The 70,773-nt window shown below is 46.1% G+C and overlaps 5 protein-coding genes across 5 annotated transcripts; 3 read left to right on the top strand and 2 right to left on the bottom strand.

Moving 5' to 3' along the window:
• The first annotated feature begins 11,202 nt into the window (after positions 1-11,202).
• Positions 11,203-15,051, top strand: LOC109784064 (pentatricopeptide repeat-containing protein OGR1, mitochondrial). The gene is made up of 3 exons (XM_020342666.4): positions 11,203-13,147; positions 14,193-14,361; positions 14,648-15,051. Exon 1 carries the CDS (start codon positions 11,275-11,277, stop codon positions 13,066-13,068), a length of 1,794 nt encoding a protein of 597 aa, XP_020198255.3. The 5' UTR covers positions 11,203-11,274; the 3' UTR covers positions 13,069-13,147; positions 14,193-14,361; positions 14,648-15,051.
• Positions 15,052-20,556: 5,505 nt separating this feature from the next.
• Positions 20,557-22,769, bottom strand: LOC109784065 (probable aldo-keto reductase 1). The gene is made up of 7 exons (XM_020342667.4): positions 22,565-22,769; positions 22,305-22,472; positions 22,020-22,229; positions 21,727-21,899; positions 21,533-21,629; positions 21,300-21,453; positions 20,557-20,982 (listed from the first exon to the last, which is right to left on the bottom strand). The coding sequence occupies exons 1-7, from the start codon at positions 22,634-22,636 to the stop codon at positions 20,807-20,809; spliced, it is 1,050 nt and encodes a 349-aa protein (XP_020198256.1). The 5' UTR covers positions 22,637-22,769; the 3' UTR covers positions 20,557-20,806.
• A 3,262-nt stretch (positions 22,770-26,031) lies between these two features.
• Positions 26,032-27,157, bottom strand: LOC123494879 (uncharacterized). The gene has a single exon (XM_045231357.2). The coding sequence runs from the start codon at positions 27,046-27,048 to the stop codon at positions 26,032-26,034; it is 1,017 nt and encodes a 338-aa protein (XP_045087292.1). The 5' UTR covers positions 27,049-27,157.
• Positions 27,158-29,305: 2,148 nt separating this feature from the next.
• LOC109784067 (uncharacterized) lies at positions 29,306-41,149 on the top strand. Its single transcript, XM_020342669.4, has 24 exons — positions 29,306-29,997; positions 30,104-30,228; positions 30,312-30,406; positions 30,481-30,675; positions 31,072-31,159; positions 32,085-32,136; positions 32,694-32,759; positions 33,216-33,370; positions 33,456-33,526; positions 33,733-33,924; positions 34,017-34,058; positions 35,162-35,269; positions 35,426-35,515; positions 35,660-35,735; positions 36,978-37,074; positions 37,156-37,225; positions 37,330-37,506; positions 38,348-38,470; positions 39,152-39,235; positions 39,358-39,542; positions 39,638-39,776; positions 39,885-39,944; positions 40,048-40,119; positions 40,212-41,149. The coding sequence occupies exons 1-24, from the start codon at positions 29,555-29,557 to the stop codon at positions 40,323-40,325; spliced, it is 2,919 nt and encodes a 972-aa protein (XP_020198258.1). The 5' UTR covers positions 29,306-29,554; the 3' UTR covers positions 40,326-41,149.
• A 15,416-nt stretch (positions 41,150-56,565) lies between these two features.
• LOC109784068 (shikimate kinase 1, chloroplastic) lies at positions 56,566-59,629 on the top strand. The gene is made up of 9 exons (XM_020342670.4): positions 56,566-56,881; positions 57,811-57,857; positions 57,948-58,002; positions 58,093-58,253; positions 58,378-58,460; positions 58,575-58,704; positions 58,936-59,014; positions 59,131-59,195; positions 59,342-59,629. The coding sequence occupies exons 1-9, from the start codon at positions 56,683-56,685 to the stop codon at positions 59,408-59,410; spliced, it is 888 nt and encodes a 295-aa protein (XP_020198259.1). The 5' UTR covers positions 56,566-56,682; the 3' UTR covers positions 59,411-59,629.
• Positions 59,630-70,773: the final 11,144 nt, after the last annotated feature.

Below are 70,773 nucleotides of genomic sequence, written 5' to 3'. Positions count from 1 at the left end.
TTCCTGAAGAAAGGACGACAACTTCATCATGATGCATTCATGCATAGGTATGAAGAAATCAACGCTATGGATCGACCTCTTCGAGAAGAGCAACCAAGACCGAGAAGATTCGTTATAATTTCGTAACCAGCCATTTACCCCTTTCTCCCCTTCTTAAATCTCGGGACGAGATTTCTTGTAGTGGAGGAGAATTGTGACGCCCGGATAATTATGCTACAGTAAACCTACGCTAATGATGCCACGTCACCTTTGTTAGTGTTGATAATCTCGCGTTCGTTCAAAACCGGATCATAAATACAATTTCAAAATATGGCAAACAACAAAAGTTTTCAAAAACAAGAACTAAAATGTTCGGGTTGTTTCAAAGAAATCGTAAGCAATTATGGTGGAGAAACCAAGTTTTGATAAAATGTTTAAAGGCTCTAAAACAATTAAAACAATAGTGAAAACAATTAAACAAATGCCTATTGAATTTATAAAGTGCTAAAACTATTTTATTATGGGTTAAGGATTAATCTCACAGTAGTTTGTTGTTAACTACAAATTTAGGCACTAGTGGTAATTTTTGTAAAACAAAAATTAAATAAAAAAAAGAAACTACAAAAAAAAACAAAAGAAACAACCCCCCTGGCCCACTAGGCCACGGCCCAGCAGGCCTCCAGACCACCAGGCCGCCTGGCCGGCCCAACCGTCCCCCACTCCCTTATCCTTCCCCCACTCCCGCAAACCCTAGGCCTCACCCACCCTCTCCCGCACGATCCCCCCTCTCCCCCCGTTCCCTCCCTGCGCCGCCACCCACGACGCACGCACCCACCCACACACACGCCGACGCGCGGAGGAGCTTCGATCCCCTCCTCCCGCACGCCCGTTCCCCCCTCCCCCCCCCCCCCCCCGCGACTTGACGCCGTCGCCCATTGCCCCGGGCGCCGCCCCGACGGCCGCGCCCCATCACCCGTCCTCGACCTCCTCCCCGTTCTGGATCGGGACGCAACGGCGCCCCCGTTGCTTGCCAGATCCCGTCGCCCCTGGTGCCCGTCGCCACCACCGCTCCGCCATCGCCAAGACGCCTCCGATGCCACTGGACCCCGCCATCGCCGGGCCTTCCCCGCCGGATCTCGCCTCCTCGTCTCCTCCTCAAGCCGTTCGCCGGAGCCGCCTCGCCTTCCTCTTCGTCGTCGACCGCGTCCCCATCGACCACCCCGAGCCTCCCCGAGCACTCTGCCATTCCCCTACACCGGTTGTGAGCGCCTCCTCTTCTATCCCCATCACCGTCGCCCGTTCCGTTGCGTCGTCTGGATCGCCGAACGCCACCACGGCCACCGCACCGTACCGCCTCGCCCCCTCGCGCTCGCACACGATCTGGCCTCGACCGTGTCCTCCACGCCCGTGCGCGTCCGGCGCCCGCGCTCACGGCGCCTTGCCCGCGCGACCCCGCTCCGCCTTGCCGCCCGCTCGCGGTGGCCTCGGGCCCTGCTTGCCCGTGCTGCCGCGCCGGGGCTGCGCCTTCCGTCGCCGGCGCCTACCGCGCTCCCCCGCGCCTGCCGAAGGCCGGCACGGCTCGTCTCGCCGGCGCGCGTGCCCCGCAACTCCCCACGCCCGGTGCTGCTCCCGTTGTCGCTGGCCACCGAGGCCCCAGGCGCGCCCGCCCTCGCCTCTCATGGCGTCGGGTGCGAGCACCCGCACCAGTGCGCCCGCTGCACCCCCCCTGAGCCACTGACACGGGGACCCCACCCCCAGAACGTAAAATAAAAAGATAAAAGAAAATGGGAATAAAATAATAATAATAATAATAATAATATATTAAAAACAATTAATTAATTAAAGAATTAATTAACCTAATTAATTTTTGATTAATTAAACTAATCTAATAACTAAACTAATTAAACTATTAGTTAATTAATTAGTCAGTCAATGACAGGTGGGTCCCGCACGTCAGTTTGACCCAGTCAACGCCCTGTTGACTGCTGACATCGTGCTGACGTCATGATGACGTCAGCAGGCACTATTCTGGATAATGTTGAATTAAATAAATTCTAAAATGATTTAAAACTTTAGAAAATCATATGAGATAAACCGTAGCTCAGATGAAAATACTTTCTACATGAAAGTTGCTCAGAACGACGAGACGAATCCGGATACGCAGTCCGTTCGTCCACCACACCTCCCTAACCTATCAAACTCGCAACTTTCCCCCTCCGGTCCGTCTGTCCGAAAACGCGAAACATCGGGAGGACTTTCCCGGATGTTTCCCCCCTTCACCGGTATCGCCTCATACCGCGTTAGAACACGTCTAGCTCTGCCTGTTGTCTTGTTATGCACTTGCTTGCTATGTATTTACTGTTTCTTCCCCCTCTTCTCTTCGGTAGACCCCGTGACGATGCTGATGCCCCTGTGGTCGACTACGTCACCGATGACCCCCCTCCTTCTTGTCTGAGCAACCAGGCAAGCCCCCCCCCCCCTTGATCACCAGATATCGCCTACTGTACTCTCTACTACTTGCATTAGAGTAGTGTAGCATGTTACTGCTTTCGAATAATCCTATTCTGTTGCATAGCCTGTCATTGTTGCTGCAGTTGTTTCCCTTACCTGCTATCCTACTGCTTAGTATAGGATGCTAGATTTCCATCAGTGGCCCTGCATTCTTGTCCGTCTGCTGTGCTATACTATCGGGCCGTGATCACCTGGGCGGTGATCACGGGTATATACTATATACATTATATACATGACACATGTGGTGATTAAAGTCGGGTCGGCTCGAGGAGTACCCGCAAGTGATTCTGATGAGGGGGCTGAAAGGACAGGTGGCTCCACCCCGGTAGAGGTGGGCCTGGGTTCCTAACGGCCCCCGACTGTTACTTTATGGCGGAGCGACAGGGCAGGTTGAGACCACCTAGGAGAGAGGTGGGCCTGGCCCTGGTCGGCGTTCGCAGATACTTAACACGCTTAACGAGATCTTGGTATTTGATCTGAGTCTGGCCATTTGGTCTATACGCACTAACCATCTACGCGGGAGTAGTTATGGGTATCCCGACGTCGTGGTATCAGCCGAAGCCTTCTTGACGTCAGCGACTGAGTGGCGCGCGCCGTGTTGGACCGTGTTGACGTAACCGCCATGATCGTGTGGGTTGCTAGGTCTGCTCGCGGCCGCGTTCGCAACGTGCAGGTGTGCATAGGGCGATGGGCCCAGACCCCTGCGCGCTTAGGATTAGACCGGCGTGCTGACCGCTCTGTTGTGCTTAGGTGGGGCTGCGACGTGTTGATCTTACGAGGCCGGGCATGACCCAGAAAAGTGTGTCCGGCCAAATGGGATCGAGCGTGTTGGGTTATGTGGTGCACCCCTGCAGGGAAGTTTATCTATTCGAATAGCCGTGTCCCTCGGTAAAAGGACGACCCGGAGTTGTACCTTGACCTTATGACAACTAGAACTGGATACTGAATAAAATACACCCTTCCAAGTGCCAGATACAACCCGGTGATCGCTCTCTAACAGGGCGACGAGGAGGGGATCGCCGGGTAGGATTATGCTATGCGATGCTACTTGGAGGACTTCAATCTACTCTCTTCTACATGCTGCAAGATGGAGATGGCCAGAAGCGTAGTCTTCGACAGGACTAGCTATCCCCCTCTTATTATGGCATTCTGCAGTTCAGTCCACTGATATGCCCCTTTACACATATACCCTTGCATATGTAGTGTAGCTCCTTGCTTGCGAGTACTTTGGATGAGTACTCACGGTTGCTTTTCTCCCTCTTTTCCCCTTTTCTATACCGGATTGTCGCAACCAGATGCTGGAGTCCAGGAGCTAGAGATCTCGAGGATGATGCTACATGGAGTTCGGCTTCGAGGAGTAGTTAGGAGGTCCCAGGCAGGAGGCCTTGCCTTTTCGATCGTTGCTACTTTTGTGTTAGCCTTCTTAAGGCAAACTTGTTTAACTTATGTCTGTACTCAGATGTTGTTGCTTCCGCTGACTCGTCTATGATCGAGCACTTGTATTCGAGCCCTCGAGGCCCCTGGCTTGTATTATGATGCTTGTATGACTTATTTATGTTGTAGAGTTGTGTTGTGATATCTTCCCGTGAGTCCCTGATCTTGATCGTACACATTTGCGTGCATGATTAGTGTACGGTCAAATCGGGGGCGTCACAGGGAACAAACCAACCGTTACCCCCCTTCTGCCCCGAAGAGAGCGGTAGTACCGCTGTGCCAGCGGTACTACCGCTTGCCACTATAAGCGGTACTACCGCCCCAAAGCACGGTACTACCGCTTGGCCCACAGCGGTACTACCGCGGAGGGCGGGCGGTACTACCGCACAGGAGCGGTACTACGGCCCCCCACAGCCGCGGCCAGTACCGTAAAACCCGACACGAAAAAGAAGCCCTCGAATCGAGGCGGTACTAGCACGAGGCCACCGCGGTACTACGGCTTGGGGCCACTAGCGGTACTACTGCTCTAGAGCGGTGCTACCGCGCCCAGAGCGGTACTACCGCTTGTGGCACCCAAGCGGTACTACCGCTCCGTCCCGCGGTACTACCGCTGGGACCAGAGACAGTACACACATGGGGCTACTAGCGGTACTACTGCTCTGGGCGGTACTACCGCTTGTAGCACCCAAGCGGTACTACCGCTCTGGCCCGCGGTACTACCGCTGGGACCAAAGAGGACACAAAGAAAGGAGAACCAAGCCCATCATCGAAACGGAAAGGCTCGGAGGGAGGGGCAAAGGAAGTGTACGTGATGATTCCACCCTAGCCTTTCCAAAACGGACCCCCTCTTGATAGTACGGTGATCCCTATGAAACTAGTCCACCAAACTAATCCGAAAGGACTACACCGTCTTCGCTTTAAGCTCCGAGGGGAGGAAATCGTCTCGTGCCAAAAGAATGAATCTCTGAAAAACACTCAACGCACACGATTAGTCCGCAAAAGCATTGTCATCAATCACCAAAACATTTAGGGATAAATATGCCCTTACAATGGTCATGAACACAAAGTTCAAGGTCGACTCCCACTTCTTTAATGCATATCATTTCATTCACCTCTCGCTTTGATAAAACTGTAGTGTTGGAATTTTATCTGGTAGAACACCGGATGAGTACGACTTGTTAAAACTTTCGGTTCTCACGGATTAGGGGAAGGCATAGATTCAACCCATCGGGCATCTTAGTAACATATACCACAAGTTTCAAATGTAAATACACAAGCTCGAAAGTAGAGCATGGTTGGCCAAGCAGAGGATACAATTTACCAAAGGCATTATGTATCAGGGGGAGGACTCACAAGGTGATTGAATATGAAGGACACTGTCGGATAACAATCCAACAATGGATCGGGCGATCCACAACGGAGCTGATGTGAGTATTGGTACTCACTCAGAGGAAGAAAGAATGCAGAGGCATCAGATTCAAGAATCACCTGATTAGTCTGATGCTTAAATAGAAAGAAATTATGGTTTCCAAAACGAAGGATCAGAAGCAGACGCTTTGATCAAGGATGGATAAGTTGAAAACACTTAGTTGGACAATCAATAAAGGTTTGAATTGCCGAGAACCAGCTCATGTCCGGAATGACGTCTGAGTCGGAAAAATAATTTTAAAAGGATCAACTGATGGTTACGGCTATGGATCGAAGGGGAAAACGAGGGGAATCGGTCGAGGAGCTCACCCCGGGGCTTGTGGACACCTCGGTTGCCGCGGGGACGGATCGGAGCAGCGGCAACCGTCGACGAGATGTGGCGGCCGTGGGCGAAGACGACGGCGATGGCGAGGGTACGGAGCGTCCCGACTCGGGTTCCTCGGTGGAGAGGAAGGAAACGACCGCGAGGAGGCTGCTGGATGTCTCCTTAGGTGCCGGGGAGGTCGGTGGCCACCGGATCGACGAGGTGGCGGCGAGCGGCTTCTGTAACGGGAGAGCGAGAGCGGGGAAAGGGGGAGAAGAAGCTAGGGTTCGAGGAGGGGCACAGGGCGACGCCTTATCGTCCCAGGAAGCCGTGGGATCGCCGACACGTCGCCCAGGGGCGCGACCATGGCGTGGATGCCCGCCACGATCCCCCCGCCTCTCTGTAGCAGGAGGTTGGGGATGAGTGTGTGTGTGTGGGGGGGGGGGGGGGGGGTTGTGTGGGATGGGCCTTGCCTAGTCCACACTTGGGCCTTCCTTCTTCTGTCTTAACATTTCCTATTGTTTTATTTCCTGTTTTTGTATTTCTCCAATGTTTTGCAATTTATTTGGCCTCACTTGCTTTTTGTTAAAAGTGGAACTAAGCCACATAAATACTATGCAATAAACTGCACTGCCACAAAAAGTTTGAGGATTATTTGAATCCATTTAAAATTTGTTTAAATAGGAATGATTTAATTTGGGAATGTTTTGCTACTGTTTTAAATAGGTTAGAGGCAATTTAATATTTCAAATAATGTTGGATTATTCATGAAAATTAGTTAGTGAATTTTTGCAACCCAGCGAACATTTTTGTTTTACCATTTGAACAAATAATATCTTGACTTTATTAATTTGAATTTGAATTCGGTTTGGAACAAAATGAGGTTTAGAAAAATAATTGCGATGACATGGCACCATTAGGGTGTGATTACTGTAGCCTAATTATCCGGACGTCACATCCACCCCCTATGCAAAACCAAAGCGTGACATCACATGCTCAAGAAAAATCCACTCCACCTTGCCATACGCCTTCATCATATCTAGCTTGACCGCACAATACGCTTTCTTCCTCATCCTAATCACATGTACATACTCATATGCCACAATGACATTAGAAGTGATAAGCCTGCCAGGGACAAACACAATATGCTCTTGTGAGATCATAACAAGAAGAACCCCTTTTAACCTGTTTGCCAAAACTTTGTATGTAATCTTATATAGTATGTTGCATAGGCTAATAGGCCAAAACTGAGTTAGCAACTCCGGTGAGTCCAATTTTGGGATCATAACAATTATTGTATCATTACAACCATCCGATGTTTTCCCTTCTAAAAATTCTTTAATTGCCTTGCACACGTCCTCTCTAAACAACTCACAGTGGCATTGCTAGAACTTGGCCGGAAGTCCATCCGGCCCCGGAACCTTGGTTGGCCCCATTTGAAGTAGATCCCTCTAAATTTCATTTTCAATGACTGGCATACTCAACCCCGTGTTCATATCCCCTATCACCACGCCATCTATATGTTGCAGCACACGTGCCATCTCCTTAGACCCCTTGGATGTTAAAATATGATCATAACATGAAGCCGCCATCTGCCTCATCTCGTCATCTGTAGTGCACCTGGATCCATCCTCCCAGCATAGTGCATGTATAGTGTTTTTCCCTTTTTCTATGGGAGGCTTTGTTCTAAAAAATACTTGGTGTTTTGGTCCCCGCTGAATCCAGTAAGCCCTAGATCAGTACAAGTTATAAATCTTAGCGAGGATAACATAGACACTATTGCTTGGAAAAACGCCACTTTTTTCTTTTGAAAAATGAACAACAACACTTTGGGAGAGTACACTACCTTCTCGCCCTATCACTACTGGAATCTGGCATTTTGCCATCCGTCGCCTCTTTGCCGTCTGCCAGTTGACGGCAAAGAGGTCCTTTGCCGTCCGCTTTGAGGAAGCGGACGGCAAAGAGACAGCGTACGGCAAAGAGGTCCTTCGCCATCAGCTAGTTCTTTGCCGTCCGCCAGCTGACGGCAAAGAAGTTGATTCCAGTAGTGTATATGGCCTTGTCTATGAACATCACCAATTCGCCCATGAAACCAGAGGTCTGAAAGATTTGGGCGCCACCAAAGCATAATTGCTATGCGTGTGTCATCATTAAATATCGAGTTTGGACTATGGATCTGATTTCACCGGAGAGGTTGGCCCAATTGTCGGCTATGCTAATTGTGCCAAAGGAAGCCAAAGATGGCAGCACATATTTGTATTCAATTGTAACTAGGCGCATTTGGGACAAAATTAGAAGATGGATGTGGCTGCAACACATGAACATTGACGACTGGGACAACTTCAAGTCAGTTAAAGATTGGTGGCACTCTGTGATCAATGTCAATGGAAACTCAAGAAAGGGTTTGGCTGTACTAGCCATATGCTTGTATCATGGGAAATGGGTTGTAAGAGAAATGCCAGGTTTACCAAAAGGCTTCGTCGACGTTGGGCTCCAGCGTGCCCACATCAAGACTGAGGTCATGCTATGGGGAATGGCAAGAACAAAACACTTAGCATCTTTGATGCCACGAGAGTAGTTTCTTATGTAACTCTGACTGCATTTATACGATTGTTCATTGGGTTCTTACCCTTGTTTGTAAACTCTTCTTTAATTAATGAGACGGGCCAAAGCTTCTGCCTTCTATCAGGAAAAAATATTGTATATTTTCAAACCTTTTGGAGAGGATGCAAGATCGCAAAAATCGATTATGATCCCAACAATTCTCAGGATCAAGTTCATTGATGTGATCCCTCTTTCTCTCTCTATGTGTCTCCTACTCTCTATGTAACCTTCTCTTTTGTCTCTCCGTCGTTGTGTGTGCGTCTCTCTCTCACTCTGTCCGTCTCTCTCTCCCCTCCCTCCCTCTTGATTTGTATCGACAGAAGACTATATAAAGTTTGTAAATGTAGGCTAAATATAGGTACAAGATAAAGAGTATGGAGGGGGGAGGGCAAAGGCCCCCTACCTCAAGCCTCTCCTCATTTATATAATTCATGTCGTTTGAGGGGGAACTTCGCAGACTGCATCTCTTTACCACCTCCTTCCCTCCCACATGACTACCAACAAGGCAAATAGTTCATATTCAAGTTCAACAATGGGGAGCATTACTACTATGCACGTTTGCACAATGGACAGTGAAGAAGGTCTCGGGCCACCATCTTTCACACCCATTGGTGATGTAAAATAAAAGGTAAAAACTAAAAGAAAACAAATAGAAAAATGGTTTACAAAAGGTTTTAGAACCGCCCCAAAACCGTGGCAGAAAGGCATGTGAAATTTCCCACCCTATGTGGGAAATAGGATCCACTGTCCTTCAAAAAGAATACTAGTGTTGGGCTTACAGGAATTTAAAGTACTATTAGGCCCGATGCAAGATGAGTAAGGCTCAGATGGTAATAATATGGTGGAGGTCAGAAAACAAAACATATCAAGCGGTACACCGGTAAACCGGATGTCGTAGAACATTTTAAAAAATCTATAAAAAATCTAGCACATTGACACAACATCAATATATGTTGTCACAAAATTTCGTATCAAAATTTGAAACATTTCTTCAGATACAAAAATAAGAAATTTGACATCAAGGTGGTAATGGGCCAAATCTAAAGCCCAATTTATGTTATGTACTATTCAATGTTGATTTTTTTAAAATAGAGCTATGTTTCAAATTTTGACTTGAAACTTTGTGACAACCTATATTAATGTTGTGTGGATGTCCTAATTATTTTTATATTTTCTTGAACATTTTAAAATATGCAACGTGAGTTTGGTGTATCGGTAGCACTACACGCATCGGTGCACCACATATTCTCCTGGTTTAGTCGAGTGAAACTGGCGAATTGGTACAACCACAACACAAATGCTATGTTTCTCTTATAGCAACACATATGATAGTGCTCGCTCACCACATGCATTCGTAGCAGGCCGACCCATTAGCGAGAGTGGGAGGTGCTGTAGCGGTTTTGGGTAGTTATTCCATTGGTTTTGGAAGCTTCCATCGTTTTTCCTTCTTTGTATTTCTGTGCTGGTTTTCTAGATATCTTGCCAGTTTTTTATTTATTGAATTTATTTTTTGTTCTTCCTTTTTATTTTTGGTCATTTTTATTGTATGTTTTTCCTTTTCCTGTTCTTAAAAACTTGACATTTTTTAAATTCCAGAATATTTTTCAAGTTCTTGAACTTGTTTTAAATTCATGAACTTTGATGGTGTTATGACTTAGGGGTGCGTCACCTTGTCGGTTTCCAACCCAATTAGGGCGGCCCGAGGCCCCTAGGCCGTTTCCGCCCTGAGGCATCAGGTTGGCCCATGGCTCTATGGAATGAAGACTTTGAAGCCCTGCTGCTCAAGAGAAGGAAGCCGGATTCGTGGAGAACTCTCTCCATCGTTGTAGGTGGCTAGGTTATGTTTCCCTAAAAAAAGGTGGCTAGGTTGTGTAACCCTAGTGGCCCCGGTATCTTATATGAACGGGGGCCGAGGTGGTCGATAAATCACATTAGCATCGCTCGGTCTGTACTTTCTACACCCCAATCGCAATATACACGAGCAGGAGTAGTGATTCACCTCGTAAGGAGACCTGAACCTGCGTAAATCTATCTCCTGTTTCCCCTTTGACCTAAATTGCCACGCCGGGATACCCTTACGAGGGATCTGTCGGAATCTTTTCCGACAAACCTTTTTTAAATTCATGTTTTTTTTGAATTAGCAAACATTTTAAAATTCACGAAGCATTTTTAATTCATGATTTTTTGAATTCATGGACATTTTCAAATTGTGTTTTTTTGAATTCATGATTTTTGAATTCACGGCCATTTACAAAAATTGCAAACATTTTCAAATTCGTGAATATTTTTGAATTCATGGACATATTGTAAATTTCTGGACATTTTTTGAATTCATGAATTTTTTGAAATTTGTGAATAGTTTTCAATTCGTGATCAATTTTTCATTTTTGTGCACATTTCTGTAATGCACGAACACTTTTTATTTTTTAATTGAAATGATACCACTGAAAACAAGAAACCGGCGAACCAACCTGTGGTTGGATGGTTAGAGGGACTGTGGTATCCCCAACCCACCAGGGTTCAAATCTCGCATTTATTCATGGATTTATTTCAGGATTTCCGGCGATGCGCATTCAGTGGAAGGAGATGTTCCCGTCGACGACGAGGCGCCTACGGTGACTTCGTAAATATCAAGATGATATGCCGGCTCAGTCTTTCGGAGGTGCTTATAGGGGTAGGATGTGCGTGTGTGCGTTCATAGGGGTGAGTGTATGCGCGTGTATATGAGCGCTTGTGTCTATACTGATGTTAAAAAACAAGAAGCCGAAGGTAAAAAAGACCAACTAAAAAGACCGAAATATATATTTAAAAAATTAAATAAAACTCACCACTTGACAAGAGTGGTAAGCTATATTAAAAACATTGAACAAAAATTAAATAAAACTCACCGTGCGCGCTTGCTCTGCGGCGCGCTGGGTCAACCTATGTAGTCGCGTGCGACTCGAGCTGGCGTCGTGAGCGACGCGAGGCGCAATTGATCGCAACGAGCGACACATAGCATCGCCCCAGCCACAATGCCACCCGCGCCGGCGACGGCTACGGCGGCGGCGGCGGCGCAGCACCTGGAGTCCGTCCTCCCTTGCCTGACCACGCTCTCACACTACAAGCAGTTCCACGCGCAGCTCATCACCTCGGCCCGCCTCTACTTCGAGCCCTCCCTCCGAGCCCGCTTCCTCGACCGCCTCGCGCTCTCCGCGCACGCCGCGGCGCTGCCGCACGCCCTCCTCCTCCTCCGCTCCCTCCCGTCCCCCGCCACTAACGACCTCAACGCCGCCCTCCGGGGCCTCGCCGCCTCCCCGCACCCCGCGCGCTCGCTGCTCCTCCTCGCCGGCCGCCTCCTCCCCTCGCCGTCCCCGCCGCGGCCCCGCCTCGACGCGCTCTCCCTCTCCTTCGCGCTGAAGGCCTCCGCCCGGTGCTCGGACGGCCCCGCCACCCTCCAGCTCCACGCGCTCGTCCTCCGCCTCGGCTGCACGGCTGACGTGCGGCTGATCACCACGCTGGTCGACTCGTATGCGAAATGCGACGACCTCGCGTCCGCACGGAAGGTGTTCGATGAAATGACCGTGCGCGACGTGGCCTCGTGGAATGCGCTGCTTGCTGGGCTGGCTCAGGGGACTGAGCCTACCCTGGCCCTGAAGCTGTTCCACAGACTGGTAGGGAGCTTCCGGGAGTTGCCACCAAGGGAGGCACCCAATGAGGTGACCATGGTTGCCGCGCTTTCTGCGTGTGCACAGATTGGCTCGTTATGGGACGGATTGTATGTGCATGAGTTTGTTCGCAAAATGGGCGTCAGTGGCAATGTTCGTGTTTGCAATGCACTTATTGACATGTACTCCAAGTGCGGTTCATTGGCCCGGGCGCTGGAAGTGTTCCACTCCATCAAACGAGAAGACCGGACACTTGTGTCATACAATACTGCGATACAAGCAATTTCCATGCATGGGCATGGGGGTGATGCACTCAAGTTGTTTGATGAAATGCCGACATGTATTGAGCCGGACGAAGTGACCTACATCGCTGTGTTGTGCGGATGCAACCATGCTGGGCTCGTGGATGACGGCCTCAGGGTTTTTCATGGCATGAGGGTTCCTCCTAATGTAAAGCACTATGGCACTGTTGTGGACCTTCTTGGCCGTGCAGGCCGCCTTGCCGAGGCATATGATACTATTAAGTCCATGCCGTTTCCTGCAGATATTGTCCTCTGGCAGACATTACTGGGTGCGTCCAAGATGCATGGTGATGTTGAGCTCGCGGAGTTAGCTGCTACAAAGCTTGCCAAGCTTGGTTCAAATGTTGATGGCGACTATGTGCTCCTCTCCAATGTATATGCGTCCAAGGCACGGTGGGCAGATGTTGGTCGAGTCCGTGATACCATGCGAAGCAATGATGTGCGGAAAGTACCTGGCTTCAGCTACACAGAGATAAGTGGTGTAATGCATAAGTTCATTAATGGTGATAAAGAGCACCCAAGGTTGCAGGAGATTTACAGAGCGCTAGAGGAAATTATGTCAAGAATAGGAGAGCTGGGATATGAGCCGGAAACAAGCAATGTGCTTCATGACATCGGGGAGGAGGAGAAGCAGTATGCATTGTCCTATCATAGCGAAAAATTGGCCATTGCATTTGGGTTGATTGCCACGCCACCTGGGGAGACCCTGCGGGTGATAAAAAATCTCCGAATCTGTGGGGACTGTCATGTAGTGGCAAAGCTCATATCTAAAGCCTATGGCCGAGTGATTATCATCCGGGATAGAGCAAGATTCCATCGGTTTGAAGATGGGCAGTGCTCTTGCAGCGATTACTGGTAAAACACTGGTGTGTTCGGTGATTTACAGGGCTGATGGAGTTGATAATGAGCCACTAACTTCACAGATCAACAGACTACAGGTTTGTCGGGAGTTCATACAAACCCAGCTTGCAAGTGTCGCTTCATATGATTCAACTTTCATTTGAGAAGAATCTTGCAAGTGAACTCAACCCCACGAGCTTGAACTTTACTCTGTGTTTGTGTTGCTACATGAGTGTTCACAGTCCATTAAAGTGTATGATCACTGAGAGGCCATCAGATATTACACCTACAAGATGTAAACAGATAATAGCTTTGCACTAGCGTTATTCTGGTGTGCTATTAGAGAGAGCAACCGGGTGTGTGTGGGATAGGGCTCATGATATTTTTCCGTTCTGGGAGCCCAGAGAAATTTCCGTATTTGTGGAAAATATTTTCCTTTACATTGCTTTCTAGTTCCTCCTAACAATCTTACAGTGCCATATTATACTCATGGTTCTTATTTATATTAATGTCCATTGACTTCATCTGATATCAAAATGTCCAACCTTTTGAGGATGCAATTATTTTATAAGGTCTTTGAGTCTGCAGAATAAGGTCCTCCTTCACACTCTTTTTTGTAGAAGGCTGTCTGCCATAGACCATAGTGTTTAATGGAGTCAAAATAGCTTGAGGTTGTTATGAACACAACCTTTTGCTCCTTTCTCCATTTTGTCCTGCACAGTCACGGTTGCACAGATTTAAAAACATATAATGTTCTCTCAGAAATGTCACTGTTGACATGTCATTTTTTAAAGCAAATTTATTAGCAGCAGGTATGAGTTTTCACTATGCAAAATGGAGTTACCCACAAGATATTGTTTTCTTTGAATATTTCTGGAGATTTAAGCTATCAAGGAACCTCTTTCCTCTGATCGCAAAAAGAAAAAAGCAACTTCTTTCGTTGACTTATTTTTCCTATGTATGTTCCAACCGCTTTCAGTATGCACTAAGTTTGATTGTCCCTTTCATCCAAGCATGAATTGCAGATCATGTTCTATGATGAATATGTAAATTGGCAGGTTGCATCTGTCACATCTCATAGTTTGGTATTGTTTTCAATAACTTTTTGTTATGCATGCTGATACGTCCAGAAACTCTTTGCAGCACTTTGTAGACGGCTAATTCAATTCGAAGGTGCCGCTGGTGAGGCATTCATTGTTTTGTTGTTGGCTGCACAGAGACAGCCTTAAGGAAGAATGAGAGAAATTCAATGAGAAATGAGTAGATCTGTAGATACGATGCATCCAACCAGAAGCATTCTGCTCGTGTAAAGGTAAGCCAGCTGTTCGATGGCAGTATAATATTGCGATAGTTCCATTTCTCTTGTGAGTTGTGAAGGCGAATCGAGTCAGCCATACTCTACGGACAAAGTAATGAAGTTTATCATGTATCTAAATTTCCTTCATGGAAAAAACATGAACACAAACTGTTCATTGAAGAAGCTATGTTCGTACTGAATTTCTTACTGTGTACTGTAATTATCTATGCAAATTTAGATAGTGTTTGGACATTTGATAATGTTAGAACTAATGTTGCATGGGGCTGGATTACTCTTGCAGTGGGGGAGAATAGAGGTTAAAGGGGCAAGAATGAAAGTGAGGAAAGGATGATCACTCTCAAAGCTTCAATATTCAGAGTTGATGCAAAGTCTCTGGTCTACCATGCTCCTGCCCTTTCTCAGAAGTCTTGGTTGTCCAGAAATGGCGCAACCGAAATGCATTCAAAGACATTCACATGGATTGAGTGCCACCTATCGCTTTGGTTGTCAGAGCTCCCCATTGGCTCTTAACCAGCCCGCTTAACATCTACCATAATCGGCATTGGTGTTGTCAATTGTAAGCCTATCCCTTGTCACCAGGGCTACTGCTTATGCAGTGCATTCCGCTGTTGTGTAAGTTCAGTTATGAAGAGATTGTAAAAGTACGTTAAATGAAGTTTGGGGTCTTATGTTACTGGGCTGAAACCATCTGTCCCTGAAAGCTAATGCAGCTCCTCTACTTTAATGGAAGAGAGCCTGGAGCATGTGGAGGTGACCGCATCAGATGTGCATCAGGCTTGAGTTCATGACACTAAACCTGATAAGATCCTGTGATCTCATAGTTACTGTCGATGCTGTGCAAATTATACAGTGAGAAATGTTTGGCTGAACCATGCACCTCCATGGGCCTCGAATGTTCAATGCTTATTCCGGACATGTGCCGCTATGCCATTCTACCACACCTCTATATTCAGGCACCTCCATTTTATCCGTGCAACTTTAAACAATCTACTCTGTTAGGAATAAGCAACTTGTATTCCCATGAGGCCATAGGCCGATATATATACATGTACAGGTGTGTAACATATGCAGGAAACCCCTTATACAACGGGATAAATACAAAGGGGTACATGACCTATATTATAACTCTAATACCCCCCCTCAAACTCATGGTGGAGGAACAACACTGAGTTTGGAGAGATAAAAGCCATGTTGCGCTCTAGTCTGGGCCTTCGTCAGGAAATCCGTCAACTGTAACTCGGAAGGCACATACTGAAGAGCAATAACTCTTCAATAACCTGATCCTGCACAGCAGCGCGCACATAGAAAGCATCAACACCAATATGCTTGGTGAGCTCATGCTTCACAGGATCGCGCGCAATGCTAATAGCACCTGTACTGTCAGATAAGAGCATAGTCGGTGTAGTGACAGAAACACCAAAATCCTGAAGTAACCACCGTAACCAAGTCACCTCTGCCGTCAAAAGAGCCATAGCTCGCAACTCAGCCTCAGCACTCGAACGGGAAACTGCAATCTGTTTCTTCGTCTTCCAGGCAATGAGAGAACCGCCAAGAAAAACACAGTAAGCAGAAAGTGAACGGCGATCAGAAGGATCACTAGCCCACGTAGCATCCGCATAGGCCTGAAGCTGTAAAGAACTGGAGCTAGGAAAGAAGAGACGGTGAGAGATCGTGCCCCGAAGATATCGGAGAACACGAAGGAGATGACTATAATGAACCGATGTGGGAGCAGAGACAAACTGACTCAGAATATGAACCGGATAAGAGATGTCCGGACGAGTGACAGCTAGATAGACAAGACTGCCAACGAGATGACGATAACGCGTCGGGTCAGGGAGAGGATCACCATCAGTAGCACGGAGGTGAACATTGAGCTCCATAGGAGTCTCAACAGTGCGCTCGTCAGAAAGAGCAGCACGAGCAAGAAGATCTTGGATATACTTTTCCTGGGATATAAAAAAGCCATCAGAGGTAGAAGAGACTTCAATCCCAAGAAAGTAGCGAAGAGGTCCAAGATCAGACATAAGAAACTGCTCACTAAGACGGGCCTTTACAAAGGCAATATACTCAGGGTCATCCCCAGTGATGACCATATCATCAACATAGAGAAGAAGAAGAGTCCGGCCACGAGGAGAAAGGTGAATAAACAATGCGGGATCATGAGCACTGGCTGAAAAACCAGCAGTAGTGACCACAGAAGCAAAACGCTCAAACCAGGCACGAGGGGCTTGCTTAAGGCCATAGAGAGAGCGACGAAGACGACACACCATGCCAGCAGGAACAGAATACCCAGGTGGTGGCTACATGTACACCTCCTCACGCAGCTCACCATTAAGAAAGGCATTCTTAACATCAAGCTGAGATATAGTCCAGTGGCGTGCAGAGACAACAGCAAGAAGTGTACGAATAGTGGTCATATGGGCCACAGGAGCAAAAGTCTCGTCATAATCACGACCATGCTCCTGCTGAAAACCACGAGCCACGAGACGAGCTTTGTGACGCTCAAGAGAACCATCGGAGCGAGTCTTAACCTTGTAGACCCACTTACAAGTGATGGGACGGACTCCGGGAGGAAGAGAAACAAGATCCCAGGTACCAGTGCGTTCAAGAGCAGCAATCTCCTCTGCCATCGCAAACTGCCATTCAGGATGAACAACAGCCTGACGGTAAGAAGTCGGCTCAAGAACAGCAGCACCAGCGGAGGGAAATCCAAAGCGATCAATAGGCGGACGAGGACGAGAACGCAAGCCATAAGTAGGCTGAGAGGAAGAGGACGACTCATCCAAGGAAGCATCCACAGGTCGTGAACGACGAGTGTAATGCTGAGGAAAAGATGGAACAAGAGAAGGAGGAATCGCCAAGGTAGAATCGGGGGTTGGCGACGAAGAAGTCACCGGAGATGAAGGTGTAGAATCCGGGGACATGCTAGGTGAGGAGACCGGGGAAGATGGTGGCGGCGAATCAACGAGGGGTGGAGAAGCAAAGGGAGTGGAACGAATAGGCACAGGCACGACGGGAGTGATAGGGGAGTCAGGAAAAGTGAGGAAAGAGATATCCTCCACTGAAAAAAACGAGGAAGATGGGCGTGGGTAAAAAGGACGAGACTCATCAAAAGTCACATCTCGGGAGATACGCATCCGACGACCGACAGGATCCCAACAACGATAGCCCTTATGATCATCACTGTAGCCTAAGAAGACACACTTAACAGACTGAGCGGTCAGTTTGGTGCGTTCGCAAGGGGCAAGAAGAACATAGCAAACACAACCAAACAAGCGAAGCATCGAATAATCGGGAGAACGATCAAACAGACGCTCAAAAGGAACATCACCCTGCAAAGCAGCAGATGGCTGAAGGTTGATGAGATAGACAGAGGTGGAGATAGCCTCGGCCCAAAAATGAGGCGGAAGAGAGGCGGCGATCATCATAGCACGAGCCGTCTCAAGAAGGTGACGATGCTTGCGCTCAGACACGCCATTCTGAGCATGAGCACCAGGACAAGAGAACTGGGCAAGAGTACCCTGCTCAGCAAGGACACCACGCAACATCTTAGAGATATACTCACCAGCGGAGTCAGCACGAAAAACACGAATGGGTGAAGAGAACTGAGTATGAACCATGGCAGCAAAACGCTTATAAATAGACAACACCTCACTACGTGAAGTCATGAAATAAAGCCATGTGTAACGAGAAAAATCATCGATGAAAATAATATAGTATTTATGACCACCTTTCGAAGCGAAAGGAGCCGGACCCCATACATCAGAATGGACTAAATCGAAAGGACGCTGAGACACTGACTCACTATGGGAATATGGTAACTGAATCTGCTTGCCAAGACGACAACCCTGACACTCTAAAGAGACATCTCCTGAGACAGACCCTAGAAGACCTCGACGAACTAAAGACGATAATCGAGAACCACACAGATGACCAAGTCGATGATGCCACTGCTTGAAGGAACCAGTAACAGAAGCGACAGCAGCGGAGGAACTGGCGATGGTGGTAGCAGCGGAAGGAACATGAAGCCAGTCCAACTCCCAAAGACCCTGAGAATCACGGCGGCGAGGGCCAGCCCCAACCAGAGTGTGCGTGCGACGATCCTGGACAGAACAAGAGTCAACATCAAGGATGACACGACAACCAGAATCAGTAAGTTGACCGGCAGAAAACAAATTCATGGTAAGTCGAGGAACATGAGCAACATCAGGAACAGAATAAGAAGGAGTGGAAAGATGGCCTCTACTAGCAACAGAAAGTGGAGTACCATCAGCAGTGAAGACATGAACAGGAGAATCCAGCGAGCGAAGAGAAGACAAAGCGGAAGAATGAGAAGACATATGAAAAGAAGCTCCAGAATCCAAAACCCATGGGGATGTACCTGACTGTGTAGAGGGCGGGTGCTCAGTGCGGGAAGCATCAGTCACAGAACCAGCAGTACCCGTCGAGGAAGAACCTGAAGCCGCGAGCAGACGCTTAAGTCTCAGAATATCCTGCTCAGTCAAAGCAATGGCTGAAGCTGGCGAGGGAGATGACGAAGTCCCTGAGGAGGAGGATCGCGCCTTGCGCAGGTGTTTCCTCTTTGTGTAGCACTGGGACTCAATATGACCATCATTGTTGCAGTAGTCACAATGTGAACGGGGCCGACCTGAGCCTCCAGAAGGAGTGGGCAAGAGCGGCGGAGCACTCGAGCGAGAATGGGGCGGTGCAGCAGGTGGAGTGGAAGAAACCCGAGTAGCGAGCACAGAGGGAACCTCCAGCAAACCAGCACCACGTAGACGAGTCTCCTCAGCACGAATCTCTGAAAGCGCCTCCATGAGAGAAATACGGCCACGAGCAAACAACTGAGCACGTCGGGGCTCAAACTCCTTACGGAGCCGAGACAGGAACTCATAGACACGATGAAACTCCAAATCGGCCTGGATAGCCTGGCAGCAGGGGCAAGTACGACAACCAGCACTGCGGAGGGAATCAAGCTGGCGCCAGATAGCAGAACTCTGTGCATAAAAGTCATCAACAGTAGAGTCACCCTGCTAAAGAGCATGCTCCTGACGAACCACAGAAAGGTATAAGGCATCACCAGAGGGCTATAGCGCTGACGAAGACAGGTCCACATCTGGAAGATAGTAGGAAGACCCAGAAACTCAGAAGCAAACTGAGGCAGAACACTAGCAGTGAGAACAGCTGCAGCACGAGCATCATCATCAAGCCACTGGGTATAAACAGACAAAGCACCATGATACGTCTGAAGAGCCTCCTCATAAGCCAAAACCCTCTCATCATAGGCACGATCAGCAGCCTCATCAGCAATCTTAGCCGCATCCTTGGCGGCCTGATTAGCATCCGTAGGAAGAACCAGTGGAGTCGGTGGAGTAGGGGTCACCGGAGGAACCGGACGTGGCGGACAGCAGACCTCGCCAGAAAGAACACCCCAAAGACGGATGCCACGCATGTGAATGCGCATGAAGCCAGCAAACTCGGTGTAGTTAGTACCATCGAAGATCACCGGACAACGAGGGACAGAAACATAGCCCGATGCAGCAGACATTTTTTTTTGGAGAGACCCATAATCAGTGGAACACCGGACGGCAGGCGGAAGACCACGGGAGACCACGAGCGAACGGCGGCCGCAGGAAGTGGATGCGTGACCGCGAGTCCTGGCGGGAGGGGCGAACGACCACGGGAAACCACGAGCGAACGGCGGCCGGAGGCCCGGCTGCACGACCGCGAGTCCTGGCGGGAACGGCGGACGGCGGGAACGGCGGCACCTGGCGGGCGGCGGGAGCGGCGCCTAGCGTGAGGGGCGCCTGGCGGCCGGCGGGGACTGGCTGGAGGGGCACCTGGCGGCCGGCAGAGGCGGAGCCTGGCTGGAGGGGCAGAGCAGCGGCGCCGAGGCGAAGATAAACCACGGCGGCGGCGGGGACGGGATCGAGCACGAGTTGCATGTGCGAAAAAGAGACCTAAAGCTCTAATACCATGTTAGGAATAAGCAATTTGTATTCCGATGAGGCCATAGACCGATATATATACATGTACAGGTGTGTAACATATGCAGGAAACCCCTTATACAACGGGATAAATACAAAGGGGTACATGACCTATATTATAACTCTAACATACTCCACCTATAAATTCAGGTGCTGCTATTCTATCCGTTCAATCTTTCACACATATTTGTAACGTTCAGTCTTTATCAAATGTTTCTAATATTTCCAAGATGGACGGGCACAGCAAATCACGTCTTGCAGTCTCGGTCTTTTGTTATGCGCGCAGACAGAAATTTACATGATTCCTGGAGAGAGTGCACATGTTCTTATTTGCAGTACATTATTTAACACGGAAGATTCACATGGTACAGGCAGCACCATTTAGCATGATAACAGATAGGGAGTAGATGGCATGGCTGTTTTATTCTCACATATCACCGTTTTTTGTAGTTTTACTTCTTTGGTGTGTCTGCATGGTTCCAGTTGGTATGCGCCAAGGAAGTATAACTCCTTCCACCGGCCACATCTTCTTCACGTATCTGGCTGCTAATTTCTTTCAGGTCATCTTCGGTGAGCTTTATCTTTAAGGAGTCAATGTTGGAGTCCAGGTTCTTGATCTTTGTTGTCCCTGAGAAATTAGAGAGCATATTTATCAGTGATCAAATTCCAGTCTACTGGAAAAATGGACTTGACTGCTAATGCACACGTTTGGAACTTGGAAGTGACAAGAATTATGAATTAGCACATGTTTGGAGGTATTCAAACATCAGGACAAACTGTAGAGTAAATTCATTGCCAAATAAAGCTGGACTGCAACTGAAATATTTCACTTCTACCAGAATGCATGCAAGAAAGACGATCTTGAGCATTTCCGCCTTCTATGAGAATTATGATCTCAATAAAACCACCCCCCTTGGTGACATGAGAAGGGACTGCAACATTTACCTGGTATGGGAACCACATCATCTCCTTGATGCAGCACCCAAGCTAAAGCTAGCTGAGCAGGGCTGCACTGGTGCTTCCTGGCTAGTTCTTCCATTTTCAGATAGAGATGCTTGTTCTTCTCCAGGTTTTCTGCTGAAAACCGTGGGTGCCTTTTCTGTGAGAAAGATACAGCAAAGCCTATGTAACTGAAAAGAACTGACTGCTGCAAATGAAGCATTTGACTGTCTCGGTACCAGATTGGATTCATCAGACACTTGCTCCGTGACTCCTCTTCCGCCGAAGAACCCGCGGCCGATCGGGCTGTAAGGAACAATTCCAATCCCCAGTTCCCTGGTGTCCATAGATAAAAGCAGAAGAATCACTTTGGACTGCCCATTATGCATGGTGATCTCACAAGTATGTATAATTTGCAATGCAGAAAATAAACCTGCAGAGCGGCACAATCTCGGGCTCGATGTCACGAGCCCGGAGAGACCACTCCATCTGCACCGCGGAGACCGGGTGCACGGCGTGAGCACGCCTGATGGTGTCGGGGCTCGCCTCCGACAGCCCAATGTACCTGACCTTCCCCTCCTCCACCAGCTTCTTGAGCTCCCCGATCTGCAGAAGAAGCACGTCTCAGCACAGGAATTACAGTGAGCAACCGCACCAGTGAAAACACTCATGCATTGTATACACAGTTATTAACAGGATGAAGGGACTGATGAGGAGAGAGGAGACCGTGTCCTCGATGGGGGTGGTGGTGTCGACCCGGTGCTGGTAGTAGAGGTCGATGTAGTCGACGCCGAGGCGGCGCAGGCTGGCCTCGCAGCAGGCGCGCACGTACTCCGGCCGGCCGCAGACGGTGCCCGTGCCCTCGTCGTACGCGTACTGCTGGATCCCGAACTTGGTAGCCACCTGCACCTGCTCCCTCGGCAGCTGCTTCAGCGCCTGTGGTGCACAAAGACAGACACACGCTTGATTAGTCTGCACTGCAAAGGAGGTAAATCAGTGGACAGAGCACACCTTGCCGAGGAGCGTCTCGTTGGTGTGGGGGCCGTAGAAGTCGGAGGTGTCGAAGAAGGTGACGCCGCGGCGGAAGGCGTGTGCGACGATGGCGGCGCCGGCGTCGTCGCCGAGCGGGGCGTTGTAGGAGCCCGTCAGGCCCATGCACCCGAACCCCAGCTTAGACAGCTGCTAGCCTCGTCGTTGGGTCGTTAGTTAGATTCGGTGCCCAACAAGAAGAGAGGATAGTTAATCGGTGGAGAGGGCAAGGGAGAAATCACCTCCAGGCCCTGGGTGCCGAGCCTGACGCGAGGTACCAATGGCAGTGGCAGTGGCAGCGGGGTTTCCTCCATGGCGCAGCAAGGACCGTCGACGAGCTAGCAAGTCACCGGGGCGGAGACGGAAGCGCCGTGCTGAATATTGCCGGAACTTGCAGGGCAGTAGCAGCAGTGAGCAGTGACTCGGGTGGCCAACTGAGCGTATGTGCAAGGTAGCAAGCTTCGAGCATTTTATAGTACTTCCTCCGTTCACTCCTCCCTATGCATAGGTAGCAAGACGTTTTGGATATTTTAATATAAACTACACACAAATTAAATTGAGTGAATAAATACATTAAAACGTGTCCATATACACTGGATTTAGAATAAAAATTAAAAACATCTTACAATAATGAACGGAGGGAGTATATACTATAGTGGCTCTCACTAACTTGGGTAGTGCGAAAGTCAGAGGAAACAATCCACTTTTGGGGCCATATCCTTTCCTTTTTCATATCTATACCTAATCTATATCTATATCTATATTTTTTTCATGATATATCTATATCTATATCTAAACTATATCTATATCAATCTATATCTATATCTGACTATCTGTATCTATATTTATTTATATATCATAAATTTTCGTCCATCGCATGCGTAGGATTTTCTTCGTATGTTGCCAACAACTGTATTTTATAAGCCTTGCCGATGCCTCCTTTGCCCATAGCTTTCCTGGGGTGGTCATAAATTGTATCAGCATGTACCAGCGATGCTTTGTTCTATGGGCCGCGTGATGATTTTATTCCGTGTCCCGTCTGACCCAAAGCCAGCCCATGCAGGTGCAACTCATGTGTTGCTTTACGGGTATGACAACTCGTGTGTTGAATTTCATATATCACTTTATGTTCGAATGTTTCAATAACTTAGTTATTCGATGCATTTCAATTACCAAATCACTTTGTTACCATATGCATTTCAATATTGGATGCTTCACTATCAAATCAAATTGATGGCATATGAGTTTCAATACCAAATGCATTTTAATTACCATACCACTTTCAGTACCATATTCATTTTGATAATATGCACATGTTTTAATTTCAGTACTACCTTTAAAAAACATTTTAATAAAATTTAGTACCACGTCCATTGCAATACAGATGATAAATTTTAGTATAGTATGCATTTCGATACCAGAGGCATTCCAATACCAAATCACTTTTTTTACCAGCTGCATTTCAATACCATATGCTTCACTATCAGATCACTTTGTTAGCATTTGCACTTCAATGCCAGATGCATTTCAGTTAGCAGGACACTTTTTTTGAAATACCATAACCACTTTCAGTACCGCATCCATTTCAACAACATTCATCTATCAGATTATTTTAGAAAATATATTTTTAATATATTTTTAGATATTTAAACATATCATATATTTCAAAACATTGATTTTAATTATTTAAATATTTTTTAATTAATGTGATACAGAAATATGAAACTAAAATTTCACAGTCACAACTGTTAATGTGAAACTGAAATAGTGAAATTTAAATGATTTTGAAATGTATTCGAAATTGAGCTTGTTCAAAAGGTCCTGTTGCCAGGAATTCAAATATATATAATATAAAAAATGAATTTTGGTTTAGAAGCTATGAATGGTTTAAAATATCATTTAAAAAAAGCGTGTTTTATGTATGGGGAGAGGAAGAATAGAAAGCATGCATGCAACGTCCTTCCCTACACCTCTCTTTCTCTTTGGTAACACAATGACACAAGGCTGGCATGTATTGCTTCTTTTATGGCATAACACCCATATGATGCAAAAGGTTTGCAAGAATCTCTAAAAAAGTGTTAGATGGTAGATCTTTACCCGGTAGATACGTGCTCCGCTAAAAGGACTTCGACCACCAAACGGTTTCAAACGATACTTCGCCAGACATGGATCCTTGTCTAATAGTACTTGTTTTCCCCTCCCCGTGTTGGATTTCTTCACACGGGCAGAAGGTGGAGAGACGAGAAGGAATTAGGGAAAGTCCAACACAGATCACAAAATCGCCCGTAAACGTCTGGACCAGGTAGTTTGGGCATTTTTCGCCATTCAATGACGGTTATCAAAATCATCTGGATCGGCATGGATGTCTGAATTCCCGCAAACTAGCATCAAACCTATGGAGGTTTGGAGGAGTTCGGATGTCCGTGGTGTCGTACTCCGGCACCGCCGGCCCACAAAAATACCCCACCTAGAGCCCTTTTTCGCACCCCCTGGTGCTTCGTATCCGCACCCTCGGGGACCGACGCTACCATTGTACCACCCCGACCACCACCGATGCCTTGTCGAACCTTCGCCGCTCCAACTAGACACCTGACCGCCTTCGCCTATGCCAACATTCCGCCATGGATCCCACCGATGCCAAGGTACCATCTGCCCATATCGCCACCGTCCATGATGGGCGCCACATCTGGCAAGTGTTCGACCAAATACCATACCGGAACATTTTGACGTTATCGTTGTTGACTCTCAAGGAAACACGATGGTTGCAAATTCGGTGATGGAGGATGAATTTTTGTGTCAAGCCAATGTGGTGAAACCCAAATCAGCAATTGTTTGGTCATTTTGTAAGATTCCGTGAGTCAACATTGTGGCGGGACACCGCGTGTCTAGTTTGAAGTCCAGGTATTATGAATCATTTGGCAATAGAAAGGATGCAGAGAGGGGTGTGAGTCCCTGTAGTTGTTTATCATTGGTGACTATGAAGTGTGATGATTGGCTCTCCTGGTATGTGGATATGAACCAAATCAGGGTTCTGAATGCCAGTAATGCCACTGCGTCGTGTATGAAAGGGGAATCATATAACTATTACCTCTACGTGAAGGATGCCACGAGCTCACGAACCTGTCTACTTTAAAATACCTTGCTATAAACCGAAGAAGGCAAAAGCTAATTAATATATGCCAGTTCAAACCATGGAAGTTTTGTGATTTGACACTCAGATGAAACTAGGAATGCCCTAGTCCAGCTTTTAGTTGTTGCTGCTTTGTATGCAATCTGTGTTGAGTACAATCCAACTTGCAAACCTCAAGAAACAGCAAGAAGAGAATTTTTGTCAATTTTAATTGATTCATATTGCAACTTGGACTGCAAGTCTGAACATGAAGATGAGAACTCAAAGTTCTAAAAGCCGAGCTTTATTGATTGCTTAGGTATGTGCAGAATCACAATTTGACACAAACACATCTTTCCCAACATGACGAGCAATTTCTTCCCAAGTTCTTTGAACATGTCAGTAGATTTGTAAAACCGAATCTCACTTCGAATTCATCAATTTCCTTAGATCATGTACAGAACACACAAGCAAGCAACTGCATTACAGTAATGCTAGTTACAACTGCAGTACTGAATGTTCGAAAAGAAGGATACTGACAAAAAATTAAAAAGTGAGATGACACGAGTTTAGATCTTTCCAACTGTTTGAGTTAGAGCCCTAAGCCATGTGAAGCTGCGTCCTGACCACGAAGGTTTCCTTCTTGGCCATGGAGCTGGTGCACCTCCTGACTGGCTGCATCATCTTGGGCGCCTGCACCAATCGTGTCCTGCGCAGCCGTTTAGCGTCCTCTGCTTCCCGGTAACCTTGGCGGAACTTGCGTTTCGCGGCTTCCATCTTCTCCTCGGAGCAGAGGCCAGCAGGGTCCCCGCCGGCGGAACCGGACGCATCCTTTCTGATAGTGACTGCCGCCGTCTTCATGACCGGCGCCTTCGTCTTGGCTACGTCAGAATCGGCGGAGACATGTTGCCGCTGACCGACGGTGATCTCCGTTGTCTGCGGCATGCTGACGTTGTCAAGCTTGCGCAGGGCGTCTCTGACCATGGCGAGCTCGTCCTGCATCGACGCCCTCCACCCGCTCACGACGCCTCGGGCCAAGACGCGGACGCGCTCCGACTCGTGCCTGCGGAGCGCGCAGACGGACCTGGCGAGGTCCGTGGAAGCCAGCATGCGGGGCGTCACCGGAACGAGCCGCAGCGTCTCCAGGGACTCCGCCATGTGGTCGTCGAGGATCCCGCAGAGGCGCTCCGCCTGGTCGTCGTCGTCCGCGGCGTTGCAGAGCTGCTCCACGACGTCGACCCTGGCGCGCCGGAGCTCGTCGCGTGAGTGGTCAGGGTCGGAGGGCTTGATGGCGGTGTCCACACAGTCGAAGGCGCGGAAGAAGCGCTTCCACCGGCGGAGCGGGCTGGTCTGCGTGGGTGCGGCCATGGCGTGGCGGCGAACACGAGCTCTGTCCTCTGTGTGACCTAGAGGTGGTGCTCTTGTCCCGCGGGTGTTGGCAGAAGGTTGGCGATCGAGGAAAGCGATGGATTCTCTTGTGGATGTAGTACGCTTATAACCTGGAAGTCGAGCTCCACTACAAGCAGTCGGATTAAGGAGGCGCATCCGGAATCCGAGTTCAACATGGGCGCGAATCCGTCCGGCCAAGGCCAGGATGTGTTGCGCGAGCGCCACCATCCAGCGTCCATCTTCGCTCAGATGCAAATCCTCCACCCGATTCTTCTTCTCCCGACATTAAGGTCAGCTCTAACAGGGCGCCCCATTTCATCCGCGTCCGTTTCGATCCGCGCGGATAAAAACCCAGCTAAATGCGGAGACGTAAACGAACGTGTATTGTTATTTGTCTGTTGTGACCCATTTCCGGCCCAAATTTGGGCTGGGTCTGTGTCGACGCGGATGCCCACGACGCCCTCCCCCTGTTCTCCCCTGACCCGTTCGTCAATGGGACGTCCGCCCCATTTCCCCCCTCTTCCTCAAAATCCTCCCACCCTTGCGCCATAGGCGATGCACCCAAGCCCCGTCGCAACCTCCATCTCAGACGCCACGGCCAACAACATGTCTGCCCATGCCATGCGCCCAAAGAAGGAGCTCACGCCGAAGTAGAGGGCCGTCGAAACGGCGAAGAGGACCGGCCGGATGAAGGTCGTGGCAGACCAGAAAGATGTCGCCGCCGCCCGTGACGCAGTCGAGGCCGCGCAGCCCAAGAACGCCGATGCGGAGACTGATCTCATTGTCGCCTAGGCCACGCAGCGTGCCCTTCTCATGCTAGGGATTCGCGGTGATCCGGCCATTCTCATCGCTGCCACTGTGGCCGCGGCCAACATGGGCTCGTCGGTTACCCGCCTGCCATATCCGGAGTCACGGCGCACCTCGACGACGGCGTCGTCGTATGGGTTCCATCCTCAACACGACCTGGGTGCGTCCCGTTTCTTCGGGTCGCCTCGAGACGACTCGTCGGTAATAAGTGAAATTGCGCTGGCATTCCTCGTGGTGGCGGCCCCCGACCTCAACGCCGCACCAGTGGCTGGCCAGTCCATCGGGACGCAAACGAAGCATGCACGGGAGATCCTTACGGGTAACTATCCCGATGCCCGCAAGTTGTTCGATGAACCATTTCAGAAGTCCAGAACAATTTCAATTTGTGTCTCCGTTGTTTATCAAAATCCAGCTCTTAACATTTTTTTTACAATGTATAACGTTTTGTTGGAACTATCAATTTTTTTTAAACACATGAATTTTTTTATATGTCACATATTAACAAAATTATTTTTTGTAATATATGTATTTAGTTTTTCTAAAATCTAAACAAAAGGAAAAGGAAAAAGATACACACATGATGGCAGCATGATGTCAACATGACGAAACACATGGTTAAGGTGCCGGCCCATTACCGACTCTCTGTAGCGCCACGGTCTTGTGTCTCGCAGCAACCGAGACATAGACTCACCCAGAGTCATCGGCTAGGGCGGCCTCTCACCGGCCGTGTTTGGAGTCATTGGAGGGGGATGCCTAAGGCTAGGCCCCTCGTGGGGGCCATCCATTGATTAGGTGCACATTTTACTTGTGAAAATTCTATACCTATGAACTATTTACGAAACCTATCATAAATTCTCTCCTCCTCACCCCTTGAATTCAACTGGGTGGGGCCAAGCCACTACTCCCGTCCCAATTGATTTGTTCCACATTAGCCCGTAAGATGAATTACATAGAAACTGTACATAGATCTAGCATGGGCGCCCCTATGTCTCGCTTAACGTGAGACACAGGGAACCCTCGCGTGAAGGAAAGCACAAGATGAGCCGCCCCAATTGTTGTTGTGTTTTTTCATGTTTATTTGTTTTTTTCTTTTACTTTTGTTTATACTTCCAAATATTCTAAATAAATTTATTAAAAAACACTTGACATAAAATTTTTTGAAAAGAAATGCTAACCAAGCGTTTGGAAAAAGTTAAATGTGTATAGAGAAAATGTTTCTCATGTATAAGAAAAATATAAAAAAATATACAATGTGTTAAAAAAATTGATCATGTATTTATAAAATATTAATCAAGCATTTTAAGAAAAAAAATTAAACAAGTATTTGAAAAAAATTAATCAAGAATTAAAAAATGTAAGTGTGTACATAAAAACTGTTGACCATATATTCCAAAAATGTTAACATTGTATTTAAAAAAGGTTAATCAAGCATTTTTTAATGTGTATAGAAAAAATCTTGACAATGTATTCAAACAATGTTAATCTTGTACTTGAAAAATGTTTATCAAGCATTTGCAAAAATGTTAAATGTGTAAACCCACCTAACCCACCTGGTGGGCTAGGTCTGTGAAAGTACCAGCGGGCCGACCGGAGCGTGTTTCGGTGCTGTTGAATTTTACATCATCTTAAGCCCACCTAACCCAAACCCACACTACGGCCCACCAGCGACGCGGAACTCGCCGACCCAAGGCCGCAGCGAAGCTAGTCACGCAAATCGCCGTCCCGTGCAGCCGCCGCGGCCCTCCTCACCTGGCCGCCGCTGCTGTGCACCACCGCCGCCGCCGCCAGCGCAACCAGGGCAACCCTATCAGCCATTGCGCCGCCACTCACAGCACACCCTAGAATTCACCATCCTGCCGCCGCATGCGCTAACCCGGGACCTAGCCCGCTCGCGGATCCCTCGTCGCTTCGCCCGACGCGACCCGCGATGCATCGCGCCATGCGGCTGCGCTGCCTCCTGCGCCCTCCGCCGTCTCGCAGTCCCGTCCCCCTAGCCACCCCCGCGACCGTCGGCGGTGGCGCCGGGGGATTTGGCGCGCCCGACGGGGCACGGAGGCTGGGCGCGCCGCGCCTGCCGTTCAGCGAAGGGGGGCGGCTCTGCCGGTTCTACAGCTCGAAGGAGGGTGTCGGGAGCGCGGAGACGGCTGCGGGGAGTGGCGGCGGCGGCAGCAGCAACCAGCAGGAGCACGCGCGGCTCGGGGAGAAGGACCAACAGGAGTGGCTGAGCGGCGAGCGGTTCGTCACCGGCTGCAAGAGGCGGGAGTCGCCGTTCCTCACCAAACGGGAGCGCTTCCGCAACGAGTTTCTGCGCCGCGCTGTGCCTTGGGAGAAGAGCAGCCTCACGTGGAGCAACTTCCCGTACTACGTCGAGTAAGCACGATGGAACGCACGCACGCACGCCACCTGCTTGGTGTTTTTCCTCCCTAGCGTGGACTAACTCAGTTTGCATTTCACCGCCTCTCCTTTGGGTTGCAAGTAAGAATGCGAAGCAGCTGCTGACCGAGTGTGTGGCATCACACCTGCGGAACAGGGATGCTACTTTGGAGTACGGTTCTCGGCTGCAGTCGTCCGGTGGGAGGATATTGCTCCAGAGCTTGTCAGGTGTTGTGCAGGAAGGATGACAATTTCTTCCAAATGTGTGCCATTCTGCTTGCAGGGATGATGAGATTTTGCATTTATTGCAGGAACTGAGCTTTACCGGGAGAGATTGGTAAGAGCAATTGCCCATGAGTTACACGTGCCATTGTTGGTTCTGGACAGCAGTGTTCTAGCTCCATATGTAAGTTAATCTTCGCCTACTTTAGAAGCTTAAGACTGCAGTTCTGTGGGCAAACCTAATGGCTCACCTTGTAGGATAATGGTGAAGATTGTTCAGAGAGTGAGGAAGAGAATGGTCAGGCGGAGTCAGAAGATGAAGGCTCAGAATCAGAAGGGGAAGATGAAGATTATAATGAAGCTAAGTCTGGTGAAAGTGACGACGACGAAGTTGGCAAATCAGTGGAGAACCTCAAGAAGTTAGTTCCGCGCACTCTTGAGGAATTTGCCAAGGTGTTTATTTCTGTTATGCTGCCAAATCATATAGTATTAAAACATGACATTTGATAATGCCTGCCATCTTGCTCCTTTTTTTTTATTTGAATACTGAGCGGTGTACCTTTACTTTGTATCTATAACAATTATTTAAAAAATCAGGGGTGGAAGACCTACAAACAAAGAGTTTTTTGCTGCAAAATAGTAAATAGTATAAAAGGCTTAATGTTGATATTAGTGTCTTGTAGTAAATTTCTGATTAGCGATTTTGCCTCTAATAGTGTCAGTCTCATGTGATGGTCTTGTTTCCATCTTTTCTACTGACATGCTAATTAATGTTGAACCCGTTTTCCTCCTTTCTTGTGTTTGCTTCTCATTCTGGCTTACAACTTATACCTTGAGTTCTTGTCTTAGAGAGTTGTTAGTGCGCAAGAAAATTCTTCAGCAGCAGAAGAATCCACCGCTGAGTCGCCTGAAGAAGAGAAAAGGCCTCTCCAAAAAGGTACATAACTAAGTTTTTTTTTCTTGAGTGTTTTCCCCAATGTTGGCTGCAGATTAGATAACATTGTTAATCATGACACTGATAATTGGTCTTATTTTGGTAAGTAGCCACTTCCCCCCTTGGTGGAACGAACCTACCTATTGCCTGTGGAAGTTACAGGCTAAGCTCTGCCGTAGGTTAATATGTCATGTTATGGGAATTAACTCAGGTCTAATTGCTTGTTAAGTACATGCCCATCTGATAATATTCAATCCCTTCATCTTGAATTATCACATTCTGTTTTCTGTGGTACAATGTTCTGCAGTAGATAAATGGTTGTCAGCCAGATCGTGAACAATGTATATAGCCAGTAGCCAGTTGCATTCTAGTGTTATTCACTTATTCTTTGTCAAGGTAAACCGAAGCTTCACTAGCCACAAAACACTTGAATGATCAACTTCTCTACGCAAACAACTTTCCTTCAAAGTTTAAGACATGTTTGGTTCAGAGACTAAATTTGCCAACATTTGCTACACTTTCTTGCCATACATGGCTAAGGTTTGGCGATCAAAATTGACGCTACACTTTAGGCAATCTTGCCACATTTTTCTGAGTCAATGACATGTGGGGTCTAGATTGCATGAAAAGAATCTTGCCACAAGTGTGGCAGCAAACTAAACAGGGGACTAACTCAGTCAAACTTGCCTAACTTGTGTTGTGGCAGCCTTAGTATACCAACCAAACACGCCGTTAGCTCTTTGTATTGACAAGAAGTTCAGTACTCCAGCTATTTTATGAGAATGAGGTCAATATAATTCAGCTATACCACTTGCTTAAGTTTCATAGGATTGTACCTATTGGTGAATATGAAATTCAGGCTTGACCATTTTAATACGTACCGTACTCTGTATGAAGACATCACCTACTTTCCTCATCACTGTTTCAGGTGATAGGGTGAAGTATGTTGGAGAGTCAGTGCTTGTTGAAGCAGATCACAGGTACTTGTTGGTAGTTCTGCTCTCCTTTTGGTTTAAGCCACTTTTATCATGATATTTCTTCCTTTGCATTAAACTTCTTTCAACTTATTAGACTCATGTATTGTACCTCACTTGATTTGCTACTTTAAAGGCTAAGCAATACATGTGCCTTTTAGCTGACCATGGCATCATGCATGGATTGATGCATCCATGCGCAGACCATCACATGACTGCTATGTGTTATATGATGTGATGAGTTTCACCATGAAGTTCACATATTGTTAGTCCGTTCCTGTTGTTGGTTGTCTTGCGGTAGGACTGGCCACCTGGGTACTTGCTGATCCAGGTGTATGCATAGTTGCATGTTTGTTCATTTGAGTTCTTGTGTGTGTGTTGTTAGTTCTCTCTGCATGCATGCTTTTGCATTAGTAATGCTGGCGAGGTTGGTGCCTGGTGTCGGGAGGGCATGTAGCACATGTTTGCAGTGTTCATTCTCTGTCATCTAACGTAGCTATGGACCGTCTTACTAATTGAGCTTCTTTCACTTATCATGATGCATATCATCTCTCATATCACAGGGTCATTTTGGGGAAAATACCAACTCAAGAGGGAGCAGCAGAATCCTTTACCTTTATTAGCGGCAGGTGGGTGGATAAATCTTTTCCCGAATAGATTAAGAAGGCTTGTCTGCATGCCTTATTTCATGTCTGTCTGCATCTTTAGCTTTTCATGCCTTTGGATAGTTGTTATCTATATGGGTAGATCTAATTTTTGAAGTTTCTCATTTCAACAATATGGGTCAATAAAAATCTTGAGTTGGAACCATATGTTGTTCGTGGGCATATTCGGAAACTTCTGCAAGTTCTGTTGAATGCTTTGCTGTGCTTATACATATAATTTATGCGTCTTTAGTTTGATTTTTACTATGCTTCTGTTCATCTCAGTAGTCCACGTCGGCATTGTTTCTGATGAATAATGATTTGGTTTCATATTTTTATGTCTTACGATATTGTAAGCTTATCGCTGAACATTCTTAAAATTCACTATTTCCTTATGATTTTTTTTATAATTCAACATTCTTCGAACTGTTAAAATCGCAGAACTTTATCAAATGGACAGCGTGGAGAGATATACGAGATCAATGGTGATCAAGTGGCTGTTTTATTTGACCCTCCTGAGGAGAAGCTGGATGATGGTAAAAATGATGAAGCTAACAAAGAGCAAGATGCTAAACCATCAGTTTGCTGGGTTGACAGTATGTTTCTATTCTGAAGCATCCATATCTACATTCAGCTTGGATACTCTGCAATTTTAACAATGATCTTGTTTTGTAATTTTAGCTCAGGATATTGTGCTTGACCATGACACTGAGGCGGAAGATTGGCATATCGCGATGGAAGCATTTTGTGAGGTAATTTCACACAATATCTTTTGTATGGAACATTTTTTCCTTGACATTTCTTGTCTTTGTGCATGCATACATTTGCATAGCTTTGACCACCATTCTATGCTGGGTACACTTGGTGTTATGCTTGCGTGCTGCAATTGCAGTGTCCATTCCATCTGGTCTGCTCAGTAAACTTACCTCTTCTGGATTCCCTTTGCTTGTACAAATAGGCACTGCCATCTCTTCAACCAGCCATTGTTTACTTTCCGGACAGTTCACAGTGGCTTTCTAGGGCAGTTCCAAGATCAAATCGCAGAGAGTTTATCGAAAAGGTAGAGGAAATGTTTGACCAGCTTAATGGACCTTTAGTGTTGATATGTGGGCAGAACATACTCGAGGCAGCACCCAAGGATAAAGATCCAGTAAGCAATAGAAACTCATCTAGTCGCATTCTCACCTTCTTGCATTCTATTATATATATTTCTTTTCTTACTTTTGTTATGAAAAAATACAGAAGGCGCTGATGTTTCACAATCTCTCTCGCCTGTCTCCACTGGTAATTTCTTGCTAATCTATTCAAGAATATGTGTTTGTTTCGTAGTTTCTCTCTGTTATAACTGATTGAGAAAACATCCTCATTCTCCCATCTAGCTTTTTAATTGTCTCTTGTGCTCATCTAGCCATCTAGGTATTAGTTATGGCACAGTATGTGGCTAGTTTATTGCATCTATGAGGTCTTCAAACTGAAGAGACCTGCAAAAGTATCATGCTATTTTCCCTTGCTCTTTTGTATCCTCATTTGGCCGTTCCCTCATTTGTTTTGTGTTACCAGTGGTGGGTAACTCTGGGAGTGAAAGAAACTTTAGCATTGATAACATGTATACATTGCTTAACCTAACCTGCTAAATATTCCCATGGGCTCTGTTCATTGTGCTCATCCCACATTATTAGCATAGAGTAAGGGATAGGTTTGATATAGCTGGATAAGTTAGCAGTTGACCGCTTGGTATGCTAGCTTGCGTGACCTCACATCAAGGTGAGAGTAAGTGCAACATTATAAGCCTGCTAGCAAGCAAGGCCTGGCCAGACCTGGTCGAAACAATGTTTGTCTTAGCTGATCCAGGTTGGCCGGCCTTACCAGGTGCCCAACTCCAGACAGGTCTGGCAAAGACTGCCTGGTGGCAGGTTGCTGTTACTGTACTGCACTGCACTAAACTGTAGATAGTTGCATAGAACGATTAACAAATCTACAGTTGGTTGCAGAGAATTGTTATCAAATCTAGTTGGTTGCAGAGAATAATTATCAAATCTAGTAAAATATTGCTGTCACAACTATCAGAAGAGTCTTGCCGTAAGTTTATATGTCAAAAACTAGCATAATGGAAGTGCTTTTATGAAGCCACCACAATTTAAATGCACCTCCAACATCGGCAATGCTTTCATTGTTAACCTAACAAATGCTCTACCTTAGCGAAGTAGGTAGAAAACATAATTGGGTCATTCTCTGCCTTGTTGCATGATGTTCTGCAGTCGAATTTACATTGTTCCTGTGAGCTACTTTTCTTTGCAATAATGTCTTGGAGAGTTGGTTTCATTTATGGTGGGATTGCCATAGCAATGGCTAAAAATTTGTACTTGGTTGAAATTTGTATTTTTCAGACATCATCCTTGAAGAGGCTGGTAGGGGGACTACAAGGGCGGAAGCCTTCAAAGTCCAATGGCATAGCGAAACTCTTCGGAAATAAATTCTATATTCCTTTTCCAAAGGTAAGTTTACACCATTTTAGTCTCCAAAAGTACTATTATGTTATTCAGTGTTGATTGCACTCTCCTGCTGATCTGAAAACGTACAAACTACAAGCCCTCCTAGTTTGGACGATGCTGTTATCTTTACAGCTGTGTGATACTTCTTTTTATGTTCAGGATGATGAGCAACTGAGAGTTTTCAATAACCAGATTGCAGAGGACAAAAAAATAATCGTTTCAAGGCATAACCTTGTAGAATTGCACAAGGTATTGGAAAAGCTATTTGAGCTCTAATCAGTAGATTTAGTCAATTGCTTTTCATTTCCATTACTTGACCAGTTGACCTACATATGACAACGACTGATTCGCTTCCCCAAGTGCTTGCGTGTAAGTTCTGACATGTAAATGCAGGTGCTTGAAGATCATGGGCTATCATGTGAAAATCTGTTGCATGTGAAGTTAGAGAGCATTATTCTGACGAAGCAAAGTAAGTCTGCTAACCGGACCCATATTATGATGCATATCCCCTTTTCCTGAATCATGGTTGCCAGTGCTGCTTATGTGCGAATAGATCATACAAAGTTTGGATTAAACAATGTCCGGCTTCAAGTTTATTGGTGCACATGATTATTGTTCTGGTGTTTGGGTGGCATACTAGCATGCATTTGTTCTAACTCAACATTGCTATTCTTGTTAAGGAACCTTTGTTTGCACTGTGCATATTGATCCCAGTTGAACTGCAACTGGAGTACATGACCAGTGCTCAGTCCGTGCGCATGGGCCCAAAATTTTGAAGTTGCATCACCTTATGATTGGCATTATAAGCTAAATAAAATTAATACTCCCTCGTAATGAATGTAACACCTCTCACCTGTCTTACGTACAACCTTTTATTTCAGCTTATAAATTCCTCTAGTCTGCTCTGGACTTTCTCTTTCTCTGCCTTCCTTTTCCCTACGAATCCCCCATATTCCTACCATATCCCCCATTCCTCTCCAGCTGACCGCTGGCATAGCTAACGGCATGGGGTCTACTTTGTATACAGTTTTACTAGTTGATCTAGTTTTTAGGCTACTGGTTTTTGTGTTCGAGGTTACTCCTCCCAGTGTGGAGTTGTTTTTCCCTTGTTGATATTAGTGTTTATCATCATAGCTCGGCACCTTCGGATCTGGGCAGCGACATGGGTTAATAATCCACAGGCGTCAACTTCTCTGTCTGTTTCTCCTTCCTTCGTTCTTTAGTTGAATTCTAGATCTGAACTACCTAGGGTTTACACTGGATGCTCCTTACCATCTTCAATCATCAATCTCTGGTCACTGTGGTTGGAGTCCCCAACATCATCGGTATACAATGGTGTAGGATGCAGCTGCATGGCATGCCACCTTGTTTACACGACTTGTCGTTGGCGATCACCAAAGTTCCCCCATCAGTCCTAAATGGCAATCGGGCCAAGGAGACCCTCTCCTCATTTCTCAATCCTTACTTGCTGAAATGCTGCAGTTGCTAGATCCAACCACAATATCGTGGTCAACAAGCTGCAACAGCCATCCCTTGCCAGTTGTATCCTCGAAATATGTTTGTATTTGTTTTCTCGTTGCTGCAGGTGCTTGTGGGTGTATGACTGCATGGTGATGAACTTTTATCACACCATCAAAGAACTTAAAGCGTCTTAAGTTGGAGCAGGACAGTTACTTGCTGCATGCATTTGTAATTTTGTATGTGGATGCAGGAGCGGAGAAGGTCATTGGATGGGCTAGAAGTCACTATTTGTCGTCAGCGATTAACCCTTCCATAAAGGGTGACAAGCTAGTCATTCCCCGTGAGAGGTGTTCCCTCAGTTGTCTGGGCATTCAGTTGTATCTATGGCTGGGCACTGACTGTTGATATCTTTTCTTCTTTGATTGAAGTCTGGACCTAGCAATCGAGAGGCTAAGGGAGCTGGAGGCTTCAACTAAGTCACTTTCTGAAAACATGAAGGTAATTTAAGTTGTTTGGTTGTTCCTTGGAGTTAACCATGCCTGTCCTTATGTAGCAAGATTATGCTGTGATGATGTCCAACCTCAAAGTGTGTCTTGCTGCAGATGTTGGCAAAAGATGAATTTGAGCGCAATTTCATATCAGCAGTTGTACCTCCCCATGAAATTGGAGTTAAATTTGAAGATATTGGCGCTCTTGAGGATGTCAAGAAGACACTGGATGAACTTGTTACTCTTCCAATGAGGAGACCAGAGCTTTTCTCGCGTGGGAACTTGCTAAGGGTAATAATGCTTTCCGTTTGCATTTTCATATGTACCTGTAGCATTTTGGGCTTCATAATACCGAATTTGATCCCTTGTTCCATATGGGCTTACAAACTACTGTGACTGCCAATTTATAGCCAGGCAACATTGAATTAGTATCCCAACACAGAAAGAACCTTAGTTTTATCTTTAATTCCTAACTTCTAAATAAAAAAGGTACTTGTGATTTTCATGGGGTGTTTGGTGCTATGCCTCTGGAAGTTTGTTTAGTGCTCAGCTAATACTCAATGTTACCTGATGTTGTTTTATAGTTAATGATTACGGAGATTTTAGCGGAGAGGTTTTCCTGTGGATGTCTACTAAAGCAGAGAAAAGAAAATCCTAAACGTACATAATTGGTCCTCTAGTCTAGTGAGTTGGAATTTTTTTAGTGAGCCAGCACTAGCATTGCAAGTCTGCAGTAGATGAAACAATGGATCGGGTTGCTATCCTTAACCAAGCCTCAGGCTAGAGGGTTTTCCTTTTTCCTACAGTAATTTAATTCCTGATATCCAATACCATTAACAGTAAATATTACATGCTTATAACTTCATGCTTTAGGGATTCAGGATAAATTGCTGTAGCGGTACTAATGTGATGCCATTTTATGCCATACAACACAACTCAACTTCATAAATCAAGTTCCTCCATGAAAAAACACTGCTAGAATTCTTACAGCACTTCCTATAAAATTAGAATATCTCTGAAGAAACGTCTAAATCCTAGTTTGCTTTCTTAGATGTGTATTTCTGTATGCATATCTTTATGTTTTTCATAGTTGTATGTTTAACATGATGTATCTGTATGGACCTTTGTTCAGCCTTGCAAAGGAATATTGCTTTTTGGGCCTCCTGGAACTGGAAAAACTCTTTTGGCAAAGGCACTTGCGACAGAAGCTGGAGCAAATTTTATCAGCATAACTGGTTCTAGTCTCACGTCAAAGGTAAATATATTTGAATTCGGCGTATGGGAGTTATATTATGTGACAACTGAATGGAATGTTAATGATGAATTGCTTCTATATTACCTGAAGAGTCTGTTCTCCTATTCGACCATATCCTGCACCATTTTTATGTTTTTTCAGTTCACAAAAAATTGCGTGGTTAGCTCCCTTGGCCCCTCCTGTATCAAATGTACTGTTAGTTGCAGACTGATAGCAGCATACCTGAAGCAACCAGAACACTTCGTTGGATGTGTAATACAGCAATACTGGACATTATCTTTGTAAACAAAGACTGGCAGTAACCATTTATGGTTTTGTCAGATTGCACTAGTCTGCCACCTTTCCATGTAATATGCTGGTACTATAGTGATAGTCAAATCTCTCTATTCAGCACTGCATTGATCTACAGTTTCTCCCCGCTGCGAGTGCGGCCTGCTGCTTTACATGAAACAATGAAGCCAAATATCGAAGTTCATCTCTTGTGTGAATTTTCTTTTCCTGGAATGTACTCCCTCCGTCCGGAAATACTTGTCATCAAAATGAATAAAATGGGATGTATCTAGACGTATTTTAGTTCTAGATACATCCCTTTTTATCCATTTTGATGACACGTATTTTCGGACGGAGGGAGTATCCATTATTTGACAACTTTAATTCACTTCCATCATTTTCTGTCAACAGTGGTTTGGAGACGCTGAGAAGCTCACCAAAGCCCTTTTCTCGTTTGCAAGTCGGCTAGCTCCTGTTATCATATTTGTGGATGAGGTGAGTTTTCATTTGATCAAACATACTGAAGTAGGTGTTTTATATTCAGGACGGCATCCTTATCATTTCGACAGGTCATGCGGAATCTCCTGACCCATACAATTTTGATTTGCTAATGGTAGGTTGACAGCTTACTTGGTGCAAGGGGTGGTGCAATGGAGCATGAAGCAACGAGAAGGATGCGCAATGAATTTATGGCAGCTTGGGATGGTCTAAGGTCCAAAGACAGTCAAAGGATCCTTATTCTTGGTGCAACAAACCGTCCATTTGATCTAGATGACGCTGTAATACGTCGTTTGCCTAGGAGGTAAAATCTGCATTGATGTGCTTGTGTTGTGCCTGGGAAAGTATTATTTTGGCTCGAGTGACTTAAATGTGATGATATGTCAACATGACCTGCAGGATATACGTGGACCTTCCGGATGCGCAGAATAGGATGAAAATTCTCAAGATATTACTTGCCAAAGAAAACATAGAATGTGAATTTGGATTTGACGAACTAGCCAATGCAACAGAAGGTTACTCTGGGAGTGACTTGAAGGTATCATGCTCAAGCCATCCACAGCTGTTCTATTCTTCTCCCTCGTGTACCAAATTATCTGCTGTCCACTTACTTCACCTGTGTGTAACTCGTGTGCATTTTCTGCAGAACCTATGCGTAGCTGCAGCATACAGGCCAGTTCATGAACTGCTAGAAGAAGAAAAGAAGGTGGCATTTCCTTCCTTTCAGTATTACTTGTTGCATTCTGCGTTTATTCACCATGGATCTTCCTCTTCATGTCTTTGCTCACCTGGTTATCACTGTCTCTTAGGGGGCTGCGGGCAGTACGAAAACTTCTTTAAGGTCCTTGAAGCTGGATGACTTTGTCCAAGCAAAAGCCAAGGTAATTAGAAACCAACTGTCTGTTGACTGTGCTGTGCACTCCCGAGAATATTTAATGTTTCATGTTTGATTGTTTTCATTTTCACTGTGCAGGTGAGCCCATCCGTTGCTTTTGATGCCACGAGCATGAACGAGCTAAGAAAATGGAACGAACAGTACGGCGAAGGTGGCAGCAGGAGTAAATCGCCATTTGGGTTCGGCAGCTAACACGATTCCGGTAGCAATTTTGCCACACTGTATCACTTGTAGTACCAATGTGCTCCGATTTAGCCATAGGGTGTCAGATCGGCGATAGCGCTATTCCTTTGAAACTTTGATGTGCGCCTTTTGCGGTTTTGCCTACTCACTTATATAGAAATGCATGCTCTAGCCAATACAACCAAAAAACCAATCTAAGAGAGAGGGCCGGACATTATACTCCAACACTCCCCCTCACGTTTATGCTCCTTTCGAGCTATATGACGTGGGCAGCGGAAGCGGGGGCAGGCCGCAATTATTTATTGCGTTTACTGGGTTTTGAACCCTGAACCTGTTGGTTGTAAGTTTATGCACATCCATCAGACTGATCTGATGGAAGAGACTAGGCAGTACATTATACGTCAACACTCCCCCTCACGTGTGGCTTCTTCAGGCCTAAACGTGGACCGAAAGTGGGCTGCAATTTAATTGCGCCAGTCGGGTCTTGAACTCGAGATCTTTTGGCTCTGATACCATGTACAAATGCATGCTCTAGCCAATGCAACCAAAAAACCGATCTAAAAGAGAGGGCCGGACATTATACTCCAATAACTTAGAGGCTTAGAGCCCTATTTGAGCGGTACTACAGCGGCCCTGTTTTGTTGAGAAACACGCGCTGATGAACACGGAAGTTTCCTGAGCCTGTGTGATAGTGATACACGGGGTTGCCCATTTATTGTGTTGTACGCTGTTGCCGCCGAGGCCTGATCAAAATGTAAATAGATCCAGAAATTTTGTACCCAGAACAGCTGACAGTGTACGTCTCTAAGATAAACCACATATTCTGTTGCTTCGTTTCGACAGTTTTTTTTTCATGATTGGATAGTGATTTCTGCACAAGTATCTGCTTAAGGGTAAGCCAAACGTGCTTTTATTTCTTGTGTTCCACATTTATATCGTCTCTGCTGCTGCTGCTGCTGCCGTTTCGCTGTCGCTTCTTAACCGCCTGGGTACATTGTTTCGGCACGGTTCTACGCCGCGCAAGAGCTGGCGCTTGGTACTTTTCTCCCTTCCTGGTTCCAGTCTTTAACCGGCAAAGTGTAGCTGCTGCTATATTTTTCAAAATTTTCGTCTTCGTACGCTAACTTGACCTAATTCGGCACGTTCTACTGGCAATTTATTTTCTGCAGCGGACACCTTTTTGTGCATGAGCGTGCATGGCAGCATGCACCTTCTGGATTTAGTGGAATAGTTTGTTGTATTTTTCAAAATTTTCGTCTTCGTACGCTAACTTGACCTAATTTGGCACGTTCTACTGGCAATTTATTTTCTGCAGCGGACACCTTTTTGTGCATGAGCGTGCATGGCAGCATGCACCTTCCGGATTTAGTGGAATAGTTTGTTGTATTGCTCGAGCTTCGTGGGCATATAAATAGGAGTACAAAGACCAACTTGGAGTACAACACAAGGCAGGACCAAATCCTAGTCTATCCTATATACTTCCTAATAATCTTTGTACTCAACATCTCCCGCAGTCACAATGGTAGCGACGCAGACGGTGGGACTGGAGAAGAATCCGAAGGCAAGCCAACGGACACATCCCCCATAGTCGTAACGGTCGATGCATTGCGGAGTCGTGGCTGGAGTGGAAACCGACGAGGTTGCTCAAGCAGGCGGTAGCCCTTTGTACCATTTGTCGATGTAGCCGAGAGCGTGGGTGGTGGAGCCGTGGTCGAGGTAGCCGTGCAAAGAATGCCGTGGTCGATGTCGAGTCGGGGTGACTGGTGTCGAGGAAGTCGCCGTGGAGCCCGGAACACGTCGTAGACGAAGGCACGCGTCGGTGTTGCCAGCACCAGGCATGCGTAGATGGACAAAGACCAAGTTGACAAAGCACCGCACCAGGCTTGCCAGGCCCGGGGTCACTTCATGGACGAAGGCACGCATCGGTGTTGCCAGCACCGGGCATGCGTAGACGAGGGACGTGCACGAGCTGTATGCCATGTCGAGGAGTCAGAGGGCCAGCAGAGAAGATGACTCGACGACGGTTGCGGCGCCAATCGGCGGGGGCCCATGTCGCCGACGGTGGTCGGAGTAGACGAAGTGGTCGGGGTAGATGACGACGACGTTGGTGATGAGCTGGTGCTGGATGAAGACGAACGGGGTGGACGGGCGGCGGCGGCGGCCGAAGAAGAGCGGTGGCGGCGGCTAGGTTAGGAGTGCAGCGGCGGTGCTCGAAGTAGGCGAAGAACCCTGACGGCGTGACGGAGACCGGCGCGGACGGTGGCGTTCCCGCGCAAGGAAGGCGGCGCGGCGCATACCACGGAAAGTTGACGCGCGGGGACGGCGGTGGACCGCGGCCCGAAGGGGCGACGCAGCGGCGGTGGGCAGGTCGGGGCGACGGCGGAAGACCTCGGGGCGGTCGCGGGGACCGCGGGCCGCGGCGCTACAGCCCGAAGGGGCGGTGCAGCGGCGGAGCGCGGGTCGATGCAACCGCGGGGGACGACCTTGGGGCGGCGGCAGGGACCGCGTATCGCGACACTACGGCCTGAAGGGGCGACGCGCGAGTCAATGCAGCCGTGAGGAGAACCACGGGGTGGCGGCGCTGCGGCCCGACGAGACGACGCAGCGGCAACACGCGAGTCGATGCAGCCGCGAGGAGAACCACGGGGCGGCGCTGCGGCCCGACGGGGCGACGCAGCGACAGCCCGATGCTCGATCGGTGGAGGGGCGCGCGGGATTCAAGAACGATCTCCACGAGACCTGCAGAGGCGTACGCGGTTGACGGGCCAGATCGGTCGCACAGCTCAGGTGAGGCGGATTGCAAATGGCCGGGTGATCAATCCGATCACACGCAAGTAACGGACGAAGTGCCGGATCGCCTGATGATGGTGACAAGCAGCTGTCGGTGGCGCACATACGTGAAGCTAGCTTCGGCTTTATTACTCCTATACTTGAAGTGCATGCGGAAGCTTTGATTCATGAGAGGTGCAGAACAAGTTGATGTCAGTGGTTGATGTGCGTGGTGGCTAGCAGACCAGCGCATCACCGCGTGAGCGGCCGGCCGCCCAACGTGAAGCCTGGGACGCCAAGCAGCAAACGATCCGGGTGGATGGAGGCGAGGTCGATGCAGGAATCCCGATCATCAGGGAGACGACAACCGGCAGAGATCAACAACAGACAGATGTGCGTACATGGGCGTCCCTTGGGACACCGTGTGCTGCATCTCGCCACATAGTCGAAGAGGAGGCCGGTGTAGTCGCAGCCAATGTCGGAGTAGAGGCATGTGAAGGTCGGTCGAAGTAGAGGCACACGAAGGTCGACAGACGGCGATGGGCGACGCAAACCGATCTTAAATCGGAAAACCAAAAAGAACATCGATCAAAGCGATCAGCGGGAGAGAGAAAAAACCCGGATCAAGAGATCACGGAAAAAGACAAAGACTCTTTAGGGCAGCCGATCAAATGACCGGCGGACGAACCATAGGTACGGGCGGCGCGGCCCCCGGCGGCGGTAATGGAGGCCGACCGCCCCAGGGGCGGCGCGCGGGTGCGGAAGCGGCGGCGGCTAGGATATAGAACCCGGAAACTGATACCATGTTAGAAGAGAGAAAAGGATTTGATGGAATAGTTCGTTGTATTGCTTGAGCCTTGTGGGCATATAAATAGGAGTACAAAGATCAACTTGGAGTACAAGACAAGCCAGGATCAAATCCTAGTCTATCCTATACTTCCTAATAATCCTTGTACTCAACACTGATGCCTGATGGGCGTCATCAGATCGAACCAAAATCTCTTCTGACACGGTACAAACTTATACAACAGAAAACAACACAACATCTGAGAAGGGATCGCAATCGGGCAACCGATCGCAGCTTGAGGTGTGCTATCGAGTCTTGACTAAAGAGTTGGTGTCTTGGGAAACAGGAAGGGAAATGGAAAGAGAGATGAAAATCAACTGCCCATAATAAAAATGTAAAAGATGGAGAGAGTGGGTAAAGGTGGAAGTGAGAATAAAGCTGAAGTTATAGACATAAGACCAACAACTACGATATGTTGGGTTGGAAGAAAATAACTACGTTTAGTACAACTTGGGGTTTTATTTTAGGTGAAGACCACCAACCATGTGCAGTTTTGGTTGAACATTTTTCTTCTGACTTGATGTGGTTGAACATGCTCCAACTATTGCTAAACAAAGAACATGCTCATACTAGGTCTTGGCCCAAGAGTAGCCGTAAGATTTCATTTTCTCTGCTCACATATGCACCTGAATCCTTCCACACAGCGGATCTGGCGTGGGTTTCACCATGGTGAATATTTCCACGGTAGAACCATACCTACTACGTAGCATGCATGCAAGCATCGTATAGTACTCCCTCCGTCCCGATCCATTTCTGCGACAAGTATTTCCGGGCGGTGGTGAATATTTCGACGGTAGAACGATACCTATTACTCCCTTCGTTTCTAAATATAAGTCTTTGTAGAGATTTCACTATGGACCGCATACGGATGTATATAGATGCATTTTAGAGTGTAAATTCACTCATTTTGCTCCGTATGTAGTCCATAGTGGAATCTCTACAAGGACTTATATTTTGAAACAGAGGGAGTACGTAGCATGCATGCATCATATAGTACTCCCTCCGCCCGGATCCATTTCGTTGAAAAGTATTTCCGGGCGGTGGTGAATATTTCCACGGTAGAACGATACCTACTACATAGCATGCATGCATCGTATAGTACTCCCTCCACCCGGATTCATTTTTTCGACAAGTATTTCCGGGCGGTGGTGAATATTTCCACGATAGAACAAACACTTGAAGCATCTCATCGCACGGTGGCCTAGTAGTGCACAAATCACCGAGCAAGTAAGTTGATCACTAGTCGGATATGCTTAGTTTTGTTGCTCACTGGTCGGATACACATTGTTGACAATGTTTCACTTTGTAGCCTTCTCGTGCTTGTTTGGTGTACACGAAGTTGGAGAAGAAAAACTTCACCGTCATGCATTGTTGGCTGAAGTTGAATGTGCAATCGAAGTGCAACCTTTTCATAGGCAAGATCGTCGTCCAAGCCACCGAGGAAGAAATCGGCGCCCCTATCGACCTAACCTAAGAACCGCCGAAGAAGGTTAGAAGATTTTTACGGGTGAAGAAGTGGGAGAAGGAGAGGGCGAAGCAAGAAGGTACGTCAACCGAATTGACGGAGAGGTTCGAGGATATCCCGTCGAAGAAGAAGGAGGCATGCGTGAAGCGCTCGGACCTCAAGGAGGAGAAAAACGCGAAGAGGTTCAAATTGTTGATGGAGGCGACGGACAAGAAGCTCAAGCTCGAAGAGAGGAGGACGACGATCGAAGAGAAGAAGACCGCGCTCGAGGAAAAGAAGATGAAATTGCTGCTAATGCGGAGGTCGCCAAGATATTGTCCTTGAATGTGGCCTCTTTGGATGCCGACGCAAGAATGATCCTGCAATCCGTCTGCTACCAGATGTTGCAGCAGAAGAAAGATGAGTTGATAGCGGCGAACAATGAGAAGGCGGTGGAGGCTGCCTATGAAGGAAATATGCCCTAGAGGCAATAATAAAGTTGTTATTTATATTTCCTTATATCATGATAAATGTTTATTATTCATGCTAGAATTGTATTAACCGGAAACTTAGTACATGTGTGAATACATAGACAAACAGAGTGTCACTAGTATGCCTCTACTTGACTAGCTCGTTGAATCAAAGATGGTTAAGTTTCTTAGCCATAAACATGCGTTGTCATTTGATTAACAGTTCTAATGATGTGATTGACTTGACCCATTCCGTTATCTTAGCATTTGATCGTTTAGTATATTGCTATTGCTTTCTTCATGACTTATACATGTTCCTATGACTATGAGATCATGCAACTCCCGAATACCGGAGGAACACTTTGTGTGCTACCAAACGTCACAACATAACTGGGTGATTATAAAGGTGCTCTACAGGTGTCTCCGATGGTACTTGTTGAGTTGGCATAGATCGAGATTAGGATTTGTCACTCCGATTGTCGGAGAGGTATCTCTGTCCCTCTCGGTAATGCACATCACTATAAGCCTTGCAAGCAATGCAATAATGAGTTAGTTGCGGGATGATGTATTACGGAATGAGTAAAAAGACTTGCCGGTAACGAGATTGAACTAGGTATTGAGATACCGACGATCGAATCTCGGGCAAGTAACATACCGATGACAAAGGGAACAACGTATGTTGTTATGCGATTTGACCGATAAAGATCTTCGTAGAATATGTAGGAGCCAATATGAGCATATAGGTTCCGCTATTGGTTATTGACCGGAATCAAGTCTCGGTCATGTCTACATAGTTCTCGAACCCGTAGGGTCCGCACGCTTAACGTTCGGTGACGATCGGTAATATGAGTTTATGTGTTTTGATGTACCGAAGGTAGTTCGGAGTCCCGGATATGATCACCGACATAACGAGGAGTCTCGAAATGGTCGAGACATAAAAATCGATATATTGAATGACTATGTTTGGACTTCGGAAGGGTTCCGGGTAAGTTCGGACGAATACCGGAGTACCGGGGGGTTATCGGAACCCCCGGGGAGTGTAATGGGCCTATTGGGTCTTAGTGGAGAAGAGGAGGGGCGGCCAGGGCAGGCCGCGCGCCCCCTCCCCCTCTAGTCCGAATTGGACAAGGAGGGGGGAAGGCGCCCCCCCTTTCCTTCCCCCTCTCTCCTCCTTCCCTCTCTCCTACTCCTACTCTTGGAAGGGTTGGAGTCCTACTCCCGGTCGGAGTAGGACTCCCCTTGGGGCGCGCCTAGGAGGGCCGGCCCCTCCCTCTCCTCCACTCCTTTATATACGGGGGAGGGGGCACCCCATAGAGACACAAGTTGATCAGTTGATCTTTTAGCCGTGTGCGGTGCCCCCCTCCATCATAATCCACCTCGGTCATATCGTAGCGGTGCTTAGGCGAAGCCTTGCGTCGGTAGCATCATCATCACCGCCATCACGCCGTCGTGCTGACGGAACTCTCTCTCGAAGCTCTGCTGGTTCGTGAGTTCGAGGGACGTCACCGAGCTGAACGTGTGCTGAACTCGGAGGTGTCGTGTGTTCGGTACTTGGATCGGTCGGATCGTGAAGCGTACGACTACATCAACCGCGTTGTCATAATGCTTCCGCTTTCGGTCTACTAGGGTACGTGGACGACACTCTCCCCTCTCGTTGCTATGCATCACCATGATCTTGCGTGTGCGTAGGATTTTTTTTTTAAAATTACTACGTTCCCCAACAGCCTACGCGACGGCAATGACACCTTGATCGGGGAGCATATGACTGAGATTGCCAGTCCAGCAGGGCAGAAAAATGCATGGACTTTCGGACTAATGTTATTTTGGATTCGGACATGTAAAAACTACGCATTGCTTTCTTTTTGGTTGTGATGGGGCATGCACTCCGGCCCTGGTGTGATCCGGCGTGTTGTGTGTATCTAAATTTGAATTTTAAATTGCCCTTTACTGCCGGACATATACAAAATAGTATTGGTCACGTATATTGCATTGTCTGTTTATTTGCACCGATTCTCTGCGACTTGGATGCATTAGTCTATGCGATCCTTGCTGTTTGGCTCGATTGATTTGCCGTTGAAAGATCACACACGCCACACCAGCACGAACAGATCTCCACCTGCCGATTTTCACAGATATATGAAATCCGTCGTGCGTCGCTCGCCCGCACCATCCTCCAGCGTTCTCGGTTGGTGGGGCACGACGGCTGGTTTCCTCCCAGTTTTGCGTACAGCGTTCTGCTACCGTACGTGGACGAGAAATCTTTGGGAGGCACGGGTGGGTTGGTGGTCGATCCCGAGTCGGTGACTGCAGGTGGGGTCGGCCCGGTGGAGCAGCAAAGAGCGGATATGGAGCCAGTGCTCTGTTCGCGGCCGGGAAAGAAAGCGTCAACGGAAGATAGACGTGGACACGTGGTCAGCCTCTTTTTTTTTTAAACGCACACACGTAAGCAGACACCATCTCGCGTTGAACCGGAGCGCGCACCGCATTTCCAGGATCCCGCATCAAATACGGAGTAGTAGATATATACTGTACTCGTGAAATACTCCACGGTCGTATTTTTTTCATGATAATACGTGTCTCATTTATAAGATGAAATCAAGTTACAAGGCACGTACACACCGACCTTACAGACCTGAAAAGATAGGATAAACCTATGCAAAAAACCAGCGCCTGTCTCCCTCCTTCGACACCACCGAAGCGACCACCAAAGGGACGGAAGACAGATCACCTCTACACCTGAGCTCGACGCGGCTCCATCGCTGATCAACAGCTTTATGGACCTCCAAAGTCCTTTGCCAGAAGCAAAACCATTGTCGTTGAACGAATCAGACCGGGGCAACATGTCCCCGGACACGCCATCAAGCTCCAGAACTGACATCCCCGCACGACTACAACGTCGGAGTAAGAAACCAGAACTGTCAGCCCCCAACCACAAAACCAGCACAGGATACACCATCCTCCAGCTGTGACATGCGCAAACAGTAGTCTGCGCGTACTCCTGGACGACCTCCCGGGCTCCACTCCGACGTTGGAGAAAACGTCGTCGCAACGACGAAGCCCCATAACACAAGTCCACCACGAGGAAGATGCCGCCGCCACACCAACCGCGCTTGGACACACTTCCGTCCACATCCCTCACCGACCACAGTGTTGAACACCGCATCGGGAAAGAAACTGAAAAACTTTTATTCATCGCCAGATCTGAAGAACGACGAGAAGACCAAACTGCCGATCTACAGGACCGAACAACATACGTTGCCATCAACTCCGAGACGCCGCCGTGAAGGTCGCCGCCGGTGTGGGAGTGGAGTTGAGGCAAATTTATTTTCCCGGGCGTCGCTCCGACCACCCCAACGGCGCCCTAAGGAGACACTAGACAAACCCTAACTACAGGCCGGCGTCGAAGCGCCGTGGTCCCCACCTCCTCGCGTGGCCGGAGTGGCCAAACCGAAGAGGCAGGGACCGGCGGCGGCCGGTGGAGTTGGCCTCAGATGCGATCGCCTCCACGATCGCTTTTCTCGTGGAGCGAAGCGGTTAGGCACTTGGTTACGTGATCTCCACGGTCGTACTCCTCCTACTCGGATCGACGCAACGACCCGTCACTCGCCCGTAGCTTCCGGTGTCTTTTTTCCCCATCAAAAAATTTCGTACCATTTGGTCTCCGTTTGATACAGATTCTCTGTAAAACAAAAAAAAAACAGAAAACAACAACTGACGCTAGGCACTGAGTTAATAGATTAGTCCCAAAAATGATATCAAATTACATATAAAGTATTCAAAATTAATAATATAATAATATGAAATAATAAAAAAGTATAGATACGGTATACGTTCGATCAAGTTAGGTGAATATTTTATTCTAACCATGCCCCAAGGCAAGCTTCTTTCCGTGAGAAATAAGCCTCAAGTGTCATATACACAAAAAGGTGTGAATAGATTCCCTCAGTTAAGCTAAAATATGGCTAATAATTTGAGTATTTTGTTAGGCAAGTTTGACAAATATAGTGTGGCAAACTGACAAAGTTAGCCACCAACCAAACATACCCTTAGGTTCAAGAGTCGGGAAGGAGGTTCAGATGAAGCTTGAAGTGTGCTATCGAATCTTGACTAAAGAGTTGGTGTCTTGGGAAAAAGGAAGGGAAATGGAAAGAAAGATGAAAATCAACTGCCCATAATAAAAATGTAAAAGATGGAAAGATGGGTAAAGGTGGAAGTGAGAATGAAGCTGAAACTATTGACATAAGACCAACAACTACGATATGCTCGATTGGGAAGAAAATAACTATGTTTAGTACAACTTGGGGTTTTATTTTAGGTGGAGACCACCAACCATGTGCAGTTTTGGTTGAACATTTTTCTTCTGGCTTGATTTGGTTGAACATGCTCCAACTATTGCTAAACAAAGAACATGCTCATGTCTTGGCCGAAGAGTAGGCGTAAGATTTTATTTTCTTTGAGTACATATGCACCGTGGATGCTTTCATTCAACGGATCGGGCGTGGGTTTCACCATGGCGAATATCCCCATGGTAGAACAGTACCTACTACGTCGCATGCATGCATAGCATAGTAGGATTCTTTTGCTTGCAAGTTGCAACTTGTTTAGTACTCCCTTCATTTATTTTTACTCCCCGTATAAGATCTATCTGAAGTCAAATTTTATAAAGTTTGACAAATTTATATTCAAAACCATCAACGTTACAATGCTAAAATTATACAATATGAAAAATAATTTCACGATGCCACTGGGAAGCTGGTAGACACTTCCGATCGCGACGCAGTGTCGCATACGCATGTATAGCCCATGAGTGTACGTCATCCTATTTTCCTATCTTCCTCCTATCGCGCGAGTAACGAAAGGTATACATACTTCTACAATACAGTAACAATTAGGCCTACACCGTACCCTTAATGACCCAAGTAATCTTGTTATTAAGATCACATGGCCTGGCCCAAGTAATAGCGGCTACCTAGCTGTAGTGGTGGATCGATCGGCATAACCTACGCATCCACAGAAACATGATTTAGGGATCATGACCTAGCACGCGCCGCCTTTTCACCTCGCGTCCTGGTCGCGGAGAGATGAACTAGGGACGCAGCCACAGTAGGCGACACGCCTGCGCCGTATGTCGTCTATGGATGTGAATGTTGCCGACTAGTCAACTCTTCTGCGGTAAGTATCACTAATTGTTTTGTTTAATCATAATGGTGTTCTTTGCTGTTGATCCTAAAGAGAACAATAACAAAGAGTAATGTTCTGAATCCTGATCCTGACGAGTATCTTTTAGATGGTTTGTGCTGTGCCAACATAGATGGGGTAATTAACTTTTGGTTTACTAATTGCACAACTAGGGAACAAACGGTAACTTTGCACTAATGCTATACTGTTTGATTTTGGAAAATGTGGAAAATGTATTCCGTAGATCATCTGTATGAGTGTGCTGATCCATCTTAAGTCCTCTCGTACTACTGTCAGAAATAAGCCTCACATGTCATATACACAAAAGATGTGACAAGATTCCCTGAGGCAAGCCAAAATATGGCTAAGAATTTGAGTATTTGGTTAGGCATGTTTGACAAACATAGTGTAATGCCCACGATGCGGCTATATCTCTCACGTGTCGAGGCACGACTTAGAGGCATAACCGCATTGTAGGTTTTGTCGCAAGAAGGGTCATCTTCACACAATCCCATGTAATGAACAAGAATGGGATAAAGAGTTGGCTTACAATCGCCACTTCACACAATACATAAATAAATTCATACATCATTCAAGATACACCCATAGACCGACAACGGTCAAATCCAGATAAAAAAGAAGATAACCCCAAATGCTAGGTCCCCGATCGTCCCAACTGGGCTCCACTACTGATCATCAGGAAACAAAACATAGTAACGACCAAGGTCCTCGTTGAACTCCCACTTGAGCTCGGTTGCGTCACCTGCACTGGTATCCTCGACACCTGCAACTGTTTGGAAGTATCTGTGAGTCACGAGGACTCAGCAATCTCACACCCGCGAGATCAAGACTATTTAAGCTTATAGGAAGGAAAGGGTAAGGTGGTGAGGTTGCAGCAGCGACTAAGCATATATGGTGGCTAACATACGCAAATAAGAGCGAGAAGAGAAGCAACAAAACGGTCGTGAAGCTAGCAATGATCAAGAAGTGATCCTGAACTCCTACTTACGTCAAACATAACTCAAAAACCGTGTTCACTTCCCGGACTCCGCCGAAAAGAGACCATCATGGCTACACACACGGTTGATGCGTTTTAGTTAAGTCAAGTGTCAAGTTCTCTACAACCGGACATTAACAAATTCTCATCTGCCACATAACCGCGGGCACGACTTTCGAAAGATAATACCCTGTAGGGGTGTCCCAACTTAGCCCATTATAAGCTCTCACGGTCAACGAAGGATAAACCTTCTCCCGGGAAGACCCGATCAGTCTCGGAGTCCCGGTTTACAAGACATTTCGACAATGGTAAAACAAGTCCAGCAAGACCACCCGAATGTGCCGACAAATCCCGATAGGAGCTGCACATATCTCGTTCTCAGGGCACACCGGATGAGCAGTCCGTACAACTAAAACCAGGCCTCAAGTTTCCCCGAGGTGGCGCTGCAAAGGGCTCTAGTTTAGGCCAACACTCGGAGGAGCACTGGCCCCGGGGGGGGGGGGGGGGGTTTAAAATAAAGATGACCCTTGAGTCTGCAGAACCCAAGGGAAAAAGGCTTAGATGGCAAATGTTAAAACCAAGGTTGGGCCTTGCTGGAGGAGTTTTATTCAAAGCGAACTGTCAAGGGGGTCCCATAAATCACCCAACCGCGTAAGGAACGCAAAAATCAAGGAATATAACACCGGTATGACGGAAACTAGGGCGGCAAGAGTGGAACAAAACACCAGGCATAAGGCCGAGCCTTACACCCTTTACCAAGTATATAGATGCATTAATTAAATAAGAGATATTGTGATATCCCAAAAATATCCATGTTCCAACAAGGAACAAACTTCATCTTCACCTGCAACTAGCAACGCTATAAGAGGGGCTAAGCAAAAGCGGTAACATAGCCAAACAACGGTTTGCTAGGAAAGGTGGGTTAGAGGCTTGACATGGCAATATGGGAGGCATGATATAGCAAGTGGTAGGTAGCGCGGCATAGCAATAGAGCGAACAACTAGCAAGCAAAGATAGAAGTGATTTCGAGGGTATGATCATCTTGCCTGAGATCCCGCAAGGCAGAAGAACGAGTCCATGAAGAAGACAAACGGACGAAGTCAAACAAATCCTCACAAACGCGACGTTATCGGAACTAACCCGAAGAAGCAATACCGGAAAGAAGCAAACAACATGATAAACAACCATCACATAAACATGGCATGATGCACAATCAAGTATGATGCATGTCCGGTTTAAAGAGGCATGGCATGGCAAAGTGCACAAACAAAACTACAAGTTAAGTGGAGCTCAATATGCAACGAGTTGCATATTGATGAAACACCACATCAATTATTTAGTTCTCTCTCATTTATGTACCCAACAATATTAAATGTTATTAAACATGGCAAGAGGTGAAGCATAGAAAGACTATCTATCTAGGCAAGTTTAAATGAGGCCGGAACAACAAACAACAATTCCGGAAAATCCTCATGTGCATATTTTAGATTTGGTACTGTTCTATCCTAAAGCATATTTTAGAATTGTTAACATACAAAACAAAGTGCACCACGTTAAACTAGGCATTTTTCTACCCCATTTACATATAGTTTATTTAATTTGGAGCTACGGTTATTTAGTTATGAAATAAATCATTTAGCATGGCATTTAGCAAATTAAATGCAAGCAGCATTTTAAACATTTTAAACAAGGATGCAAGCAGCGTATTATGAAACTAGATGAAATTCTAAGCATTTTACATATATAATTCATTTTAATCCGATGCACGGTTGTGGAGTTATTAAATGCATGAACATTAAGGGGTTTTCTGAAAAACTGCAATCTCTGAAAAATTAGCAAATTCGCACGTCAGGGAAAAAATGCTATCGGGCCGAAACTGGAGCTACAGGAACTGGGCGGCTCACCAGGCCTCATGGGCCGGTTGATGAAGGAGGCCCGACAAGGGGGCGCAGCTAGGCTTGGTGCGATCTGGCGCTGGGCCGCCCGGTCGCTGGCGCTCCTGACGAACAGGGACGCGGTCAACGGCGATGCGGTCCTCGCTCGGGCACAGGCGTGCGCTTGAGGCAGGGTCGTCCTCCTCCTGCTCGATGCAGAAGCAGAGGAAGAAGGCGCTGGCGGCCGGCTCCGGGACTCCGGGACGGCGCGGCGGCGGATCTGGGCGATGCAGTCAACGGCGCGGAACTTGGCCAGGCGGAGGGCGAGGTCGAGCTCGGGGGCGAGCCCCTGCCGCTCGGGGAGGCGCGAAGCAGAGGAGGCTCGAAGCGGGGCGCTCGCGAGCAAGGGGCACGGAGCTCCGGTGCAAAATCCATGGTGGCCGGCGCGTCCTGTGCTCCCTGAGAGAGAAACGAGGGGAGAGAAAGAGGGTTACAGGAGAGACGAGGGAAGGAGGGAATGGAAGGAGAAGGAGACGGGAGGCTGGCCTGGCGGATTAGCACGGAGGAGCTGCTCGGCCTCGAGGTGCTGCTCGATGCGGTCGATGCGGTGCAGGGGAAAATAGAGGCCTCGGGCGTCGGTTGCAGGAGCGAGAGGCCATAGGCGAAGGGCTGCTCGGCCTTGGGCTGTTGCTCGCCGGCTATCGGCGCGCGGAGGTCGGGCAGAGGAGCGTACGGGGCTGCAGGAGAGGTGGAGGCTAGGGCTGGACTCCCGTTGGCTCGAGCGATGGGCAGTGGAGGCAGAGGATTGGGCGTCGACGGAAAACAAGGAAGGTGGTCGGGGAGATTGGATCGGGAGGAGATCCCGAGGAGATGCGAGAGAGTGGCGGCGGCGACTGCGGGAATGGATGGGACGGCTAGGTTCTAGGGTTAGGTAGGCTGATTATATAGCAGGTGAATTTTGGTTAGGTGCATCTGGTCCCTCCGATTTTAATCGGACAGTCGCGAATAAATGGCTAGGGAGTCCAAATAAGAAAACGGAGATGTTTTATAGATGTTTGGGGAGCTCCGGACCCAACGGTAATGAAAGTCTGGTTCGGGTTCGGGACAACTTCAGACGCGCACACAAGGGGGTTTGTGCACTGTACAGAGAGACTCCAGTTTAGGCAAGAGGGCAAACAAATAACAAGGTTTGACTCGGAACGGTCAACGAAAGCAAGGGGGGACACGGCAACTACGAGCGGATGCAAGTTTTAAAAACAATGACGACAACGAGGTGCCGATGCAATGCGGATGATGCCATGATGAAATGCAACAAACAAATAAATACACACAACGATAACGAAAAAATATGAAAGCCGTCTGGAGCGTCGGTCTCGGGGCGTTACACATAGTGTGGCAAACTATACCAAAGTTAGCCACCAACCAAACATGCCCTAGGCTCAAGAGTCAGGAAGGAGGTTCAGATGAAGCTTGAAGTGAGTTTATCGAGTCTTGACTAAAGAGTTGGTATCTTGGGAAAAAGAAAGGGAAAGGGAAAGGGAAAGAGAGACGAAATCAACTGCCCACAATAAAAATGTAAAAGACCGAGAGAGTGGGCAAAGGTGGAAGTGAGAATGAAGCTGAAACTATTGACATAAGACCAACAACTACGATATGTTGAATTGGGAAGAAACTAACTATGTTTAGTACAACTTGGGGTTTTATTTTAGATGAAGACCACCAACCATGTGCAGTTTTGGTTGAACATTTTTCTTCTGACTTGATGTGGTTGAACATGCTCCAACTATTACTAAACAAAGGTACATGCTCATACTAGGTCTTGGCCCAAGAGTAGCCGTAAGATTTTATTTTCTCTGCTTACATATGCACCTGGATGCTTTCACACATCGGATCTGGCATGGGTTTCACCATGGTGGATATTTCCACGGTAGAATGGTACCTACTACGTAGCATGCATGCATAATATAGTAGTCACTCCGTCTAAGAATACTTGTCAGAGAAATGGATTAGATGTATTTATCTATTTCTCTGACAAGTATTTGAGGACAGATGGAGTAGGATTCTTTTGCCTGCAACATGTTAGTACTCCCTCCGGTTTTTTTTATCCCGCATATAAGATTTATCTGAAGTCAAACTTCGTAAAGTTTGACAAATTTATATTCAAAACTATCAACGTTACGATACTAAATTTATACAATATGAAAATAATTTCTTATACATCTAATGATGTTGGTTTGATATTGTAAATATTGGTATTTTTTCTGTAAAGTTGGTCAAACATATGAAGTTTGACCTCAAACAAATCGTATATACAGAGTAAAAAGAAATTGACTGAATACAGAACATTATCTCTTCGTTTCCCTTTGGAAGAAAAACTTCTAACTCTAGAAAGGAAATGATTTAAATCGTATTTCCAATTTTAAAGCTCCTTTATTTGATCCTAAAAACAACCAGCGATATGCCCATCACTAGCCTCCACACACAACAAAAACGTGGAAAATACACCGCGTTTCCAGGATCTTGCTGCTTTGGATCAAAGTGGATAAAATATTTTAGCACAGCGAGGGCGAAACGGTAAAACTCCACGGTCGCACTCCTCCTACTCGGATCGACGCAGCGACCCGTCACTCGGGCGGCGCTATTTAAGGCCGGGACCGCGACCACCAGCTCCCCCACCCCCCTGCGCGCCTTCCCTTGTCGTTCGTTCGTTGCGCGCCTCCAACGTCGCACGCCACGGCCACCTACTACCCGCGACGACCGGACCGGGGGTAGCAGCAGCCAGCACCAATGGAGGCGGCCGCGGGACTCGCGATGCAGTCGCGGGCGGTCGGGCCCGGGCCCGGGCGCCGGAGCGGGGCTCTCGGCGGGGCCGGGCCGGCGCGGGCGGCGAGCCTGCGCGTTGGAGGCCCGGCCGCGGCGGCGCCGGCACTGCGGGCTCGCGCGGCCAGGCCCGTCGCCCCGCTCTGCTGCGTCCAGACATCGAGAGGTTTGTTTCTCCAATTCTTTCTATCGCTCGGCATTTTTAATTAATTAGTTTTCAGCTCAGTTGAATCGGCGAGACTTTGGGGACGGACTGGGCCGATGCTAATGCGATAATACTAATGCGATTCTCCGAGTTCGTATGAAGGCTGAAGGGTTGGTGGCAAAATTTGTTGATTTGGGGGGAATGAATGGCTGCTCTGATGTCGATTTGGGGTAAACCGTAAACGTGGTTACGCGTGGGCTAAACAAAGCAATGTAGTTTCAGGGTAGGTAGCTAATGGTTTATTGGTTTTGCTTGGTCGAGTATGTGTTACTGGTGGTGGTGGGGGAGGGACAGAAAGTAACTATTCTCTTGTCTGATTGCGATGTATGGGAATATTCTTGCATCTTAACTGGTAGAATTTAACTTGTGTCCTAGAAGAGTAAACTGATGGAGTTTAAATAAACGGGCGATAATTCTTTTTGTTGAATTTGTTCTAGGATGTTGCAAGGAGGTAGTAGAAGTGAAATTGTCTTGTATGCTACAACAGTGTACCACTCCCTCCGCTCGAACATAGAAGGCCTATAAGTTTTGTCTGAAGACTTTGGCCCTGTTCGGCAACACACCCACTCCCGGAATCTGCGGAGCGGGGAAACTGCAGCTCCGCCCGCTCCGAGAGCGGTGTTGTGGAGCGGCGCGATTCCGAACAGGGCGAAAGTTTAATAACTTTGACCAAATTTATTCAGCACACATTCACACTACGTTTTAGATTCAGCACACAAAGTTGTTTGGTGTAGTCAATTATTTGCAACACATGTTATTTAACTTACACACTGCATATTTTAAATGATACGCCGCATCTTAATATTTTGTCTTTGGTGGTTTCCTGACGAGACGCACAAGCTGATTAGTCAAACTGACTTTTCTTTGTGACCTTTTTGTATGTAATACAGGTCATCAGAGCTTGCATAACTCAGTTGACGAAGCCCTCTTGTTAAAGGTATATACTTTCTGCTGAAAAATTCCTGACATGAGTAAAATAAGATGTTGCTTCTGGGCATCTTTTTGACAAAATTGTGTTGCCTTTCAGAGGAAAGCAGAAGAAGTTCAGTTCGAATTGAATGGGCGGTGTATTTACCTTGTTGGTTAGTTCTTGCACCTGCCTGTTTGCTGTTACCTACAGTTAATTTATCTTATTTGCCTCTTGTACTAATAATAATGGGTTCACACTGCAGGAATGATGGGCTCCGGAAAGAGCACGGTGGGCAAGATATTAGCTGAAGTCTTGGGTTATTCATACTTTGACAGTGATAGTTTGGTAGAACAGGCAGTCGGAATGCCTTCCGTTGCTCAAATATTCAAGGTTCATAGTGAAGCATTTTTCAGAGACAGTGAGGTAAATATTCCCTGAATTCTGTTGAAAATTTGGTCTTTTATAGATTCATGTGTTTGTAGAAATTATAATGGAAAGACTTATGGACTAACGATTTGTGTGATTTTTTGAACTACTTGTCTTACAGAGTAGTGTATTGAGAGATCTATCCTCAATGCATCGACTAGTTGTTGCTACTGGAGGCGGTGCTGTCATTCGACCAGTTAACTGGTATCGGACTTACTCTGATCTCGCTGCCATTTCACTTGTAATATGTTATGTTATCACGTTTTCTCTTTTAGATGAATAATAATACTGATCTCTGTCGATTTTCCTTACTCTCAGGAGATATATGAAGAAAGGTCTGTCTATCATGTTGGATGTGCCTTTGGATGCACTTGCGAAGCGCATTGCACAAGTTGGGACTGCTTCTCGGCCCCTTCTAGATCAGCCATCTGCTGATCCATACACAGCGGTACATACTCTAAATTTTGAAAATAAAGGTGTCTTTGGTTATCTTAGCATGCTGATCACATAAAAATTAATAGCTTTATTATGAAACACTAAATGAGACACCAAAAAATTACAGTAAACATCCCTGCGATTTCTCAAGTCGTTTGCATCTTGATTGGTTGTACGCATCTGTCTTTCTCTATGTTTGCATTGCACTAGTGAAAATGCATGACCCGTTGATTTGGTGCCTCAGGCTTTCACGAAACTCAGCGTGCTCGCTGAGCAAAGAGGGGATGCTTATGCAAACGCCGATGTAAGGGTTTCTCTTGAAGGTATGTTAGTTGCCCCTAGCTTCATGGTCGTAGATGGGTCTCAACACTCCGGCCTCTCCGGAGCGAAGTTGTAATGCCCAAACAGAGAATAACACAACTAGTATTTACCTTTGCAGAGCTTGCAGCTAAAAAGGGCCATGATGATGTCTCTCAGCTAACCCCAACTGATATTGCTGTCGAGGTATTGTACTTCTCAAGTCAATTGTTCATGTGCTTCTATTTTTGCGAACAATTGTTCATATGCAAGTGGCATGTCATGCTTTCTCCAATGCACCCACCCCCTCGAAAAGAATTTTCCCCTGATGTAACTTACCTGTTGCGTTTCAGGCCCTGCAAAAGATTAAGAATTTTGTCACTGAGCATTCCATGGCCAGTGGCCCATTCGACGACTTATAAATTGGTGCCAGGAGACGAACGATGCAATCCTTGTAGGATTTCGGCCCAATTTTGTTTGTACCGTGTATCTTCATTTTTGTATCGCTCAACATTATTGATTCATTCTTTATACTGAAAAAGGAGCTGTGCTGAAGCATGCTCTGAAACAATAAAAAAATAGCGGATTGAGCTAATGTTAAGAGCTCCATGGTTATGAGATCATTGCACTTACATTTTTCACTCAGCTGTTCTTTCAAACAGACAATTGTCAAACTAACATTGCATTGGTGTTCAGTTGTCAAAATACCATTGCAAACAGCACTGAATGAAATCAGCTCAGCAGCTTCTCGCCATTCTTCTAACGCACTACTTGAAAGCGAAGTATCACTATAGGTTCATTTTTAGATGATGACAGGAGTGAACAGTTTTGACCATGACCACACTCCATATCCAAGAAATACCGAGTAGTATATTTTAAGAAAAGAAAAGACACGCAGGGTTAAAATTATGATAGTGATTTTCTGTTTGAAAAGAAAATCCTATAGGGACAGCGTGAGAGGAAATTTCCAGCGCAAATTTTTGGACCAAAATAACATTGATTTGTGAGATGTACAAAAGAGGTGCTATTGTGTATACTAGCACATATGCCCGTGCGTTGCAACGGGAGATATTTTTTTAAGAAGCAACGGGAGAGATAATTAATTTGTCCACCAAAAACGGTCTCCGCAGTGAGGAGCTGTCTTCTCTTAGGGCATGTTTGACCCGCGAGATCTTGATAGTAGTGGGGTCGATCTGCGTGGCGGTGACCACCCAACTCATGTTTTTCCTCCAGGCCCGCCTCTGTCTCGGGGTTGTGGCTGCCTCCTCATTTGGTGGCTACCCTGCGGCTGTTGGGGCACGGTTGTTTCCACCACTCTTTCTTACGACGTGCAACCAGATGGATTACTAATAGCAGCGCACACATCCCGTTTCATTAGCATAATCAGTGCATAACCAGATATGGATGCCCTTCTTTATCAGGATTTATTCTCTTTGATTATTTTAGCGCTCACGTGCCCACCGTTATTTTAGTTAGAGTCAAACAACCATATTCTCTTTTAGTGCGAACTGTTTTTGAAAATTCCATACATTTTTGGAATATTATAATCTAAAATAGAAATGGGAACATTTCTGCATTTTCTGAAAACATGAAACTTTAATAAAAAACATGAATTTTTGAAAACAGGAACATGTTTTGAACATTCGGGACAATTTTTGAAAATGTGTTCATTTAAAAATGAACATGAATTTATTTATTTTAAAATTTCAAAAAAAGGAATATTTTCTGAATTTGAAAAACATGCATTTTTGTAAATCTCAAACAATTTTGGAAAACACAAACATTTTTGGAAAATCTGGAACCATTTTTTAATTTTAAACAAATTTCAGAATGAGAACAAAAATTTAAAGTTCCGGATATTTTTCAAAACAGGAATAAAATTCCAATGTGAACATTTTTTTTGAAATAAACAAGTATTTTCTGAATACATGAAGCTTTCAAAAACACGATATATTTTGTATTTGTGAGTAATTATTGGAAACGGGAACATGTTTTGAACATTCAAAACAATTTTAGAAATTTCATTTGAAACACAAAATTCAATTTGAATTTTGAAAATTTCACAAAACAAGAATATTTGTCGATTTATAAAAAATAAATGCATTTTTTATATCTCAAACAAATTTGGAAAACATAAACATTTTTGAAAAAATTGGGAACATTTTTCTTTTTTTTAATAAATTTAGGAACAAGATTTTTAAAAAAAGTTCCGAATATTTTTCGAAATGGCAACAAATTTTTGGTATTCTGAATATTTTTTGAAAATATGGAAAAAAGGAAATTAAGAATTTCTCAAGAATATTTAGTTTACAAAAAATGGAAAAAGGAAAAATATACTTGGAAGGGGAAAAAGGAACATAAAAAGAAAAAAGGGTATAGAACAAAGAAAAAGCGAAAATGGGCCGGCCCAGTCTTGGGCGCCCATGCGTTGCCGTGACTTTTTGCCGCTACTTGCGTCACATAGGATTCTCCCAACTGCGTGGGCAGGAGTGGGCTGGCTTAGCTGGGCCACGACACGTGTTGTTCCCCTTGATGCGACTAGATGGATGGCAGTTGCAAGAGTTCACATCGATAAACCATATAGTCAAGGATGGTTCTTTAAGAACATGAGAGCTGCTTGGGATCTTGCCCAAGACGTGGCCTTCAAGCCTTTGGAAGCAAATCTGTACACAATGAAATTTAATTGTCTGGGTGACTGGGAGAGAGTAATGCAAGATGGCCCGTGGAACTTCAGAGGGCATGCTGTGGTCATAACAGAGTATGATGGAATAACCCAACCATCTAAAGTGAAGCTTGATACGATCGATATATGGATCCAGATCCATGATGTGCCAACTCTGTATGCACACTTGGTCCCTTCACTTGCGGCTAAGGTGGGGGAGGTGCTGTTCACAGAGAGAGAGAGAGAGTCACATGATTTCGTGGGAAATTTTTACCGGGTCTGGGTGAAGATTAATGTCCATAAACCCCTCAAGAATGCGGTCTCGCTGGTTAGGGACTCAAAGAGATAGGTCTACAGGGTGAAATATGAACGTTTACATGATTGGTGTGCAGTTTGTGGACATTTGGGTCATGTTTTAAGGAACACGGGGATGGAATACACCCCAAATCTGCTCTTGTTTTCAGAGATTTACGTGCATCATGGTCAATGCGATTGGGACGGGGCCCTAGAGCTGAGCGAGGACGCAGGGGAGGCAGAAGAGGTGGACGGTCCGGTGGCAATAGGAACACCGGGAAGGAGGACTTTGGGGGCGACCGATCAGAGGAAGAAGAGGACCATGGAGACTTGCCTGCTGGTACGGTTATGGAGAACGTCAACAGGAAGAGAGCTGACAGACCGGACCTGGGAAGCATTACCAAGGGGAAGGGCGATCAGCAAGCAGCAGAACTAGGGACAAACCAGCTGGCTATTGTTTCAGTGGGGAATAATGTGGCTAGCCCACCCCCAAAGAGGACTAAGGTCGGAACATATGGCAATGAAGGAGTGAATATCTCAAAGAATTTGGCGGGCTCCTTCGAGGGGCACCGACGAGACCAATGAGTGCCCTATGCTTGAACTGTCGCGATGTGGGCAACCCCGCGACAGTCCAAGAACTTCGCGAATTCGCGAGAAAATTTGCCCCTACCCTTTTGTGCATTGTTGAAACACAAATAGAAGGTTCTAGGGTAGAGCTTTAGCAAGTGCGTTTGGTTATGATAGAGCTTATGCAGTTGATAGTCAAGGTAGAAGTGGTGGAATGGGAATTTTTTGGAATAATGAAATTGAAGGAAATATGCCCTAGAGGCAATAATAAAGTTGTTATTATATTCCTTATATCATGATAAATGTTTATTATTCATGCTAGAATTGTATTAACCGGAAACTTAGTACATGTGTGAATACATAGACAAACAGAGTGTCCCTAGTATGCCTCTACTTGACTAGCTCGTTAATCAAAGATGGTTAAGTTTCCTAGCCATAGACATGTGTTGTCATTTGATGAACGGGATTGATACGTCTCCAATGTATCTATAATTTATGAAGTATTCATGCTATTATATTATCTGTTTTGGATGTTTAATGGGCTTTATTATGCACTTTTATATTATTTTTGGGACTAACCTATTAACTGGAGGCCCATCCCAAATTGCTGTTTTCTTGCCTATTTCAGTGTTTCGAAGAAAAGGAATATCAAACGGAGTCCAAACGGAATGAAACCTTCGGGAGAGTTATTTTTGGAACGGAAGCAATCCAGGAAACTTGGAGTAGACGCCAGGGAAGCTTCGAGCAAGCCACGAGGCAGGGAGGCGCGCCCCCACCCTCATGGGCCCCTCGTGGCTCCCCTGACCGACTTCTTTCGCCTATATATCTCCATATACCCTAAAAACATCGAGGAGCACAATAGATCAGGAGTTCCGCCGCCGCAAACCTCCAGAGCCACCGAAAACCAATCTAGACCCGTTCCGGCACCCTGCCGGAGGGGGAATCCCTCTCCGGTGGCCATCTTCATCATCCCGACGCTCTCCATGACGAGGAGGGAGTAGTTCACCCTCGGGGCTGAGGATATGTACCAGTAGCTATGTGTTTGATCTCTCTCTCTCTCTTGTGTTCTTGATTTGGCACGATCTTGATGTATCGCGAGCTTTGCTATTATAGTTGGATCTTATGATGTTTCTCCCCCTCTACTCTCTTGTAATGGATTGAGTTTTCCCTTTGAAGTTATCTTATCGGATTGAGTCTTTAAGGATTTGAGAACACTTGATGTATGTCTTGCATGTGCTTATCTGTGGTGACAATGGGATATTCACGTGATCTACTTGATGTATGTTTTGGTGATCAACTTGCGGGTTCAGTGACCTTGTGAACTTATGCATAGGGGTTGGCACACGTTTTCGTCTTGACTCTCTGGTAGAAACTTTGGGGCACTCTTTGAAGTTCTTTGTGTTGGTTGAATAGATGAATCTGAGATTGTGTGATGCATATCGTATAATCATACCCACGGATACTTGAGGTGACATTGGAGTATCTAGGTGACATTAGGGTTTTGGTTGATTTGTGTCTTAAGGTGTTATTCTAGTACGGACTCTATGATAGATCGAACGGAAAGAATAGCTTCGTGTTATTTTACTACGGACTCTTCAATAGATTGATCAGAAAGGATAACTTTGAGGTGGTTTCGTACCCTACAATAATCTCTTCGTTGTTCTCCGCTATTAGTGACTTTGGAGTGACTCTTTGTTGCATGTTGAGGGATAGTTATATGATCCAATTATGTTATTATTGTTGAGAGAACTTGCACTAGTGAAAGTATGAACCCTAGGCCTTGTTTCCTAGCATTGCAATACCGTTTACGCTCACTTTTATCATTAGTTACCTTGCTGTTTTTATATTTTTAGCTTACAAAAACCTATATCTACCATCCATATTGCACTTGTATCACCATCTCTTTGCCGAACTAGTGCACCTATACAATTTACCATTGTATTGGGTGTGTTGGGGACACAAGAGACTCTTTGTTATTTGGTTGCAGGGTTGTTTGAGAGAGACCATCTTCAACCTACGCCTCCCACGGATTGATAAACCTTAGGTCATCCACTTGAGGGAAATTTGCTACTGTCCTACAAACCTCTACACTTGGAGGCCCAACAACGTCTACAAGAAGAAGGTTGCGTAGTAGACATCAAGCTCTTTTCTGGCGCCGTTGCCGGGGAGGTTAGTGCTTGAAGGTATATCTTTAGATCTTGCAATCGAATATTTTAGTTTCTTGTTTTATCACTAGTTTAGTTTATAAAAGAGAACTACAAAAAAATGGAATTAAGGGTGCCTCATATGCTTCATCTTTTTAATGTCTTTCGTGAAAATGATGGGAAGGAAAATTGTGCTCAAGTACTAGAAGAAGAATTACATAGAATGGTTGGCATAAAATATGTGAATGATGAGCATGATTGCAATGTTGTTAGTATGAATTCTTTGAATACCCATGATGCTAATGATATGCAAAGCCACAAGCTTGGGGATGCTATGTTTGATGAAGATGATATGTTTTGTCCCCCAAGTTTTGATGAGCAAATTTATTATGATGAAAGCATGCCTCCTATTTATGATGATTATATTGATGAAAGTGGGTTTGGAAGAGTGTCAAATTTAGGAAGTAATGATCCCACTATTTTGGAGGGTGTTGAATCTTATAATATTTATGAAAGTGGATTTGGAGAGGTCATGACTTTATTTAGTGTTGAATCCACTATTTCGGAAGAGGTTCCAATTGATTATGAGAATAAAGTTGCTATCTATGATGATTATTGTGATGACATGTATGCTATAAAGAATAATTATAACAATGAAACTTGTCATCATGATTTTAGTTTTCAATTGGATTATGCCTCACATGATAGTTATTTTGTTGAGTTTGCTCCCACTATTATGCATGAGAAGAAATTTGCTTATGTGGAGAGTAGTAAATTTTCTATGCTTGTAGATCATGAAAAGAATGATTTATGTGATGGTTATATTGTTGAATTAATTCATGATGCTACTGAAAATTATTATGAGGGAGGAACATATGCTTGTAGGAATTGCAATAATATCAAGTTTCCTCTCTATGTGCTTAAAGTTTTGAAGTTATGCTTGTTTTGCCTTCCTATGCTAGTTGATTATTGTTCCCATAAGTTATTTGCTCACAAAATCCCTATGCATAGGAAGTGGGTTATACTTAAATGTTCTAGTAATATTCTTCATGATGCTCTCTTTATTTTTCAATTCTTATCTTTTATGTGAGCATCATTGAAATCATCATGCCTAGCTAGGGGCGTTAAACGTTAGCGCTTGTTGAGAGGCAACCCAATTTTATTTTGTTCTTTGCCTTTTGCTTCTGTTTAGTAATAAATAATTCATCTAGCCTCTTTTTATATGTGGTTTTATGTTTTGATTAGTGTTTGTGCCAAGTAGAACCTTTGGGAAGACTTGGGTGAAGTCTTTGTGATCTTGCTGTAAAAAACAGAAACTTTAGTGCTCACAAGATTAGGTGCCATTTTTTACTGGAGAGTGATTTTAGGTTGATTCCTTTTGCAGATGATTAATAGACAAATTACTCAGGTTCACCAATTTATTTCAGAATTTTTTGAGTTCCAGAAGTATACGTTTGATACAGATTACTACAGACTGTTCTGTTTTTGACAGATTCTGTTTTCTATGTGTTTTTTGCTTATTTTGATGAATCTATGAGTAGTATCGGAGGGTATGAACCATAGAGAAGTTGGAATAAAGTAGATATTACACCAATATGACTTTAGAATGAGTTCACCATAGTACCTAAGTGGTGATTTATTTTCTTATACTAACGGAGCTTACAAGTTTTCTGTTAAGTTTTGTGTTGTGAAGTTTTCAAGTTTTGGGTAAAGATTCGATGGACTATGGAATAAGGAGTGGCAAGAGCCTAAGCTTGGGGATGCCCAAGGCACCCGAAGGTAATATTCAAGGACAACCAAGAGCCTAAGCTTGGGGATGCCCCAAATGGCATCCCCTCTTTTGTCTTCGTTCATCGGTAACTTTACTTGGAGCTATATTCTTATTCACCACATGATATGTGTTTTGCTTGGAGCGTCATTTTGTTTTATTTTGTTTTGCTTGCTGTTTGAATAATATACCAAGATCTGAAATTCTTAAATGTTAGAGAGTCTTCACATAGTTTCATAATTATTTGACTACTCATTGATCTTCACTTATATGTTTTTGGAGTAGTTTGTCATTTACTCGTGTGCTTCACTTATATCCTATGAGTAAATGGTTGAATGATTTGAATGTCATAAATCTGAAATTATATATGTTTCACATGCCTTTCCCATGGGGATTAATTCCTTCACATATAAGAAGTATAGGTGGTAATTGTTTTGAAGGTTAGCAAACATTGTATTGGTCACTTGAACAATTCATGAAAGAATTTTGAAGGAAGAGAGATTTCACATATAAATATACTATCTTGGACATCTTTTGTAATTGTGAGCACTCATTAAAATATAACATGCTAAAAGGCTGATGTTGGACAAGGAAGACGACGTAATGGGTTATGTCTTCTTATATCCGAAATAAAGTATATTGTCATGGATCATCCAGCATGCTGAGCTTGCCTTTCCCCCTCATGCTAGCCAAATTCTTTGCACCAAGTAGAGATACTACTTGTGCTTCCAAACATCCCTTAAACCAGTATTGCCATGAGAGTCCACCATACCTACCTATGGATTGAGTAAGATCCTTCAAGTAAGTTGTCATCGGTGCATGCAATAAAAATTGCTCTCTAAATATGTATGATCTATTAGTGTGGAGAAAATAAGCTTTATACGATCTTGTGATGTGGAAGCAATAAAAGTGACGGACTGCATAATAAAGGTCCCTATCACAAGTGGCAATATAAAGTGATCTTCTTTCGCATTAAGCTTTTGTGCATCCAACTATAAAAGCGCACGACAACCTCTGCTTCCCTCTGCGAAGGGCCTATCTTTTATTCTTGTCTTATACCTTATGCAAGAGTCATGGTGATCTTCACCTTTCCTTTTTACATTTTATCCTTTGGCAAGCACATTGTGTTGGAAAGATCCTGATATATATATCCAATTGGATGTAAGTTATCATGAACTATTATTGTTGACATTACCCTTGAGGTAAAAGGTTGGGAGGCAAAACTATAAGCCCCTATCTTTCTCTGTGTCTGATTAAAGCTTTGAACCCATAAATATCACGTGAGTGTTAGCAATTGTGAAAGATTAAATGATAGTTGAGTCTGTGGAATTTGCTAAATCAAAGCTCTTACATAGACCCTTCCTGAAAATAAGATGAATTGCAATTGTTTGATGACTAAGAACATACTTTGTTAGTTTTCAAGAAAGTTTATGATCTATGCTTTAACATGTGAATAGCTTGTTACTTGATCATAAAAAGTTTTATGAGTTGAGCTACTGTTATGACATATAATGATGCTAGAAAACGTGATTGAAATTATCATTGATCAAGCTTAGGCACCTGCTAGCATTCACACTTCATAAATTATTTCTTTTATCATTTACCTACTCGAGGACGAGCAGGAATTAAGCTTGGGGATGCTGATACGTCTCCAACGTATCTATAATTTATGAAGTATTCATGCTATTATATTATCTGTTTTGGATGTTTAATGGGCTTTATTATGCACTTTTATATTATTTTTGGGACTAACCTATTAACCGGAGGCCCAGCCCAAATTGCTGTTTTCTTGCCTATTTCAGTGTTTCGAAGAAAAGGAATATCAAACGGAGTCCAAACGGAATGAAACCTTCGGGAGAGTTATTTTTGGAACGGAAGCAATCCAGGAGACTTGGAGTAGACGTCAGGGAAGCTTCGAGGAAGCCACGAGGCAGGGAGGCGCGCCCTACCCCCCTGAGCGCACCCCCACCCTCGTGGGCCCCTCGTGGCTCCCCTGACCGACTTCTTTCGCCTATATAAGTCCATATACACTAAAAACATCGAGGAGCACAATAGATTGGGAGTTCCGCCGCCGCAAACCTCTAGAGCCACCGAAAACCAATCTAGACCCGTTCCGGCACCCTGCCGGAGGGGGGAATCCCTCTCCGGTGGCCATCTTCATCATCCCGGCACTCTCTGAAAGGATCGATATAGTTGACTAGAGGGGGGGGGGGGTGAATAGGCAACTAACAATTTTTAGCTTTTCTTTACCAATTTAAACTTTGCATCAAAGTAGGTTGTCTAGATATGCAACTAGGTGGGCAACCTATATGATGCAACAACAACAAGCACACAAGCAAGCAAGGGATATAACACAAATAAGCTTGCACAAGTAAAGGCACGAGATAACCAAGAGTGGAGCCGGTGAAGACGAGGATGTGTTACCGAAGTTCCTTCCTTTTGAAGGGACGTACGTCTCCGTTAGAGCGGTGTGAAGGCACAATGCTCCCCAAGAAGCCACTAGGGCCACCGTATTCTCCTCACGCCCTCACACAATGCGAGATGCCGTGATTCCACTATTGGTGCCCTTGAAGGCGGCGACCGGACCTTTACAAACAAGGTTGGGGCAATCTCCACAACTTAATTGGAGGCTCCCAACGACACCACGAAGCTTCACCAGAATGGAATATGGCTCCGCGATGACCTCAACCGTCTAGGGTGCTCAAACACCCAAGAGTAACAAGATCCGCTAGGGATTAGTGGGGGGAATCAAATTTCTCTTGGTGGAAGTGTAGATCGGGGCCTTCTCAACCAATCCCTAACAAATCAACAAGTTTGATTGGCTAGGGAGAGAGATCGGGCGAAAATGGAGCTTGGAGCAACAATGGAGCTTAGGGATGGAAGAGGTGGTCAACTCGGAGAAGAAGACACCCCTTATATAGTGGAGGGACAAATTCAACCGTTATCCACCAACTCAGCCTACGCAGCATGGTACTACCGCGCCAGGGCAGCGGAACTACCGCAAGGGCATGCGGTACTACCGCAGGGCACCGCGGTACTACTGCTCCCCCTTGCGGTACTATCGCAAGGCAGGGATGTTCCAGTTTTTGGGAAGGCACGGACATATAAAAATACATCTGTGGCAACTTCCGCTGAGTTGGAGTCAATGCAAAAATCCGATACGGTACTACCGCACCAGGCAAGCGGTACTACCGCGTAGGGAGCGGATGTAAAAAATTACATCCGCCCCTACTTCCGCTCATGTTGCTGTGCCAGGCCAGGACTCACGGTACTACCGCGCGCGTGGGGCGGTACTACCGCGTAGGCGCGGATGTAAAAAATTACATCTACCCCTACAGCCGCGCGAGCAGCTGAGCCTGGCCAGAGGCCACGGTACTACAGCTCCCAAGGAGCGGTACTACCGTGAGCACCTGCGGTACTACCGCAAGGACATGCGGTACTACCGCAGGGGCCCACGGTACTACCGCTCAGAAGAGCAGTACTACCGCATGCCCCAGAACAACAACACCAGGAATCCTTCTTTTTGCATATACACGAAGAAACGGATGATGCTCCAAAGTGCTAAGGGAAAGGCGGTGCAAAAGGAGTAAACGTGTACGTGATGATTCCACCCAAACCTTCCAAAGCGGACCCCCTCTTAATAGTACGGCTTTCCTACGACTCAAATCCACCGAAAAGAAACGTAGAAAAATGCCGTCTTCAATAGTCTTCGAGGGGCACCAAACCGTCTTGTGCCTAGTGATGAAATGTCTGAAATACTCAAGGCACACGATTAGTCCGCAAAAGCATTGTCATCAATCACCAAAACACCTAAGGGATAAATATGCCCTTACAATCTCCCCCTTTTTGGTGGATTGATGACAACACGGGATTTGCACAACAAGGAGATAAAAAGAATATGGGCAAACCGCACATCTATAAAATATCGACGGGCTCCCCCTAGATGTGTGCTATCTAGATAAGTGCTTTGGACTGCACGACACACATAGTAGGATCAACACTCCCCCTGTATTTTATAGACAAGGCATATCTTGCAACAACAAGGCTAACATTAAGCAAGATATAAACTATGAGCATAATATAGATAGCACAAGATAGCATAAGCTCAATATGGTACGATAGAGTGCATATGTCCTACACCATATGATAGAAAAGTCTCACAAGCACAAACCAAACCAAACGAGGTTCAACGGAACAAAAGCAAACGAGACAAAGACAAACACGATAAACGACTCGCAAATCCTACACTCGCTCCCCCTTTGGCATAGAGACGCCAAAAAGGCAGAGAGGACGCCTACAACACAAGTGGTGTCTCAAGCGGAGTAGTCACTCGCACGTTCTCCGCCGGAC

Source organism: Aegilops tauschii, chromosome 7 (genome assembly GCF_002575655.3).
Source record: "Aegilops tauschii subsp. strangulata cultivar AL8/78 chromosome 7, Aet v6.0, whole genome shotgun sequence".
NCBI lineage: Eukaryota > Viridiplantae > Streptophyta > Magnoliopsida > Poales > Poaceae > Aegilops > Aegilops tauschii.
This window is presented reverse-complemented; position numbering and strand designations above follow the sequence as displayed.

What these genes read in the sequence shown, in the direction of transcription:
- LOC109784065 (XM_020342667.4), bottom strand. Translation starts at nt 22,636, where the DNA reads ATGGAGGAAACCCCGCTGCCACTGCCACTGCCATTGGTACCTCGCGTC. An exon ending in ACGAGACGCTCCTCGGCAAG is followed by an intron (nt 22,230 to 22,304) that starts GTGTGCTCTGTC and finishes TGTGCACCACAG; the next exon opens with GCGCTGAAGCAGCTGCCGAG. An exon ending in CCACCCCCATCGAGGACACG is followed by an intron (nt 21,900 to 22,019) that starts GTCTCCTCTCTC and finishes CTTCTTCTGCAG; the next exon opens with ATCGGGGAGCTCAAGAAGCT.
- LOC109784068 (XM_020342670.4), top strand. Translation starts at nt 56,683, where the DNA reads ATGGAGGCGGCCGCGGGACTCGCGATGCAGTCGCGGGCGGTCGGGCCC. An exon ending in CTGCGTCCAGACATCGAGAG is followed by an intron (nt 56,882 to 57,810) that starts GTTTGTTTCTCC and finishes TATGTAATACAG; the next exon opens with GTCATCAGAGCTTGCATAAC. An exon ending in ACGAAGCCCTCTTGTTAAAG is followed by an intron (nt 57,858 to 57,947) that starts GTATATACTTTC and finishes GTTGCCTTTCAG; the next exon opens with AGGAAAGCAGAAGAAGTTCA.
- LOC109784064 (XM_020342666.4), top strand. Translation starts at nt 11,275, where the DNA reads ATGCCACCCGCGCCGGCGACGGCTACGGCGGCGGCGGCGGCGCAGCAC.
- LOC109784067 (XM_020342669.4), top strand. Translation starts at nt 29,555, where the DNA reads ATGCATCGCGCCATGCGGCTGCGCTGCCTCCTGCGCCCTCCGCCGTCT. An exon ending in TTTACCTTTATTAGCGGCAG is followed by an intron (nt 32,760 to 33,215) that starts GTGGGTGGATAA and finishes TTAAAATCGCAG; the next exon opens with AACTTTATCAAATGGACAGC. An exon ending in TGCTAGAAGAAGAAAAGAAG is followed by an intron (nt 39,945 to 40,047) that starts GTGGCATTTCCT and finishes ACTGTCTCTTAG; the next exon opens with GGGGCTGCGGGCAGTACGAA.
- LOC123494879 (XM_045231357.2), bottom strand. Translation starts at nt 27,048, where the DNA reads ATGGTGGCGCTCGCGCAACACATCCTGGCCTTGGCCGGACGGATTCGC.